This window comes from Phodopus roborovskii, unplaced genomic scaffold (genome assembly GCF_943737965.1).
Source record: "Phodopus roborovskii unplaced genomic scaffold, PHOROB, whole genome shotgun sequence".
NCBI lineage: Eukaryota > Metazoa > Chordata > Mammalia > Rodentia > Cricetidae > Phodopus > Phodopus roborovskii.
Window position 1 is genome coordinate 2,251,735 of NW_026125444.1, and position 72,089 is coordinate 2,323,823.

The following is a 72,089-nucleotide window of genomic DNA, read 5'->3' on the forward strand; positions in this document are numbered from 1 at the left end:
TGCCCCCAGCTGTACATCCATGACATTACTGATAAAACATTGCTTCTCCCAATATCTAGATTTGAAGAACATATTTTAATACATGTGTTAAAAAAAATGTAAGTGTGTACTCTGACACCCACATTCCCATACCTCATGTGGCAGAAAGTCTAATGCTGGGTAAGGAAGACTTGGTGGAGGGAAGCATAAAGCACAAACAGTTCATTTCAAAGGGATAGAAGCAGTGAAAAGAAGGGGGCTCAGTTCCAAGAGCAACCTAGCTGTACCGTGTTTTACATAGGATATACAATCTCCTGTAGAAGATGAACATACTGCAGTAGTAGAACAAAGTCTGAATAATCAGAATTGTTAATCCAAAGGGGGCAATGGGAGATCCGGAAAGACAAATAGCATTTAGCAAGACAGAAGAGTCAACATCATGTGTGTCAGCAATCATACTAGGTGTAGACAAAACAACCAGCAACTCTCTAAGTAAATAAATCAGAAAAATATGTGACAAGTTGCATTATGCTGAATTAAATAATTTTTAATAGATAGAAATATGCTCAATTGCACTTATAACAAGAGAACATTATTTAATGGTAAGAAAACACTATTCACTCATTTTAGTACCAAGTGTGAAATATACATATACAACACACACACACACATACATACATACATACATACATACATACATACATATATATATATAATTTTTAAATATTTATTACTTTTTCACACAATTGGGAGAAAGGCGGTTCAACCACGGCTCTCCACACATGGAAAGCAAAGAAATTAATATTTGCACCATCTGAGAAACTGTAAACCTCAATACAAGCAGATCCAACATTATAGTCACAGTCTGGGGTTGAAGGACATGGGCTGTCTGGAGTGTCACTAGTGTGGGTTTGGATTGAAAGACTGAAGAAACTGTGTCTTAGTATTAGTACAGTACTGAATTTTTTAAGTAAGAATAGAACATGCAAGTACTGCTTGCTAACTCGACTTTTCACTTATTTTCTGTGCAGGGCCCCAGGCCTTACTGGGTATTCTTCACTTTCAACTGCTATTACACATGCAAATACCATAACAGAGACCCCAGATTATGATTTTCTACTTTCCTGGTCATATTTCATTATATTCAAATTGACAAGACTCCATCCCGAAGCCAAGCATGTTGAAAGAGTCTTTCAATTCCTGTTCTCGGGGCAGGGAGCTGAGACCGGGATCTCAAGTTTGAGATTAACCTGGGCTCCACAGGAAGACCATGTCTCAAAAATTGTTTAATCAGCACAAGCATGTAAAGACTGTGGAGTCTCACTCTCGTATATACTTTTTCTAGAAATGTGAATCGGAATCAATCCAGGGAGCATATACTATTTATAATATACTAAATATGAAAGTCACCCCCAAAGGTGGGAGGTGGGCAGAAGAAGGCCTGGCACTTATCTCTCCTGGTGGATGCAAGTTCAAGTGGATTATTAGACATAGAGCAAAGGATAACCAAACTACAATCTAGAACTCCAGAGAAGCTGGGAAACAAGGAGGACTCTAAAAGAGCCACATACATGGTCCCTCGGAGAAGAAGAAATGGACAAGATCTCCTGAGTGGGGAGGGAGGAAGGAAAAAAGAAGGGAGGGGAGAGGAAAACATGAGGGATCGGGAAGATCGACTTAGGGAAAGAATAGAGAAGAAGATCAAGAAAGGACAGAGTTATACGTTTTAAGAGAAATCTGGCCCTAGGGAAATATCCAGGGATTCACAGGATGACCCCAACTAAGAAAGTAACCAATGGTGGAGAGGCTACCTTAAATGCCCTTCCCTGTAATGAGATTGATGACTACCTTAAATACTATCCTAGAGCCTTCACCCAGTAGCTGATGGAAACAGAAGCAGAGATCCACTGAGCCGAACTCGTGGAATCCAGGTGTAGAGAGGGAGGAGTAAGAGCCAAGGGGTCAAGACCATTCTGGGGAAATCCACAGAAACAGCTGACCTGAACAAGTGAGAGCACATGGAACTCAGTCATAAAGCTGGGGAACCAGCATTGGACTGAACCAAGCCCTGTGAATGTAGGTGCTAGTTAGGAGGCCTGGGCAGTCTATGGGGCCTCTGACAGTGGAACCGGTATTTATCCCTAGTGCAGGAATAGGCTTTGGGAGCCCATTCCCTATTGAGTGATACTCTCTCAGCCTGGATACATAGGGGAGGGCCTGAGTCCTATCCCAAATGATGTGTCAGACCTCCCTAGGGAGTGGATGGAGAGTGGGATGGGGAGATGGTGGGGTGCATGGGAGGACAGGAGGGAGAAAGAACTGGGATTTGTATGTAAAACAAAACAAAAAAAAAACCCAAGGCATTAAGTAGATATAGTAATAAAGTGTTATGCTTACATTGGTCCTATATAGACCTTACTCAAAATATTACTGGTTCTTCTACTCTTTGTAGATAAATAAAACCTTTTATTCTCTAAAAGGAAAGTAATCATATCCATTGTTAAGGAGCAGCTACATAATTTTAACATAAGATATTATATGTAATTAATATTTACTTTACATGCTACAATAAATTTCTATTATTAGAAACATAAATACAGTCGTGATGAATTCTTATGTTATGAAACTAAACAAGAATAGTATTTACTAATTGTGTTCAATATTTATTTGTTGCTCTGAGTAGTTACTGTTATTTTTCATGAAAGTTGACCTTCCTTACATGGGAAGGTGAAAATGAGTTTAGTAAAGCTGTTTGTTTTGCAAGGTGATGAGTGACTGTCACTATATAAGATTCACTCTATTTCCTTTTTTTTTTTACATGACTGAAATGATAGTAAAAATTGATTGTCAGAACATCAAGGATAAGATCTGAAGCCCATACTCCATCCTCTGATGCAGATCAGTTCATCAAATAGGGATTAGATTACATAAAGATTAATTACACTACCCCAAGAGTTAGTTCTAGATGATTAGTTTTAATTGATAACCAATGGTTTACAAACCAGAAGTTATCATCTGTGAAATTGGATAAAGAGTCTTACAGTGAGAGAAACAGACAAGAGTCATGCTAAGGATAGCAAAGATAGATCTTTGTCATCTCACAAACTGAATTACTGATGAGGGAGACCTACATAGCACACTGGGAAGGAATGGACAAACATGTCCTATTTTAAGAATGCTGCCTTGTCATTGAAACTTAGTATCTCTCTTATACATCCCATTTTCTCTGTTGTGTTAATTATAGTGGCAAGGGAGGAAATGAAGACTAAAGATATAGAAAGAATAATTGAAAGAATGGCAAAATCAGAGGAAGAGTGAGAATTTTTTTCCTGTGGTAAAACTCTCTATCCTATAAGAGAAAAGTGATGGCTGGCTACTTTTCATTGCTTTTTAGTTTTAAACTCCACCAAGCAACTAGATTGTCCTACTTTGAAAATGGATGAGGAAATTTAATTAGTAAAAGGACACCATTAATTCCATCTTGATTTTGTAATCTAAATATATATTATAAACAACCACTTTAGACAGTTTTTCTCATGTTGTTCAGCTAGACTCTAAAAATTGTTTTTAGAAACTCTTGTTTCTTTGGCCTTTAAAGTATTTTGCATCATTTACTCATATCTATCTAGATATCTAGAAATCGTTCATAAAAACAGCAAATGGTCTTATGTTTGCCAGTAGTTCTGGAATTAAAAAAATGGAAGTAGTTTTGAATTTTTGAGATAGTTTTTGTAGAAATTTGAGGAGAACAGTAACACTCACAGTAATGTCAAAGACTCTATATCCAGGCAGGCAAGCACTATTGTTAAAGCTGTTAAAGCTTTTCACCCTGTATTAGTTAGTGTTGTCTAGAATCTTAGAACTTAAATACACACACACACACACACACACACACACACACACACACACACACATACACACATATATATATATATATTTCATTGGAATGACTTACAGGTTGCAGTGTAACTAATACAACAATTGCTATTTATGGACAGATATTAGAACACTGAGACAAGATCCCCATCTGTCACCTTATCAAAAAATTCAAATCAAAATGGGTCAAAGACTGCAAAATGATTTTTAAAAACCTTTGAAACTAGCATGAAAAAAATGAAGAAAAATATTTTATTATTTAAGAATAACAACTGACACTCCAATATAAGATTCCAATCCTTCAGAAAATGACAATAATAATTGACAAATGAGATTGCACAGAATTGAAAGCGTCTGTTCAGCAAAGGACACAAAGGCCAGAGTAAAGAGAGCCTACAGGGCAGATGAAAATCATTGCCAGCTTTTTTTCCCAAAATAGAATGAATGTGCACACTTTTGTAAAAGAACTGAAGAAAACTAAACATTTAAAAAGACAGCAAGGACCCACAACTGATGGCAACACCTACACAGCTCACTGATCATGGATTAGTGGAACTTATGTCAAAAGAGCCTTCACTCCTTTGTTCTCATGTTACCAACAGCGAAACATAGGCACTTATCCAACCCAAAACTCTTTGCTCTACAATTATATCCTGTCTGCATGATGTGCTAGTGAATTGATGACATAAACTTATGGTAGTAACTAACTAACAGTTGATTGGACTGAAGGCTCACCACACAATATGGAAATTATATTTGATACTGCTTTGGTGCTCAAGATCCAGAGACTAGATAGCTCAGGGGCATAGGGTAAAAGCAAATAATATTGGTCTTTAAAAAAAATTAGCAATAAAATGATTCCTAATGATATTCTGCTATATCAGTGCCCTGCTCAAGCATCGTCATAGAAGCTTCCTCCTGTAGCAGATAGGAACAAATACATAGACCCCCCAGACAGACATTATGCAGAGAATTAGAGATCTTGGAACACTCGGCCATAAATGAAAGTCTCTATTAAATCTCTCTTCTCTGGTCTTAGGGAACCCCATGGAAGAGGAGGCAGAAAGAGTGTTACAGCCACAGGGGATTGAGGACACAAAGAAAACAGAAGCTCTAAATCAACATGAGCAAAGCTCGTAGGAACTCACATAGACTGAGGCAACATGTACAGGGCCTGCAAGAATCTGTATAAGGTCCTCTGCATAACTATAATAACTTCCAAGTTAGTATTTTTGTGTGGTTCTTGAGTGTGTGAATGAGAGGGTCTCTGACTCTGTTGCCTTCTCTTGGGCTCTTTTCCTTCTGTTAGTGTGCCCTGTTAGTAGCTCCACGGTGTTAGTTTTTGTTTTGACTTACAATATTAAAAAAGAAAAAAAGCAAATTAATCAATTTAATAAATTGGAAAAGGAACTGAGTGCACAATCCTCATCAAAATGAATGAAAATGACCAACAAATACATGAGACTCAAAATTCTTAGCTATCATAGAAATGTTATAAAAGCTATATTGAGCTTTCATCTCACTATAGTAAAATAATGACTATCATCAAGAAAACAGACAATAAATGTTAGTGAAGATAAGGGGGGAACATTTTTATACATACTACTGGTGAGAATGTAAACTAGTATAATCACTATAGAAATCTGTATGTTGGTTCCTCAAAAACAATTAAAAATAGAACTTTTACATAATGCAGCTACTTCTTTGCTGGATGTGTCTCCATCTGAAAATATCAAAGTCAGCATATAATGAAGTTACCTGTGCACCCATGTTTACTTTGACAATGTCCACACTAGTCAACCTGCTGTCTGTCAGTCTGCATGTCCATCAATGGGTGAATCAACACCCAAAAATATAATTATGCAATAGAGAATAATTCAGTTCTGAAGAATAAAATTGTTATTTTCAGGAAAATGTATAGTGCTGAAGATGCTATACATTGTAGGGAAAATAATACAGATTCAGGGTGGCAAATTATTTCATATTTTCTAGCAAATACAGAATCCAGGAATGAAATGCTTGTAAATAAAAGACAGGCTATTTGGAAGCAATTCAGGAGGTGGATAAGAGAGGGGAATTGGTGGTTAAGTATATCAAAGAATGCTATATGCACACATGATGATGTCATAAAGAATCTCATTAATATGTACAATTAATACACAATAACAAAACCTGGAAATTTTTCTCTCAGTTCTAATCTGACTCCAAGAAGGATATTGACTACAATTAGATGTTTTAGCAAAAGAAAATATTTATTTTTTTTAATTTTACATACTAGCCTGAGCTCCCCTCTCTTCCCTTCTCCTCCTACCACTCCTTTGAGGGGGGCAGGTAAGGACTCCTTTGGGGAGTCAACAAAGTCAGGTATACTGAACTGAAGAAGGACCAAGCCCCTGTCCCCTGTATCAAGGCTGACCAAGGTATCCTACCATAGAGAATGGGCTCCAAAAATCCCATTCATGTGCCCTGGATAAGTCCTGGTCCCACTACCAGGATCTTCTCCCCAACAGATCAATCCACATAATTGTCACCAACATACAGAGGGTTTATTTGGTCTCATAATGGATCTTTATCTGTCTGTCCAGAGCTAGCTCCCACAGGTCAGGTGTGTCTGTGGTTTTCCCAGTCATGAGCTTGACCCCACTTGTTCACATGATCCCTCTCACCTCTCTTCAATTGAAGACCAGGAGCTCAGCTCAGTGCTTGGCTGTGGATCACTGCACTGGCTTCAATCAGTTACTGGATGTTGGTTCTATGATGACAATTAGGGTACTCACTAATCTAATTCTAGGAGAAGACCAGTTGACCAAACATCTTTGTAGTATATGCATCTTTTGGGTATAGGACAAGAGTGGTATTGCTGTGTCTTGAAGTAGATTGATTCCAAAACTTCTCAGAAACCACCATACTGATTTCCAAAGTAGCTGTACTAATGTACTACCAGCAGTGGAGACATGTGTCTCTTGGTGCACATCCTCTCCAGCATAAGCTGTCATTCTGACAGGTGTAAGATGTTATCTCAGAGCTATTTTGATTTGCATTTCTCTGATTGCTAAGGATGTTGAGCAATTCCTTAAATGTCTTTTGGCCATTTGAGTTTCTAATGTTGAGAATTCTCTGTTTATTAAATATAATTTTTAATACTGACTTACATTTATTTTTTCTATTTCTTAGGGCTTCTATTGCTATCAAGATACACCATGACCATGGTAACTCTTATAAAGGAAAATATTTAATTGGGGTGGCTCACTTGCAGTTTCAGAGGTTTAGTCCATTATCACCATAGTGGGACATGGCAGCATGCAGGCAGATATGGTGCTGGAGAAGAAGGGTAAGAGTCCTTCCTCTTGCAGGTAACAGGAAGTGACCTATCTCACTAGGCATGACTTGAGCATATAGGACATTCAAAGCCCTCCTCCACAGAGACATGCTTCTCCAAGGTCACCACTACTCCTACAAGGCCACATCTCCCATTAGTGCCACACCCTTTGAGGGTCATTTTCTTTGCAACCACCAAGCCCGTCACTGTAAAAATAAGCCTTTTAGTTAAAGACCAAGCATAAGCAAAGAATGAGTAGATGGATATTGAAGTAATAAGCCTTTAAATTAACATAGAACACAATTATAGTTTTATTACATATTTATTTATGCATTATTGTTTGTTTAAAAGCTTTAAATTGTAAGCCAGGTAGTTTCTAAAGCAGAGTGATGTCATTGCAAGACCATCTGATCAAGAAAAGTTACTCATATGTAAATGTGAATTTGCATAAAAACCATAAATCAGAAGTTTGAGTGATGGGTTATTCATCAAGATTTAAAGAAAAAATGAGTAATCAAATGGAGTGTGCTCTATGCATTTTCACATAGAAATGCTACATTTACTTTGTAAGATAAATGTTACTTCAAAGAAAATAGTAATGACGATAACATGAGTAACCTTAGATGAATTGCCCTTGTAATCTTGATAAAGCTAAGCATAATGTTTATTCTGATGGAGCTAAATCAAAGTCTATCTGGAAATCCCAATTTATCTTTCTATCCAACAGGAAAAAAAAATCATGAAATGTAGTATTATTCACTAGACCTATAAAACATACACTCTCAGCATCATAAACGTTTACCCATTGTAATTTCTCTTATGTTAATTTGCATTGATGAAAGAAACCACAAAAAATTGGTTCAGCACAATGATTTAATCATGGAAACTGAGCTAAAAAATAGAGAGGGAAAAATAAGATCAGCTTATTTGATATTGTCATACTCAAATTATGTTTTAAGCAATTAGAATCCCCCCAAAAAGCAATCTAATGACATCTATGTGCCTCCTCCACATAGAGGAGCTTGCATAAAGAATCATGATGCAGAAAAAGCAATGCATATGTGACATGTAAATTATGCACAATTAATCTGGTGTCTTCATCAGATATATAATAAATGAGAAATTAAAAATGAAATGTAAGCAGCTGAGTAGACTATATATACATAATCTTTACTAAATTCATATATAACTTTACAATGCATTTCCAAAGGATCATTTACCATTATCTAATACTTAGCAAAATAAGGCTTTGTCACCCTTTCATAATTTAGATTTAAAAATTGTACTGTAAATACTGATGAATAGCTTGAGATACCTTCCATGCAAGACTACATTATCTAAAACCCAGAGGGTATTTCAAAGATGAGCAAATATAATACATCCTAAGTTGTGAGAAAATATATAACTGGAACATTTTATAATCTATAAAGGATAACTTTTCTACTGTCATTTATCTCAAGTTGATATGCAATTAGCACAAAATCAAACCAAATTTGGAAAATACTTCTGAGGGTAAAGCACTTTCACTAAATAGAACATTGCTATAGTTAAGTTTGTCAGTTGATATGGAGTATGTTTCGTATCTATTACCAAATCCATTAACCATACTTTATTCGAAAACTGATTTCTAGTATTCCAAGCCTCAGAGCTGTCGAGGAATTACAGCAAAGAACATGAGGCATTGTGTCCTGCATCATCTTCTGCTATCACATTTTAGTTGTCACTGTTGATTCCTTATGACTATTAAAATCAGAATATGAACAAATACTTCACTGAACTCCATCTTGCAATTTTTCCACTGCCTAGAAACACAAAGGAAATTCTTGTACTTGGATATTTCCACACCGTGCTTATAACATCAAATCTGACATTTCAGATAAAGAAGTTGGGACTAGGGTGAAGTCAGTGAAGCTCTAGCTGCACACACTCAAGGACCCGAGTTTGGATCTCCAAAACCTATGCAAAAGCCAGGGATGGCAGCACCCGTGAAGCTCAGGTGCTGAAGTGATCAGAGACAAATGAATCCCTAAAGCTTATAGGTCCACCCGCTTTGCCAAATCAATTGAGCTTTGGGTTCAATAAGAGACTCTGGCTCCATAAATAAAGGTGTAAAGTGATCAATGAGATCCACCTCTGGCCTTCATATAATCATAATTTCATGGGCACACCCACACACACACACACACACACACAAATACACACACACACTTTGTCACACCATTACTAATAATTATACATATTATACACAAAAAGAAAAAGACAGAAAGAAAATTAGAAAGAAACAAAGAAAACCAAGAAGAAGAAGAAGAAGAAGAAGAAGAAGAAGAAAGAAAGAAAGAAAGAAAAAGAGAAATGAGAGAAGGTAGGGAGACAAGGATTAAGTTAGATTTCAAAGTTAATATAACTAAAGTTATAGTCTACAGTTCAGTTCCTTGTCTGTAGTCACAAAGCCTGTACTTGCAAAAGCTCTACCTGCTGTAATTGTGAAGTTACACTCCCAGTGTTACTATATTACTGCAGTTTTAAATTTTTAACTTTTACATTCCTAGGGTGATTGTCATATTGAATTTGCTTAAAAGTTTGAAAGTAATGGAAACAATCAGCATGCCACCTTATATTTTGGAAAATACCCTAGCAGTCTTGAGGTATATGACATGTTTGCACTATTTTTTGTGTGATTTGTTCCCAGTATCACTGCAGGGATCTTTATGTACAGTTTCAGTAAGTGGGTTTATTTGTAATATTAAATTAGATAAAACACCACTTTTCATAAAATTTAAGTTTTGTATTACCTTATATTTAAAAGCAACAACAAAAGTACTTTTTGAAGTAGTTTAAAATAAAGATTACTCTGTGTGTCTGATTATAAGACATTTTTATTTCAAATGTTTTATGACATAAGGCAAAAAGAAATGTCAAATTTTAAAGGCACATATTAACTCATCACCTAAAAACTAAATTGAAACTACTCTCTCTGTTATTGGACACTGAACCTTGAATATGCTAGTAAGTGGTTACCACTGAAAGAGATCTCCAGTCCTTGACGTTTGAGACAGGGTTAGGGTAGCCTGGAGAGTCTACTACTCCCACCATAGGACTTGCTGCAATGATAGGAACACACCATTGTATCCCACCCAAAGCTGAAAACATTCATCTTTATAGTTAGTTAATAAATAATACCTTTATAATAAAAGCTTCCAGGGCCTGGGGGAGGAAAGCATTAACCAGACGGTCTTGTCAGTGTCCACAGTCCTCAAGTAACTCCCTTCCTTCACGTTCCAGCCATTGTGTTCTGTTTCACAATCCTGTAGTTTTAGAACGCCCTGTCAAGATGTATGTTACCAAATATAGGAAACAAAGGTGCTAAGTGGTATAATAGACACAGACTCACCATTCACATGATTCATCCTCTTTATACTAATTAGCCGAGTCTGTGCTGGCACTAACTACCTACTTCCTGGAAGAATGCACCTTTGTGTACTCTTTCTGTTCCAGAATCTCATTATACTAGTATATAAAAATAGACTTTAATTAATTGATTAAATTTCATTAAAATAACTATTCATAAAAATAAATATGCTACCCAACTTTGAATAATTTCAGGTATGTAAATCTTCCTAATCCATTACATAGAAGTGTATTTAGTCTGGGGGGAACCAAGCATTTTCTTGATTGATTAAACATATTTATTCCATAGAAACAAGTCAGTGTTTTTCTGTCTGTATATTTTCCCCATACCCCTACTTAGTCATGAGTCCTCTCTTAGAACAACTATATAGGCATCCAGAAAGAATAACCCCAGCCTCAGCTCCTCAGCATCCCATTTCACACCTGCAGCTAACAGAGGACCGAGAAGGTCAATTGCTGGTGCTTAGTTCAAACTTGCCAACACAGGCTAGCATGTAATAAAGCTGAATTGACTTAACTGCATTCACAAACATAACTAATTAATTAGCAGCTATGGTTGTAGACATGGTATTTCTGGGACTTGGAGGTAGACTGCTACCTGTCCCAGTGACATTCTACTGCAAGGTTACATGGAGTTGCCCCACTCCTGACAGAGATGGGGTTATGAGTTAAGTCAGCTCTCCTGCTAAATGACCTCTTCGGGGATTCATAATGTTATTTGTGTATTAACATTTATCATTTTGTGGGATCACATATATTCTTAATGGAGCTAGACTGTGATCTTTACAGGCCAAGGGTAAAGAAACCTTGTCATTTTTCTATCAATCTTGTATTATGATCAATATGCTTGGGACAAACTGAAAACAACCCTTGGCTGTTCCCTGATTGCTGTGTACTCCCTCTCAGAAGCCTTTTTAACATGCTTACTTTAGGTATCTGGAATTCTTTGAGCTACACTTACTTTGTTCCTAAGTAGACATTTTATCTACACTTGGCAAATAGGATTTTCTTTTCTGAGAAGTCGGATTTAGGTTTTAGAGACAGCAGTTAAGACCTTTTCTAAAAAATGTAAATAAAAAGCAATCTATATTCAGAGATTTATTGACAGTCCTTGGACACTATACTCTAAATGATTTCTTATCTGGTTCTGTGCATTAAAACTACTTATAGTTTTGATGAAAACTGTATCATCTGTCATCTGCAACATAAAAGTATTACCACAGCTCAGCAGCTAAGCCTTACTCCTGTGTCAAGAATTCAAGCACAGCTTATCTAGCTCTTTGCTTAGGGTTTTATGCTGTTTCCGAGAACAAGTCAGCATGGTTGTTCCATACTGTGTTCTTGAGCTGGAAAAGCACCTCTGAAAACTTTGTAGATTGTTAGGGGAATTCATTTTCTTTAACTGAGAACTCAGCTCCATACTGTGTGCTGCCCAGAGAGTGCACTGAGGATGGAGCAGCTCCTACTGTGTGTTGACTGTAGTCTGTTTTGAGGATAGAACAGATCTGATTGTATGCTGAACTGTAGACTGCTCTGAGATTGGAGTAGCTCCTACTGTGTGCTGACTGTAGACTGTTTTGAGGATAGAGCAGATCTGATTGTATGCTGACTGTGGACTGCTCTGAGGATGGAGCAGCTCCTACTGTATGCTGACTGTAGACTGTTTTGAGGATAGAGCAGATCTGATTGTATGCTGACTGTGGACTGCTCTGAGGATGGAGCAGCTCCTACTGTGTGATGACTGTAGACTGTTTTGAGGATAGAGCAGATCTGATTGTATGCTGACTGTGGACTGCTCTGAGGATGGAGCAGCTCCTACTGTGTGCTGACTGTAGACTGCTCTGAGGATGGAGCAGCTCCTAGTGCATGCTGATTGGAAATCTGCTCTGAGGTAGTCCCTATGCATCCATAATCACTTTGCTCAAATGACATTTTAACATAACATATGAACATAACAACTGTAGCATAATAACCATTCTATTATTTTAAGTGTAGATTGGATCATAATATTCCACACACTACATCTTCCATGGCCTCCCCCTGCACTGCACGAGTCAGTAGTGGTAAGGCCTAGTCATCTTGTAATTAGTCAGGAGATTCATTCAACTTGGCTTTGATTGCTCTTCCAATCACTCGCTGGTCAAAAACACTGGGATCTTTTTTGTATGTACCAGGCTGAAGGATGTATTGATTCTCCACATCTGTTTGATGTTCCTTTCCAGAGAAGCATGTGCCAGTCTCCTCACTTTCATCAGATCTCTAATGAAGTATCAGTGTCTTCAGAAAGGTTCACATAAAGTAGCAATCTATTCAGCATTCTTTTACTTCTTGCCCTGACTTTCATTGTTCCGGTGAGCTTACTAGTATCTGACATTTTTGGGGCAGTGCTATTTTGCTCTGTTTTTGTCAGGTTGCCCTCATTCTCAAATGTATAAGCCAGCTCCTCTTTCTGCTTGTTTTCCTAGATGCTAGAGCAGTGTTTATCACATAAAAGATACCTTAGTGAATGGATAGAACAGCTTGAATTAACCCCCACCTACTGATTAGCATGGACACCAATATAATTTAAATGCTCATAGTAGCCAATTTAAATTCCAATTATTCTTAACTAGTACAAAAATATTTGTTTAAATTATAAATACATATTTGACAAAGCTGAACTTTCTGCCTCCTACTGCTTTCTCCTACAAGCAGAGGTGATTAAGAACCAGGATATTAAACTGAGAATTGTACAGTAGTCTATGAAATTTAGTATGTCATTGAAATATCTTCTATCGTGTGTGTTTCTAGGTGTTATCTATATTTGACTTTGAAGGTGAACAAAAACATTTTTGGAAGATTTCAGAATCTTACACAAGGGTTAAATGGTGCATATTCTATACCACAAAATAGAAAGCCAATGATAATTCCTGATTCAAATAAGTGGGGCCTTAAATTAAGTACATTAACAAAAATGTATTACAGAGTTCGGTTGTTTGGGGCAAAGGGCTGGATCTGGAGTGTTGTGGATATACCTAGTCAAATTTCATTGAAGGAAACTTCATTCCCTTTCCCAGAAGGTATCAATTACAAATACCTTCTTGGTTAGGGGTGGGACTTTTGTCTGTGGAATTTTGTCTGGTTTGAACTTGTACATGCTGTGTCATAGTCTCTATGAGTCTTATGTGCATTAGCCATGTTGTATCTGAATAACGTCATTTCCTTGGAGTCTCCTCTTCCAAATAGAACCATGAGCCTTGAGAGGAGGGGCTTAATAAGACATCCCATTTTAGGGCTGAGCGAAGTCTTTCATCTCTCATTGTCTAGTTGTGGATCTCTTCGTTAATTATCATCTACTGCAAGAAGAAGCTTCCTAATGAACTGGAAACTAGAAATGCATTGCCACACATAATTATGTGGCCAGAAAATTTTTACAAATTTTACACAGGAAAATTTATATCATTCTTATTCAATAGTTGCTACAAAAAAAGTTATTATAGATTCCTGACCCCCCCCCAAAAAAAAAAAGCAGAGAGAGACAGAGAGGGGGAGAGAACCCTCCAGCGCATGTTTACAAAAACTGTACTGAGTAGTTATTCCAGACAAATTCTAGTGACAGGAATAGAAATGATGAAATAAGTAGAACCTCCTGACACATTGCTTTTCCAAGGCTTGTTTTCTGCCTGAGTGCTCTATTATTACATACTTATGCCTGATCTCTTATGAAACTCTCACCTTGTTGGAATGTCAAAGTTAGAAGTGATCTCTGTAATTTTCCATTAGTCACTGGGTAGTACATTCACACAGCATATTACTCCTTCTGTTTGACTTGCCTGGCTCGTGGCAAAGTCTGTTAAATGTTCTTTCTGCATTGTTTACTTTTGTGTTTGTGACTCAGTGTGATTTCTGCCAAGTAGTGCATGACTTCTACAAAATACTTCAGTGGAAATAAGTTGGCTGATATCATAGGTACAATTTTATCAATCAAAAAGTTGAAGAAAATCAATATAAATGTAGAAAACTGTACTTCCATGTAGGCAGTTAATTCTTACAATAATAAAATAAGGAACTAATTATCTGTTGTGTTCATGACATCAGGTAGGAGAGATGATTAGTCAGTAAAAGATGTGGGGGAAGCACAGTCAGAAGATGATGAGCATATTCCAAGCAGAAAACAGAATAGAGACGAAGAAGTGCCAAGAACACACCAGGAAGGGCAGAGCATTAACTAGGTCTACTCATTGCTGGCATTTGCTGCAGTATGATTCCTAGCCTCAGCATCAGGACCCTGAAAAATACCTCTTCCAGTGATCACTCTGGCCTAAACCCAGGGTAAGATCCTGGGAGGTGAAAGCTGTGACCAGTGAGATCAGCTGCCCAGGAATGTCATTCCTTTATTCCTGTATTTCACAGCATCTTCCAACTCCTTTTTTCAAATTAATACATGAAATGGTGCTTTATCATTTGATACCAGATTTAAAACTACTGAAAACTGTTGTCTGTTGGTTCTATGGAGTCAGTGTGTATCTATTGTCTGTTTCTAAATTCTATGTGATAGATATCCCTGTTTTCTCTCGGTGTCTTTGTCCCACAAGATTTATAAAGCAGTTCAGACAGGTAGTTATAAAAGAGAATTTACACACTAAATCCCTAACTACATATATTGGATTATACAGACTTTAATAATTCTCATCAGATCAAGCCAGGTGTACAGGAAAATTTGCATCTTTTCAAATATAAGGCAAGTCAAATCCTGCTCATTATTCATCTCTTTACCTTTAAAAAAGTAATTTCTTTCAGATATATAGTATTAAATGTTAATGTTTATTTCAAACACTGTACATTAAGTATGGCTTCACATGTTTGTAATCCTAGCACTCTAGAGGGTAATCTAGGTGGATACTAAAGTAGAGACTAGCCTGTGTTACACAGCCCAGTCTAAGCCAGCCTGAGCTACACAGTCAGTTCCAGGGCAACCTCGAATATGTATTAAATTCTGTCTTGAGTTTCATGGAGCAGAGCTATGGATGTGGTGTGTCTGTAATAAAAATATATACATGCTAGAAAATAATTTACTGTCCAAATAATCCAATGTTTATAAACTATATGGATATTATAGAAAAAAAGAAGCAAGCTAGCCACAGTATAGGAAAGTAAGAAGAGCAACAGAGATCAAACACCAAGGCAAAGGGAATGGACAGTATCAGACTAGGATAGTCTCTGTGTACTACTAACACCAAGAAATAGAGCATACCAACATCAAACAGGTCCCATAACCTTACTGTCTCAGGGAAATGGTGTCTGAAGAACTGAAACTCTGAAATAATAAATAAATAAACTCAGAAAACGAAATGTGGAGAAGTGGGGATTGTAATACTTTATAAACAATTTATACAAAAGTAAATTGCAAATATTAAGCAGTCTGGCCAATCAATTTGGGCAGTTATGTTCAACCCTATAACTCTTTCCCAAAACAAAATATGGAATCTTTGTACAGGTCCACAAGAATTCTGTTGAATGTCAATTCCTAATTCTGACCAAGGTGATTGCTTTGTGATTTGTATAACCATGTATTTGTTTTGACCTAGGCTCTCCCCTGTGTATGCAGGGTGAGAGAGTATCCCTCCATAGGGAGTGGGCTCCCAAAGCCTATTCCTGCATTAGGAATAAATACTGGTTTCACTGCCAGGGGCCCCATAGACTGCCTAGGCCTCTGAACCAACACCCACATTCAGGGGGTCTGGTTCTGTCCTATGCTGGTTCCCCAGTTGTCAGACTGGGGTCTGTGAGCTGCCACATACTCAGGTCAGCTGTCTCTGTGGATTTCCACAGCCTGGTCTTGACCCCTTTGCTCATCACTCCTCCCTCTCTACACCTGGATCCCAGGAGGGCTCAGTGCTTAGCTGTGGATTGCTGCCTCTGTTTCCATCAGCTATCAGGTGAAAGTAACAGGATGGTATTTAAGATAGTCATTATAGAAGGACATTTAAGGAAGACTCTCCACTATTGCTTAGATTACTAGATGAAGGCTCTAGGATGGCATATAAGGTAGTCATCAATCTCATTATAGCCTCTCCACTATTGCTTACTTTCTTAGTTGGGATCATCCTTGTGGATTCCAGGAGATTTCCCTAGTGCCAAATTTCTGTTTAAACCCATAATGACTCCCTCTATTAAGGCATCTCTTTCCTTCCTCTCTTTCTGTGTTGTACCCCCCCAGCTCTACTTTCCTAATCCCTCATGTCCTTATCTCCTCCTCTTTCTCCTTCCTTCCTCCCCACTCCCCTTGTGCTCCCAGTTTGCTAAGGAGATCAGTAGCTCTCCTATATTTAGACAATATGTGGACCAGGAAAGAAATCAGAGAAACATCACCATTCACAATAGCTACAAACAACATAAAATATCTTGGGGTAACTCTAACCAAACAAGTGAAAGATCTGTATGACAAGAACACTGGGCCTTTAAAGAAAGAATTAAAGAAGATACCCGAAAACAGAAAGGTCTCCCATGCTCTTGATCAGCATCATCATTACTGACTTCAAGCTCTACTATAGAGCTATAGTAATGAAATCAGCTTGGTACGGGCACAAAAACAGACTGAAAAACAATGGAATTGAATTAAAGACCCTGATATTAAGCTGTACACCTATGAACACCTAGTTTTTGACAAAGAAGCTAAAATTATACAATGGAACAATGAAAGCATCTTCAGCAAATGGTTCTGGGGCTGGCATAACTGGATGCTGCCATGTAGAAGACTGCAGATAGATCTGCACAAAGCTTATGTCCAAATGAATCAAAGACTTCAACATAAAGTTAGCCATATTGAACCACTTAGAAACTAAATTGGGAGGTACACTTGAACAAATTGGCATAGGTGATAACTTCCTGACCAAACACCAGTACCACAGACACTGAGATTGACAATTAATGAATGGGACCTTCTGAAACTGAGAAACAGTGGAGAGTTGCGATGTGATCTCAGGAGGAGAGGACCAAAGTCTGGCATTCTTGGTAAGATAAGACCAAGTAGAAATACATATATTAGTAATTATGAATTAATATTTAAGACAGAGCTAGTCAATAAGAAACTCTAGTCATTGACCAACAGCTTTTTAACTAATAGATTCTATGTGTATTATTTTGGTCTAATGCAGCTCTGGGACCAGGCTGGTGGGAAAGTGCTCCTAACACATCAGTTACCAAATTCAGCCAAGCACCTTCAGCCTCCATGCCTCCTCATCTCATTTCCCTCAAAAGCAGGACTAGTTTCTCTTGGCTCATCTCTCCAAGACTATTCAAGATGAAGGACTATTTTACTCCTCATTAGCTAGTTTATTCCTAGAATCTGCTCCCAATATTTTCAGTTGCATACTGTTGATTAAAGAGATAATGTCTCATAATGTTAACAGTGAAGACATGTTGATTGACCAACAACAAAGAAGTCTTTGCTGGTCACTTCTTTCCTGCCTATCAAGGAGAGAAACCCAAGGTGAAAACATGAAGATAATTTTAATAACATTTGCTAATATTCAACTCAGGTTCATGAAGCTTGTGAGGTCTCTCAGCTTGTCAGATGACCTAGCCCCTGTGACCAGCCTTTATGACCTGAGTTCAATGCCTAGGATCTACTTAATGGAAGAAGAGTACTGACTCCTGTGAGTAATCTTCTGACCTCTACATGCTCCCTCTCTTAAGAATGCTTGAGTATATATGCACAGACAAACTTCAGGATATGCAAAATAAATAAATGCAATTAAAATTTTTATTCTGATTCTGTCTAATTCCCCATAACATTCTCAATTCACTTAACATTTAAGAAATGCTATATATCAAAATAAACATTTATGAAATATCTACAATGTATCAGATGCTGTTCTTTTGGAGAACATCAGAAAGAAGAAAGGATAATTGAGCTGTGGTAGTGGGCAATCAGAAAAGAACAGCTTTGTAAAAGAATGACTGTGTACCAAGCTTTCCCAGATTCTCTCACACATGCTTTGTAGGCAGAGAAAATGAAAGCACAGGAGAAATGGAGAGATGAGAGAGAAGGGATTCAAAGCCTGGAAGCAGAAGCCAGGACAGCTGCTTTGAGTTTCCTGAGTATACACTCCTGCAGATTCAGAGTAGAGACAGAGTGCAGTTTCTCTTTCACTCTACTAACTGTGAGATTTGTATGTGGGGGGGGGTGAGTGATGGGGGAGGACAAGGTAGATGTTGGATGGCCTAGAAAGATGATAAGAACAGGAGCAGAATGCTTGGGATGGAACAGTACTTCCAGTGCCTCCATTTTCCTTTAAAGAAAAACTATGTGAATATGTATTTGTACATGTGTGTTATGTGTGATCTACGCATGGGAATGTGTAGTATCTAGGCCTTTGTTAATGAATGTGGAGGCCTGGGGAAGGTGGTGTGCTGCTCTGACACAGCCTGCCTTTGAGATACAGTCTCTCAATCTCACTGAACCTATAGCTGGAGTCCCAGCCATTAAGGCACAGCAGTCCTTTCGACCCCATCCATAGTGCTGAAGTTAGGTGGGGCACAGACATGTGCACTTTTTGATGTGGGTGAAAACCCAGCTTCTCATGTTTGTCCAGCAGGTGCTCTTTCTCACTGAGCCATCTATCTAACCCTTTAATATTTTACAACCCCTTTTCTTTTCTCTTGGTAGAATGCCATCTCTATTTGTGCATATTTTCTACTTTTCTCTATAGATCCTGTAAGATAGTTATCAAAAATGAGTTTAAGGTGTATTAGCTACTTCCAAGTGTGAGGCAATTCTGTGATTGTTTTAACTATTCTTTCTTGACTATTGCTCACATTTCCTTACTCCTCTGCAAGCCCCATTCTTTTTATTGAGTCTTGGAGTTTTTGTTGTTGTTGTTGTCTTTAAAGCACATTAAGAGATGTTTCTCTAAAAATATCCTCATTTTTTTTTTTTTTTTTAAATCAGGCTTCTTGTTTGGAATGTTGAGCGAATCAATTCTTTAGATTTGCTGAGTCTTAGATTTGTTGATGCTTCAGTCTGGTTCAGTTCACCGTGTATTTCAGATATGCTCACATTCTTAGCAATGCCAGCGCTGTGAGAATCTCTTTGTACCTGCTGACACATTCTTACCTCAAACCTCAGGTTCAAACATGCCCATAGTGCAGCCTAGCCTGATTATATTTCTTAGCCTTACCACCCTGCCTGAGCCTTCAGGCAGGTAGCACCAGTGAAGGGCTGGGACCCTGAAGAAATTGTGCCCCATCATCCTGGCTTGGCTCTGCCTTTGACAAAACAGCTGATCACTTCCTCTCTGGAAGCCTTCAGGAAAGGAGGTGGCTGCCTATGACTGGTGCTCTGCAGACTTACAATCCCTCATTCCAGCCCACACACAGCCTGTAAACATTCCACTCTTCTCTCTTGGCCCCTGTTTATGGATCATTCCTCCTCCTCCCACTGTTATGAAGATTAAAGCAGCTACAAACCCCTTAACTCTCTGAACTCTCTGGAGTTCTCAGAGCTTTCTGGATTTGAGCTTATTTAGTAGTGTCCCAGTCTCTTGGATCCGATTTTGTTTTTAAAAATCAAGTTTGAAAACGTGTGGGGTTGCTTTTTTTTTTTTTTTTTTTTTTTATCACGAGTAAAGCAACAGTGTCTTGTTACTTAGAAACTTGGACTTTGTGTTTTTCTTTTTCTTTTTTTTTTTCTTTATAATAATTTCAAAAAAAATTTTTTTTTGATTTCTGGACTAATGTTTTTCTTCATCTGCAGGGCTGATCATCACAGATAAAGAATGGAAATGCCTTTCTTTCTTCCTTTCTTTCCCACCTACACTTGCTCTGTCATCAGCTGGTGTATCCTTACTGTACAAAACTACTTTACCTCCTGTGGATGTCACATCCTCTTCCACCGCCGCACTCAAGCAATGGCCCTGGTCTTCAGTGGGATTATTCTTCAAACATTCTCTAACTCAGTCTTTGAGATAGAGTATCTACTGAATATGGACCTCATCGGTTTGTTACGGCCAGTCTCTGCTTTCCCAGAGTTGAGATTACAGATACAAAACTCCATGCCCAACTTTTTAATATGTATTCCGGGGAAATAGAACAAGATTCTTCGTAGCTGTGGGACTAACACTTTACAGACTTAGTGATCTCTCCAGTCTCTATTTCCTCTGTTTATAATAAATGTGAGTTTATAATAGAATGTAATCCAAAAACTTTCCACAGAAATTAAGAGATGAACTAAAGCACTTCACACACTGCAGGCCACAACAAATTCATTTCATTCAGTAAATATTACCCAATTTGTAACATTTTCTCATTAGTTGATTATAACAGACTGTTGAAGTTGAAAATCAATTTAAAGTTTTGAACACAACTGAGTGCTGACTCAGAAAATCTTAATTTGATTTTATTTCTTTTCTGCTTCTTTCTTTTGGATTCTGGCCAGGACCTAATTATGCTATGTGATACACCGGGCTTCATTTCTTTCTCTGAATCCATTATTCTTACCATGTGACTTCTTCCCCATCTGTGTCTTACCTCCATATTGGCTTAATTCAAGCAGCTTAAACATGGCTTTCTTACTTCTCTCCCCCATTGTCTTCTTCCAGTCAAAAGGTATAGCTTCATTCATACTAACCTTATTTTTTTTTCATTTTTTTAAACTCAAATAATATGCAGTTGAAGTTGCACAAAATATTTTAATATATGAACTGTATATAATTTTGATGTACTCCATAGTGTAAAAAGAGAGAGATAGAGATCCAACATAAACTAATAAAATTTGGTGAGTAAATTTCCCATGGAGGCTTTGAGTACATCTGCTGTTTTTGATGGAAATTAAACAGGGATCATGAACTATAGTGACCTTGTAAGACTACATAAATGTATGAAGTTCTCGAAAAGTATACATTAAATATGTGTGTATATGTATGTTCATAAGCATATGCATACATAAATGTAAGCGTACATTTAAAACTACATTCTGATAGGAGAGAAAACTTGTTTTTTACTACTTGGTTTCACTAAAAGAATGAAAACAAAGAAAATAAATTTAAAGTTAGTCATTAGTACTAAAATTTGAATATACAGAGAGAAATTAGGCTATGTGGGTATGAAGTAATATAGATATACTGGGGCTAAGTAGAAGATCTTAATGCAAAATATGAACCAAAGGTTTAAAGAGATGAATTGTTTGGAGAAGTTAGCACAGGATATTGGTTTGAAAAGAAAGGCAGAACAATGAAGTTGTAGCCACAGAACCAAGAATTTGCTATGAGTGAATGTAGGGCAAATGGCCACAGGGAATAATGATTTTGTTATGTATCTGGGAAACTATCCCAGAAATCCAGCCAGAAACACTCCACTCCTTTAAGTCCCAGTTTTCTATTACAGATGGCTAAGTAGAATAAGTATGACTCAGAAGGACGAAAAGTACATGATATTTATACACAGAATGCAGCTTTGAAATGATATGTGCATATATAAACAAGTAAACTCATTTTACTAATGTTACCCAATCAGCTTGAAAATTAAAGGTGTAGGTTGTGACTATCTTGTATAGTAACAACAAATTAAGAGTAAAATATTGATGAATTGTTTGTGTTCTTAAAAGTTTTAGCAACTAATTTCTAAGAAGGTGACAGTTGCAATTTGGCCACCAGCCCTTAATATGTGGGTCATTTCCATTCAAGGAAATTAAGAGAACCACAAAAGGAACAATGCTGTTTTGATTTAACTTATGGAGAAATGCCTTAACTTCAACATCCATGAAGAATATAACCAGACTGAAACTTCTGTTCAGCTATCTCACACTATTCAAACATTTCCTCTGGTACATGCACTGACACAGAGTTCAGAATTCAGGAAAACTGGCATGTGACCAAAAACTTTTCAAAAAATTTTCCTTAAAAATTTGTTTTAATGATTCAAAGATAAAAGGATTGGAGAAAATGTGCATAGCATTAAATTTATCTTTAAAATATCTCACTATTTATGGACAAAAACTTTCTCATAGTATATCTAATAGCCGCTATAGTTACAACCTTTTAAAACAAGCATCATTGCTGTTCCATTCTAACAATAATAAGCATATGCATGAAGAATGGTATTTACCCAATGTTTTCTAGGCTATGTACACACTCAACAGCTTAGTTTATGCTCAGGCAAGCTATCTCATAAGGCAGCACCACTAAATTTACAGAACTGTCTCCTAGGGATTTACTGCTCCTTGATTTCTAATAATGTGGGTAAAGATGTGCCAAATGATAATATTAACAGAAAAGATGCTGGCAAACACACCCTTAGAAATTCTTTTGAGGAAGGACTTACTTGTGCTCGAAAATAATACAGGTCAAATAGGTGCTAAGTCAACATTGCATACAATATTTATTTATTTATTTGGAAGCATTTAAAAAGGCAAATGGCGGGTATTTATATCCCTCTTTTAAAAAATACATGTGGATAAAATAAGAGATGGGGACTTGTTACCATGACCTCATTCCAGCTGCCTCTTAGCTCTGGGTCTCCATGACAAGAATTCAGATGACTCCCACAGAGCACAGTGTAGAAGTCAGACACAACATATTACTGAAGAGTGTGAAGCATTCTATACAGTAAGCATGGGCAGAGGCCAGAAGGCCACTGTAAACGAAAGCTCTATCAGAGAGACCACTGTGCTGACCCATATGTTAAGTAGGGCTTTGCTTGCTTCAACTTTCTGGAACAGCTTCTCAGAGGTATTTTCCTGTGTAGGTGATTGACAGGTCCATTTTGATGAACTCTTAAGGGTGGTGGTAGCAATGTTATTGAGGTAATAGATAGAAATAATATAGAGAGGCAGAGTAAATTATGGGAGCACAGGAAATTAAAAAAAAAAATGCCCCTCCTCTGGAGTCTGCTTGAAGCATCTCACCAGCTGACAGTTAAGGATTCCAGCATAACTAACATTCACTGTGATGTCGGCAGACATAGAAAAAAAATATTCTTCTTAAAACTGTAAAAGAACAATAGCAAAAAAGCCCCAGCAGATTGAACACATAAGACCTCAGGTATGTCCTCACTCTTGACATTTTATGGAGGTCTCACAAACAAGACTTGGTTTAGGTAAAGTTGCCCTAACTTTCTGCAACCCTGCAAGCTGTTTTATATTGTCCGTTGCCATCGTACCCAAGCCTCCACAAGAATTACCTTTAATCTCATTGGAATTCCTTAGTGAGCCTTTAAAAATAATTGAAAACCCAGCCCAACATGTACATGGGGCTACTGTAAAGACAAGGAAGTATGACTCTCCTGAGAAGTGTACACCCAAGTCCTCAGATGAGGTTTACCCTTTCCCTAAGTCCCATTCATTTTTATTAATGCTTAAAGCATACGTTTAAAAAGCCTTTTCATACACTTCAAGTGGACTTTGTATTAGATCTTATTTTAAAAAACTCTTCCTCGTAGCAAAGTCAAGGATCCAGCTAAGGCTGAGTGGAGGTTTCTGTAAAAAAAATTCTCCAGGCTGCTAGTGGTAGCAGCATGGAGCTGTGTTTCCTCCCTCTGCCAGACAGTACTCCTTTACTCTTTATCAGAAAGTCTCCAGTATTTTTAAGATGTTTTAAGCAGTCTGTACAGGATGGTATTTCTCCAGTCTCAGGCTAAAAAACATTCTTTGATTAATAATGAATCAACGTTTTTGTACATCCTGTGAACTATGTGAGAAGGGTTTGTCCTCAGTGATCATCAAGGCTGCTATAATCTAACTACCAAATTGAAAATTGCCATAGTGATATGTAATATGTTGGGAAGGTGTGGTGGTACATAACCTCAGCACTCTAGAAAGATCGGCGGGGAAAGAAGACTGGCTTCAAGTTCTAGGCCAGCCTGGGTATATAGGGGGTTTCAAGGCAGCCAGTGGGACACAATGAACCCTTTCTAAAAAGAATCAATACAGTGTTTACCAAGTTCACCACTGGTGTGATTTAATCAGGTCCCATTGTTGGGAATTTAGTTTATGTGCCTGGGTGGACTTTCTAGACTAAGGGGGTGAAGATTTTAAATAACCTTAAAACATTCTGCTTGTATGGAAGAAAACTGCTCTCACCAAATATGAGTAACCATGGTCTAAAACCAAAGACTCAGCCTATTCTACATACCATGTCCTAATGCGTTAATGATTTCATTAAGTTACAGATAAGATGTTCATAAATCAAGCTACTTTTAAAATACAAGCAAAGCAGTTTAGAAAGGCAGGCAACTGGAGAGCTCCTTACCGGGTCGCGTTGTTGACTTTTTCAAGCAAATAAGCAATAACTTCAGCACAATTAATGGATGCTTAAGGCTGCCACTCCTTTTTAGCCATAAAATCTGTTAATTTTCTAGGAATCTCACCAAAACCCCACTTAGAAAAAAATTGCTAAACCCTTTGAGCAACCCAGCTGCTCCTCGTTCCAATTTATCAGATTATAATTCCATCCAGACATCTTTTAACCACATTGTATTTCTCGAATATCCAAAAGAAAAAATTAGCAACCTTTGAAGAAAACGCTTGAAAACCACGAAAATGGTATATGTCCACAGTAGCCTCAACTCACTGTGAGTTATGACTGGGCAGTGGGTAGTTGAGTAGGGAGTGGGGGTCTTCAGGGTACTCCTGTAGCTTCTCATCTGATCAAGGGCATTGGGAGAGACACCCTATTGCATGCACAGAATAATGTGACCTTAAAGTACACAATCAAAACGAGATCAAAGAAAGACTGGGGGCGGGAGGGGGACGTTCTCAATGGCAGGGATTTCTGAATGAAAATTCAACAATGCAATTCGTGCACCTCGCTGCCAGAGATGTGCACCAACCAGCTCAGGGAGGAAGGAAGTCTTGTGGCTGCCACTCTAGAATTGGGGACAAGGCAGGCCGCGGAAAACTGGGGCGGCGCCCAATTTTCCCCTTCACAAAAGGAATCATTCGTAAGCCATGTGCACTTAGCACTGTTTCTAAACTTCCCAGTCTGGAAAACCAGTGAGTGACAAAACCAGTAGAACCCACATCGGTGAAGACTTCCCTTCCAGGCGCCAGGCTTGAGAAAGGGCGCATGCGTCGTGCCTGGTCTTTCTCTCCCACCCCCCCACCCACCCCCGGGGTGCTCCGCCCCCGTATTCCAGGGTCGAAGTGCGCAGGCGCACGCTCAGGCTTCCGCGGCGCCGCGCTCCGCCGGTGCGGTTGTTGTCCTGCCCCTCCCCCGCCCTGCTCGCCGGCTCTCCGCCCGGCGCTCCGCCCCGCAGCACCGGGACCGGGGACATCGTGACCCCGGCCTGCGGCCCGCCCGCGCCGGAGCATCCCGAGACCGCGCTGCGCTCCGCGTGCGGGTGAGCGACCCGGACCCTGGGGCCCCGAGCGGTGGGGGAGGCCGCGGCGCGCCGGGTGCGGGGCTGTCACCGCGGGCCCTGGCCTCCCGCCTGGCTCGGCTGGGGCGGCGCCAGGGCCCTTGATCCGAGCGGCCCAGTGGCTCTGGGGTTGCCCCGCTCTACTTGCAAGGTCCCTGGGATGTTGCTATCTTCCGGGGCTTTGCTCGTTGTCGCCTTTTGAAAGGCGCTAATCCCCTTCCCTTCCCTCCCCAGACCTTCAGGACTGAGCCCGCGTCTGATGACACATCTCAGTTGGTTGCAGTGCTGTGTTTAGCAACCCCCTCCCCTGTTTCCAGACCACCCGAGAACCGTGTTGAGTTCACAAGACCGTGACGTAAACACTGAGCCCAGGGGGGAGGCGAAGGGGACCTTGCACTCCTTTTCAAACCTCAAGTAAGTTTCCAAAATAACAGTAGTTGCACTTGTCAGTTCTCTCAAGGAAAGCTGGACAGGAAGCCTAGGATTCCAGTAACAACTAAATCTGCTGCGTGTCCAAACCTGTTTTCAACAGAGTATGTCTAGGTTGCTGTGGATCTAGAATAGAACCACTGGGCTATCTTCTGCCTCTTGCCCTAAGAGCTCCTTCAGTGGGACACAGTTTCCACCCCTTTTGTCTAACAGAGCTAAAAGAGTGTGGTGTACCCCCTGCCTTCTGCTGAGGCCAGCTGATCCCAAAGCACCCAGTGTTCTGCATAGCTTCCAAGGTCACAGTGTGTGGGAACAGTGATGATTAAAATTCATACTTGTGCACCTGTGGCTGGCAAGTGCTGGTTTGGCTTTTGTTTGTTGTCATTGAGCCATGATAAGATACTGCTTGTTTGGAAATCACAGTCCTTGATATATTTGAGCTTAGGTAGACAGTGTGTACATAGAACTTTTGAAAGTATTTTTATTAGTCTTGTATACTACTCAAGATTTTTATTTAATATCGCTGACTATACTGTGAGTGAATTCAGCAAATAGGGTACAAAGTTTGAAAAGCAAAATTTCCTTCATATGGGGTGACTTGAATTATTTGGTGTTGGTTTTATTTGTTAAAGAAAATAAAAGTAATATCTAATGATTGCGTAATGATACTTAGAAACTGATCAGTGAGGTATGATTAACCCTAGGAAGAAAGGAATTGCACCATTTAAAAATTTGTTGTCCATTTCTATTAATATTTTCTCAGAAAACAGGCATGTTATATGACTTTTCATGTTCTTTTCCCTCAGGAAATCACAGGGCTTTATTGTATTGCACAACCTATCCGAGCGCTTATTTCCATGTGACTGCTATACTAATTATTCTTATTTGGACTGTAAGCTTCTTTTATTTAAGCTGTCACCCCGAAACTGTGACATTAACATATGATGTTGTTCCATTGTATGGAAAATTATGTTTAATATTTTTGAATATTTGCTTCCTAATTTAACTGCCAGACTGCTACAGAAAAAAAATATACATGGTGATTCAGAGGTTTTCTTCTTGTTGTAAATATTTACTACTGTGATTTGAAGTAAAATTTTAAGTTTGGAACTTAAAACAGTATGAATTATAAATGAGTAAAATGCCACTTTGAAATTAACTGGTGATAAGCATATTGGTTGTAATGAGCCAACTGGTTTCTAGTTAAAACGTGTTTTTGTTTTTCCTATAAAAAAACTTAGAGCACAAATGTCTTCTGAGGAACACTAAGAAGGTCTGTCTAAACTGTAAACTTTTGCCAAGTGTTACCATTTTGACCTTATTTTCATCACTGAGATTTCATTTCATAGTATTTTGTTAGAAACACACTGCTGAGTATTTCTGAGAGAGAGAGAGAGAGAGATAACATAAAAGAGGGAGCCATTATTAGTTTGAAGGGAAAACTGAACCTAAAGAAAGGTCTAGAAACCTACAAGACTGCCGTCAACTAACCATTTGAGCAACCATGGAAAGGCTACCATAAATGCCTTTCCCTCATAGTGAGATCAACAACTAACTTATCCATCATCATGGAGCCCTCATCTAGTACCTGCTGAAAACAGAAGCAAACACCTATAACTAAACACTGAGTCGAACTAGAATCCAGATGCAGAGGGAGAGGACAAGACCAGACTACAGAAACACATAGAGACAGGTGACCTGAACAAGGAGGAGCTAACGGCCCCCAGACTGATTGCTGGGAATCCAGCATGGGGCTGACTCAGGCTCCCCTGAATATGGGTCTCAGCTAGAAGGACTGAGCAGTCTAAGGGAACTCATACAATGGAACCAGGATGTATTCCTGGTTCACAAAAGGACCTGACACATCCCCCATGGAGGGATACTGCCTTAACCTAGAGACAGGAGAGAAGTCCTAGACCCTGCTTCAAAAAGACTTGACAGATTTACATGATCCCACCTGGATGGCATTGCCCTACATGTGGAATTGGGGTGGGGGGATGGGAGGGGACACTCAGGGTGCATGTGAGGGGGCAGAGAGGGTAAGAGGGAGGGAAGAAGGAAGCGAGGGAGAGGAGAGGGAACTGGGATCGACGTGTAAAATTAAAAAAAAAAAAAAAAAAAAAAAAAAAAAAAAAGAAATGCACTTCTGGGTCCTGGCAAATGGTTCCCTTGTGTCACATTTTGATAGAATATAATTTTAATCCTACAAGTAATTTACACTTACTTAACCCTGTAAATATCCCATGAGATTACTTTGCATCTGAATTTACTGTCAGATTTTTCTTTTTCATTAGACATGGGAAAGTCTCTTTCTCATCTACCTTTGCATTCCAATAAAGAAGATGGTTATGATGGGGTCACATCGACAGACAACATGAGGAATGGTCTGGTTAACAACGAAGTGCATAATGAAGATGGAAGAAATGGAGATGTCTCTCAGTTTCCATATGTGGAATTTACTGGAAGAGATAGTGTCACTTGTCCCACTTGCCAAGGAACAGGAAGAATTCCTAGGGGTATGTTTTACTCAATAGATTCTCCTCTTATAAAAGTATCCCAAACATTTGCTCAAACAATGTAAAACCTATAGTTGTAAGCAATCCTATTCCCAACAATTCAAAGTTAAAACCTACCAATTTTGTTTAGTCAGAAAGACACAAAAGCAAACAATTAGTAATGTTTCTAAAGCAGTTGGTATACATGACTTCAGTACACCTAGTATTTTTCATGTTTGTCTGCGATAATAGTCACTATACACTGTCATTTCCAATGAGGATTTTAGTCCCTTTTTGACACTATTAGAAGCATTTTCACAGTCATTTTGCCATATCAAATGTTAGTAGTTATATGATTCAGTAACTCATTATCTAAATAATAAGTAGCTTATGTCCCAATTAGATATTTCTTAAAGGAAATGCATGATTTATAAAGAAAAACCAAGTAAGGGGAAAAAAAGTGAACTCGTGATTTGTCATGGGGAAGACAAAAGGAAATAGTCCTCTCCCTCCTATTTGAGTTGCCTTGATAGAAAGGAAAAACAATAGTGTGTTGTGGTTTCTTCTCTCCATGGTAAAAGTCAGTAGTTGACCCTGGAGAGACCTAAAGAAGAACAGAGTGACTGCTTGAGGAAGTCCACAGCCCCTGAAAAGTGCCTTGCATTAATTGGGGCTTATTGCATAGCCTACTGAATGGTGTTTTTATCCTTCTGGAGACAGTAGCTGCTTAAGAATAAAAGAAGTACTGTAGTTGAAGAAATTCATACACCATGTGATAGGGTAGGAAGACTATTTCTGTATGTCTAGCAATGTTTTTGAGGCATGGCCAAGTAGGCTTTAGGCAGCCTGGGTGTGGATTATGGAAAGAAGATAATCAAGAATCACCGCAAAGAGGTTTTTATTCTATCCAACAGTTTAAAGAATGATGTGGCTATTTACTAAAATAGGCATAAGAACAATTTGAAAGTGCATGCCAGAAGTAAGTAAGATAAGGAGCTCAGTTTCAGACATGTTTGGGGAGGTGTGTTTTTAAATAGGAAATTAGTTATGAGGGTCTGAAATTGAAGAGCATATCTTAGCTGGTGTCATCAAAATATTAGGACACTTCAAGTGGAACTTGAGAGGAACACTCTTCTTAGCAAAAGGAAGCAACTTTGGCATGAACTCTGGGGCAATGCAACATTTGATGACAGTAGCAAAAGAAAGAGAGGGGGAAGGAAATCTGTCTTTGGTGTCCTAGAAGATAAGTAGAGACAATGTGCTGAGAAGGAAAGAGAGAGCCACTGTTAAAACTTATGACAGATGAAGTCGTGTAGGGACCGAGGGCTATCCATTGGTCGTGAGATATGGGCTCTGGGGATTTTTTAAAAGAGTAGTTTACATAATTGCCCCAGCATGTGTAGACAGTGTCATAGTAAAACCAAATTTTTCTTGAATTAATAAACATGAAAAAGTGTGAGGCAGTAATGTAGCATCTTACAGAAAGAACTAGATTTTGTGAGTTTTGTTCTAGGAGGGAGGAAAGGTGGCAGCTGGGAGGTTATGTCAGGAGAGTGATCTCTTTCAAGACTGAGTGAGTGAATGCAAGGTGTATACATTGTTGATAAAAGTGATCCATACTGGTAACACAGGAGATGGGATAGTTAATGGAGCAGTGCCCCTGAGTAGGAGCAGAGAGAGAATACCGAGAGCAGAAGGTGACCCTGTGGAAGGTACAGGGACCTTCTTAAGAAGGGACATAGCAACAGGTAGGAGGGTAGATATTGTTAAATCAAACTCTTGAGGCAGATGGGTCTGTGAAATAAAGGGCTTATTTAGCTGTGAGAGATATTAGCCAAAAGTAAAAGCTGGTCCTATGACAGACAAATTCTCTAAGTCACCAGCAGTATGGTCAAATAGGACTTGTAAATGTGTCCACTGGAACTAAGAGACCAAGATAATCTATAATGAAATTCTGGGAGAAAAACACCAAATTATTTCCATGAGTCTGGAAAGGATGCCAGGCAGGATAACAGAGAAGCCCATGGAGAGCCGAAGAGTGTAGAAAGAGATTTTCCTGCCTGATTGGTTGGTTCCAAAAGCAGAATGTAGTGTGGTCTGATGACTTCCTCCTTGACATACAGGAAAGGAATATAGAATAGTTCTTCCTTTTGTTTTTTTTTTTTTTTTTTTTTTTTTTTTTTTTTTTTTTTTTTTGATGCTATGACTTAAATGAACTCACTTCTTTTTTTCCTTCTGTTTTCTGTTCTGTAACTTAATTTAGAACATTTGAAAAGTACATTCTCTCTGTGTACCACATCATGGACCAAGAATGAGGATAAATGAGGTGATACTGAGAGTGTGAACAGTGTTGAGTTTTGAAATTGTGATTTTGGAGAGTGTGAAGTAAGAAAATGTGGTATAATTGTCTCCTTGGGGATTACTTGAAATCAGTGATTGCAAATGAGAACACTGAGCTCTTAAAAGTTAGAGATTTAGAAGAGCAGTTTGGGTTCAGCCATACAGTGGTTGAGGATGCAGGAAAAGGGCAGCAGCAATGTGTTTCTTCTATCTTCCATCAAGTTGCTCTGAGTGGAAAACAGTGGACTTGAAAGAAGCTGGGGTAAATTCAGATCTCCTGAAACCCAGAACTTGTCGGTTTTGTTTTGCTTTGAATTTTGGTTTTTTTTTTATCCAGTAGATCAAAGGATAGCAGAGCACTCATTATTTTTTCTACTTTTGATTAATTAGACAGTATGAAAAAACTTAGTATCTTCTCTATAACTCAACTTTTGAAGATATAAATAGCAGTGTACTAAAAAAGTAAGGAGAGAAGTATCCTGGTCTTTTGAAGCCAGATTTTCCTAGAACACCATTGTATTTTTAATTATTGGTATTAATGAATTTTTAATTACATCTTTCACCTTTAGGACAAGAAAACCAGCTGGTGGCACTGATCCCATATAGTGATCAGCGGTTACGGCCAAGAAGAACGTAAGTGATTTTAAGATTTCTGCTTTTATTGCTCTTTGTATATTTTTACTTTCAAACTAGATATGAGTAATTACTCTAGTTAAGATATTTAAGAAGAAAATTATATCTAGTTTTATGTTGTACCATCTTACACCATGTGTCTTTCAACAAAAACAACTATTGCTTGAGGTGAGAATTTGAAAACTTCATGGCAACTTTATCTTCAGAAATCTGTTTACTAAGAGTTTTAAAATAGTGGCAGTAACATACACGTGTTCACAGGCCATTTTCATCAGGCATAGGAGATTCTGTGTTCACACTAACTATGGAATGATAGTGACTGCCCAAAGTATAATGATCACAGACACCTGAGCATGCTTAGCAGATATGTGGGAGTCTCTAATGAATCTAAGAATCCTGATATAGAAAGCAAATGCTCCACCCCTAAATAAAGCAAATGTTCTACCCTACACTCAGCAGTATTTTTGAGAATAACTTGTTGCAGAGAGAAGAACAGAGATTGCAGAAAACCCACAGTGGCCTTGAGAAGGTCAAAAGGGGCTGCGTACTCATATGGGCCAAGCCAACCTTGGCCCATCCCAGTCCTCAATATAGAACATGAGGAACATGAACTCAAAATAATGCTGAAAATTGAAACACATAGACAGACAGACAGACAGAGAGAGGGAGAAAAAAACTTAAGTATATGTAAAATTTAAACTATAGAAAGTATGACAGTAGTTTAAGTCAGACATTGAAAAGTTCAGAAATGAGATAACTGATTGATAGGAAGATGTGAAAAGAGAACCAACCGACCCATTAAAATATCTAGAAAAAATACTTTTTCTGTAAAAATTAAAATGTGCAAATGTGATACCCTGAAAAATGTGAAATTGAATAAGCATGTAAACATACAGGCTTTCTTAGTGTTCTATTGTTGTGAAGAGACACCATGACCATGGTAACTCCTATGAAAGAAACCATTTAATTGGGGCTTGTTTACAGTTTCAGATGCTTAATTCATTGTCATCATAGCAAGGAACACGGCAGGAAAGCAGGCAGGAGAAGTAGCAGAGAGTTCTCCATCCAAATGCACAGATAGCAGGAAGAGAGTTATGCTGGACTTGGCTTGAGCTTTTGAAACCTCAAAGCCTACCCCTAGAGATATACTTCTTCCACCAAGGTCACACTCCAAGACCACACCTCCTAATCCTTCTTAGTAGTGCCACATTCCCTGATGATTAAGCATTCAAATATATGAGTATATGGGGGCCTTCTTACTTACACCACCATACATACTGTCTTAGTTAGGGTTTCTTGTGTAAGAGTTGCTATGAAGAGACACCATGACCACAGTAACTCTTTCAAAAGAAAAACATTTAATTGGGGTGACGTACATTCTCAAAGATTTAGTCCATTATCATCATGGTACAACATGGTAGCCTGAAGGCAGACGTGGTGCTAGAGGAGGCAACAGGAAGTAATATGAAACACTGGGTGGAGCTTGAGCCTATATGAGACCTCAAAGCCTACATCTGGAGTGACACACTTACTCTAACAAGGCCACACCTACTGTAACAAAGCCACGCCTCATAATACTGCCATTCCCTATGAGTTTATGGGAGCCAATTATATTCAAACTACCATGCATACATAATAAATATGTGAGAAAAATGACAGGAAGGAAAGCAATTTAATTGCAACCCCACAGAAGCAAATAAGAGGTATGATATTAATTACCGAATGTTTACTTGAGGGACATATGTCTAGAATAAAAGAAGGCTCCATTCTATGTATCAGAAAGAGACATCCTCCCCCTGAAGATCATGGGCTTTAGAGGTTTAAAGAAGAAAAGCCCTTTGAACTTTGGAGCAAGAGACTCAGTTAATGAGTAAGGGATAGACGATCACATTGGCTCACTATTTCTTGGCCACAAAGCTTCAAATAAGCTATTGAATAAAATATTTAGCAATCATGGAATTAAAATCAGCCAAGCCTTGTGTAAACCTTAAGTGGCCTTTTATTTTAAAATTCACAGAGAGGTGAACAAAGTTGGGCCAGATTTATAATCTCAAAATGGAGAGCCTTTTCAACAGCTATTATTTAGAATCCACTAATAATGAAAAACCACATTTGACTTAAGTTTAGATAAACTTCCACAGGTTGAAAACAAAACTTTAATTGAAATCAAACTACAAGTGATAAACCAAGAAATAATGTCTGCAAATCTTATCATGCAGAGTACTGATCCCATTCTGTACAGATCATCAAAATTTGAAAAGAAAAAACCCAGGTACACAGAGGGGAATAAAAATAGAGGCTATGGAAAGTACCCCACAAAAAAGAAATATAAATGACCTTTAGATAAAGGAAAATAAATTCATCTTGTTCCTTAAAGAAATGCAAATGCAGTATACACAGAGATATCATTTCTATCAGATTGGCAAAAGCACAGAATTTTGTCAGCATGCTTTGTTGGCACTACTGAGTGAACACAAGCACTCTTGTGTCTTACTAGTTGGATAAGAATTTTGTATTTTCTAGCAAAACTACATAAGTCTTGAGGCTTTGGTGCAGAAATTCTACTTTTCAAATATATATATATTGACGATAGTTGTCAAATATAATGGAAGCACCCAGGCATGATGGCACATACCTGTAATCCGGTACCAGGAAGTAGAAGAAGAAAGATCAGAAATTCAAGGCCATCCTCAGCTATATACCAAGTTCAAGGTCTCTCTGGTCTGTGTGTCTTTCTCTAAGTTATGTAAGACCCTGTCTCAAATAACATGAAGCAAATGAGAGAGAGAGAGAGAGAGAGAGAGAGAGAGAGAGAGAGAGAGAGAGAGAGAGTGAGTGTATGTGTGTGTGTGTGTACACAAGTAATTATTATCCTCGGTGCGTAAAGATGTGGGACCATCATATGCATCATAGCTGAACTTCCAGAGTCTGCATGCCTACAAAATATAAATAAATAAATAAATAAAAGACTTCCCTCCCTAGCAGCTATCTACTGACTGTAACTTTACAGCTAGTATGGGAGCTCATATGCTCCTTCCCCACTGACAAAGTGACTCAGCTTGGAAAGGCCACTACAGTCAAAGCTGATGTTCTAAACTGGATTCTCTTTGGGATCAAGTGGTAGTATGATAGTGGGAGAGAACCCATTCATGCAAGCTGTTCTTTGACCTTCACTAAACAATTAAGTAGACTTTGTTGTGGAAATACATTCTGTCAATAGTTTTGAGAATGCTGAACTCTTTGTTTTATTTAATGAATTTTATTTAAATTTAAAAAAATAAAACAACCTAATAAAGTATAGGAAATCCAACAAAGTTAAGATGTTTGAAGACAGTGATTTTTAAATTCCTTTTGTGCCTATGATGTTTTTTGCCTATGGGTATGTTGCAGGCATCATAAATATGAGTTTGTTTATTGGTTACTTGGAGATCATTGTTACTGATCTCCAACCTTCCACAGTAAATGTGAGTGGGAATTGGCTAGTTGGCTGGTTTGCTCCACTCAGTAGCATGAACTCAGTTGTAGCAGTTTAGGGAAATTTTGTTCATTTGCTTTCTTTCTTTTTCTTCCTTCCTTTCTTTGTTTCTTTTCTTTTCTTTTTTTAGGAAACCAAAGTACCTAGAAAAATTATTAGGAAGTTTTTAACAGCTGTTTTAATGTGTATGCAGCTAACTTGATTGAGGCATAGGAAGTTCGGGGGAGGAGAGAGTGGTTAAAACACTAGGTCACAAGGAAAGTGACTCAGAATGAAATTGGCACTTAGTAGTGCCCAGGAAATATGAAACCATACTTTTGAGTGTAACCTTGAAGGAAAAATAAAAGACATTTGGATTACTTATCCTTTTTCTTTTATACATGCCTATTTCCACTGAGGTAACAAAACAGAATAACATCTCGCTGCTCAGTCAGTGAGTGTAAACAGTACTTTTAGAACTGAGGACAAGAGTACTTTGGGAGGGAGGGAGTCTGAAAGGACTGGCGATAATGAGGACAGGCAGCCAGTTCAAACCATGCTTTAGTGAATCCAGATAGAGGCCTTGATTCTGGATTTGTTAAGGGCCCTAAACTTGTTTCTAATGCAAAGTCTAGATTGAAAATCATTTTAATGAAGTAAATACTTCATTATAAGGTTAAAAATCTTATTTTGCAAAAAATGACAGTTTTATCTTCTAAAGAGATTATTTTAACTCTAAGTAGAACCAGCCTTAGCTAATAGTTTTTGAGTAAATTTGGTAAAATTAAACATGTCTTCTTGCTGCTATGATATGTAGCAGAAGAATTCAAATGGAAATAACTTCCTTACATGTTGCTCTATGTAATTTTAGATGGCACATATGTAAGTACTCTTTTTCTTTTCAGAAAGCTGTATGTGATGGCATCTGTGTCTGTCTGCCTGCTCCTGTCCGGATTGGCTGTGTTTTTCCTTTTCCCTCGATCTATTGATGTGAAATATATTGGTGTAAAATCAGCCTATGTCAGTTACGATTTTCAAAAACGAACCATATATTTAAATATCACGGTAAGTTCACACTTTTTCCTAATGCCTTGACTCTCTCCTTTGTGTTGTACAACCGCCTGTTTGCTCTGCTCTGAGAATGCTTGTTGCTGACCCATTGCTGCAATATTTTCCATGAATTTGCTTTTATTATTATTATTATTAATTTTATATCTTTCACATCCCAATAGCAACCTCCCTACTCTCCTCTAGTTAATATTCACTTATGAGTTAGTACATACCATGTTTATCTTTCTGGGTCTGGGTGACCTCACTCAGGATGTTTGTTTGGTTTTTTGTTTGTTTGTTTGTTTTGTTTTTGTTTTTCTAGTTCCAGCATTCAATTTTCCTGATGTCAATTTTTTAAGCAGCATAATAATAATCCATCATGTAAACGTACCATATTTTCTTTATCCATTCTTTGATTGATGAACATCTAGGTTGTTTTCAGTTTCTGGCTATTGGAAATAAGCCACTATGCACATAGTTGAACAAATGTCCTTGTGGTATGATTACATATCCTTTGGAAATAGGCACAAGAGTTGTATCCCTGGGTTTTTAGGTAGATTGATTCCCAGTTTTCTGAGAAACCACCATATTGATTTCCCGAGTGGCTGTTCAATTTGCATTCCCACCAGCATTAGAGGTGTGTTCCCTTTACTCCACATCCTCTCTAGCATAAACTGTGTTTGTATTTTTAATCTTAGCCAGTCTGACAGGTGTAAGATGAAATCTCAGAGTCATTTTGATTTGCATTTCCCTGATAGATAAGAATGATAAACATTTCTTTAAGTATTTCTCTACCATTTGCTATTCTTCTGTTGAGAATTCTCTATTTAGGTCAATACACCATTTTTTAATTGGATTATTTGTTTTCTGATGTCTAGTTTCTTCAGTTCTTTATATATTTAAGACAACAGCCCTTCATCAGATATGGTGATGGTAAAGATATTTCCCATTCTGTAGGCTCCCATTTTGTCCTATTGACAGTGTTTTTTGCCTTATAGAAGCTTACATGAGGTTCCACTTTTTAATTGTCAATCTTCATGTCTATGCTACTAGTATTCTATTCAGGAAGTTTTCTCCTGTGCCAGTGTGTTCAAGGCTGTTCCCTACTTTTTCTTCTGTCAGGTTCACTGTAGCTGTATTTATGTTGAGATCCTTGATATACTTGGTCTTGAGTTTTGAGCAGAATGATATATATATAAATCTATTTGCATTCTTCTACATTCTGATATCCAGTTATGCCAGCAGCATTTGTTAAAGATGTTTTCTTCTCTCTATTGTGCAGTATGTGAAGTGGTCATAAGTGTATTGATTCATGTCTGGGTCTTTGAGTCCATTCTTTGATCTACCTATCTGTTTTTATGCTGATACCATACTATTTTTATTACTATAGCTCTATAGTAGAGCTTGAGATAAGGGATGGTGATATTTCTAGCAGTTCTTTTATTATACAGGATACTTTTAGCCATCCTGGGTTTTTTTGTTTTTCTGTATAAAGTTGAGTATTGTTCTTTCAAGGACTGCAAAAAAAAAAAAAAAAAAAAAAAAAAAAGTGTTGGGATTTTAATGGGGACTGCATTGAATTTTTTGGATTGCTTTTTGTAAGCTGACCATTTTTTACTGTGTTAATCTTATCAATTGATGAGCATGAGAGATCTTTCTATCCTTTCTGTCTTCTGATATCTTCTCCAATTTCTTTCTTCAGAGACTTGAAGTTCTTGTCATCAAGGTCCTTTACTTGCTTGGTTAGAGTTACCCCAAGGTATTTTGTATTGTGAAGGGTGTTGTTTTCTTTTATCACTTGTATAGACGACAGCTACTGTTTTTTTTTTTTTTTTTTTTTTTTTTTTTTTTTTTTTTTTTTTTTTTTTATCCATCCACATCACTGATGGAATTGATCACCTCTAGGAGTTCTGTGGTAGAATTTTGGGGGTCACATATGTATGGTATGTCATCTGCAAAAATTAGCAATACTTTAACTTCTTTTCTAACTTTTAACCACTTGATCCCCTTTGTTGTTTATTTCTCTAGCTAGAAATTTGAGTTCTATATTGAGTACATATAGAGACAGTGAACAGCCTTGTCATGTTCTGGATTTTAGAGAAATAGTTTTGAGATTATCCTCATTTAATTTTATGTTGGCTGTCATCTTGCTTTTATTATATTTACATATATTCCTTGTATCCCTGATCTCTCCAAGACTTTTATCAGTAAGGTGCGTTGGATTTTTATCAAAGGCTTTTTCAGCATTTAATGAGTTAATCATGTGTTCTTTTTTCTTTTAGTTTGTTTATATGGTGGATTACATTGACAGATTTTCATTTGTTGAACTATCCCCTGTATCTCTGGGATGAAGCCTACTTGATCGTGATGGATGATCTTTCTGATGTGTTCTTGGATCCAGTTTGCCAGTATTTTATTGATTATTTTTGCATCAATGTTCATGAGAGAAAGTGGTCCGTAATTCTCTTTCTTTGTTGTATCTTTGTGTGGTTTGGGTATCAGGGTAACTGTGGTCTCATAAAAGGAATTTGATAATGGTCCTTCTGTTTCTGTTTTGTGGAATAATTTGAGAAGTACTGATATTAACTCATCTTTGAAACTCTGGAATAATTCTGGCCCTGGTATTTTCTTTGTTGGGAAACTTCTAATGACTGCTTCTTCTTCCTTAAGGATTATATTGTTTAAATTGTTTATCTGATCTTGGTTTAACTTTGGTATGAGCTATCTGTCAAGAAATTTGTTCATTTCTTTTAGATTTTCCAAGTTTGTGGAGTATATAGGTTTTTGAAATATAATTTAATGATTGGATTTCCTCTGTTGTTATGCCCTCCTCCTCTCCTTTCTGATTTGTTAACTTGGGTATTCCCTCTCTGCCTTTTAGTTATTTTGGAAAGTAGGGTTTTCTATCTTGATTTTCTCAAAAGAACCAACTCTGTTTCATTGATTCCTTGTACTGTTCTCTTTGTTTCTATTTTATTAATTTTAGCCTTCTGCTTTATTGTTTCCTGCTATCTATTACTCTTGACTGTGTTTGCTTTTTTTTTTTTTTGGAGCTTTGAGGTTTTCTGTTAAGTCACTAGAATGAAATTTCTCCAAATTTTTTATGGAGGCACTTAATGCTATGAATTTTCCTCTTAGTGCTGCTTTCATTGTGTCTCATAACTTTGGTTATGTTGTGCATTCCATTTCATTGAATTCTAGGAAGTCTTCAGTTTCTTTTTTCTTTGATGTGGTGTTAATTCAGTTGAGAGTGATTCAGTTTCCATGAATTTGTAGGCTTTCTGTAATTTGTTGAACTCCAACTTCGATCCATGGTGATCTGATACGATATAAGGTGTTGTTCCAACATTTTTGTATCAGTAAAGATTTTCTTTGTGACGGAGTATGTGGTCAACTTTGGAGAAGGTTCCATGAGGTGCTAAGAAGATGGCATATTCTTTGGTGTTTGGTTGAAATGTTCTGTAGATATCAGGCCCATTTAAATCGTAGTATCTGTTAGTTCTGCTATCTCTCTGTTTAGTTTCTGTCTGGATGGCCTGTCCTTTGATTAGAGTGGGTTGTTGAATTCTCTCACAATTAATGTGTGGGTTTCAATATGTGATTTTTAGCTTTAGTAGTGTTTCTTTTATAAATGTGGGTACCTTTATATTTAGTGCATAGATGTTCAGAATTGAGACTACATCTTGATGAATTTTTCAGTAATGAATATGAAATTCCATTCTTGATTTCTTTTGATTAATTTTAGTTTGAAATTTATTTTGTTAGATATTAGGATTGCTATACCAGCTTGCTTCTTTGGTTCATTTGGTTGAGAAATCTTTTCCAACCTCTGCTCTGAGGTAATGTCTTTGATGTTGAGGTGTGTCTTTTGTATGCAACCTCTACTCTGAGGTAATATCTTTGATGCTGAGGTGTGTCTTTTGTATGCAGCAGAAGGACGGATCCATTCTGTTAACCTGTGTCTTTTTATTAGCTAATTGATTCCATTGATACTGAGAGATAGTGATGACCAGTAATTGTTAATTTCTGTTATTTTTTGTTGTTGGTCATGGTGGTGTGTGGGTATGTGTATGTTGGTGTGACATTATCTATGTTTTTGTGGATGTAGCTAACTTCTTGAGTTGGATCTTTCCTTCTAGTATGTTCCGTAGAGCTGTATTTGTGGCTAGATATTAATAACATTTGACTTTGTCATGAAATATCTTGTTTTCTCCATATATGGTGATTGAAAGTTTTGCTGGGTATAGTAATCTGGGTTGGCATTAATGGTTTCTTAGAGTCTGCAAGTAATCGTCCAGGCTCTTCAGGCTTTTAGAGTTTCCATTGAAAAGTCATGTGTAAATAAGACAATTCTGATTGGTCTACTCTTTTCCTGTGCAGCTTTTAATATTCTTTCTTTATTCTGTATATTTAATGTTTTGATCATTATGTAGTGTAGGGACTTTTTTCCTGGTCCAGTTTGCTTCATGTTCTGTAGGCTTCTTGTACTTCAATAAGTATGTCCTTCTTTAGGTTGGGACATATTTCTTTTATGATTCTTCTCCTTCTCTTCCTTATTATTCTTAGATTTGGGCTTTTCATAGGGTACTAGATTTTGTGTTAGAATGTTTTAGATTTTACATCTTCTTCTTCTTTGACCAATGAATCTATTTCCTCTATCATCAATGCCTAAGACCCTCCCATCTCTTGTATTCTGTTTGTGATGCTTGTTTCTGAGGTTCCTGATCCATTACCCAAGTTTTCCATTTCCAGAATTCCCTTAAAGAGAGAGAGAGAGAGAGAGAGAGAGAGAGAGAGAGAGAGAGAGAGAGAGAGAGAGAGAGAAGAGAGAGAGCGCTTATTGCTTCTATTTCCATTTTCAGGTCTTAAACAGTTTTATTTGTTTATGTCAGCTATTTGTTATTTTCTTGTCATTCTTTAAGAGATTTATTGATTTTATCTAATTTTTGTTTATCTTTTCCTCCATTTCTTTAAGGGATTTTTAAAAAATATTTTCTGTAAGGACCTCCCTCGATCATTTTCATAAAGTTATTTTTTAAGGTTTTTTTTTTTTTTTCTTTTTTGTGCTTCAGCTGCATTGTAATGTTCAGGTCTTGCTGTCATAGGATAGCTGGGTTCTAGTGGTGACATACTGCCCTTTTCTTTAATGATTATGTTCTTACACTGACATTTAGGTGTCTAGATTTAGGGTGATTATAGGTTTAGGTGTTGATTTCTATATTTGTCTTGGTTGGACAGGTGTTTTGTTTCTTGGTTTCTGTTTCCTCTCTGTTTCTTCTGGCCTAAGGGGGTGAAGGGTTCTGGTGATTGACGAGTCTTCAGATCCAGTAGGATGTCTCTGTTGGGGTTTGGGGGCCTTGGGTCCCTTGATCTGGTAATGTTCTTGGGTCTCTAGATCTGAACTGGCCCCCAGTAAAGCCTGAGTCTTCTTCTAGGGTAGTTAAGACCAGCCTGGTGTAGTTGCTGAGGCTGTTCTTTCAGATGTTGTAGACTGTCTGGACCTATAGAGTCTGCTGGAGTTACGTTCTGGCTTCTGTGTCCTGGGTCCATTCTGGCTAGTGTGATCTGTGCCTCAATGGTGGAAGTGAGCAGGGATTGGGGGTGGGGGCCCAGCAGCTACAGGGCCAGAAACAAGCTAGGATGGTGTTGGCTGGGGAATGTTTTGGTAGACAGAATGTAGAAGAGGTAGTTAAGGTCCACTTCAAGGCAGGTCCCTCACCCATTCTAGCTGGCATATTATTTGCTTTGTTGATCCTACTATCATTTTTGGTTCTGCCAATAATGTTAAGTAATAATCTCATAGCACTGAATATATTGAGGATTATTTAACATTTGAAGATATCTTTTGTAGGAAGATCAAATAAACATTCTCTGACAAAGAAAAGAAATATAGTCAATTTACTTTTCAACATTTGACTCCAGGTAGTTCTCAACAGAGTGTTAACAGTTGATGCAATCGATGTTATGAATACATTTTTATTTGCATTCTAGCCATTTTATGTAGCAAAAATTCTGCCACCTTTAATAAACCTTTATTTAATTCTGTTTAAAGATAAAGTTGATGACCTAATTGTCTTAAGTTAGAACACGTGGAAATGGCCTGTGAATTTACCACAAATGTAATTTTGGAAAAGGATTATACAGTCACTCAAGTTTGAAAATGTCACAGAAGATCTTGTATTTACATTTACACATTAGTACTTGGCTAAGAAGAGCATGGTTAACCACTGCATTGAAAAGGACCTGTGCCATCACAGTTACTTATGGCTATAAGTCCAGAGTATGCTGTGGTCTGTTTAAAAGAATTCTCATGAGTATTTAATTTCCTTTTAAATACTGGCATATTTAAATGAGAGTATCTTACTCTATTTTAAGTAATTATACAAGGATTCTCACAATTGTAGATATCTCCTCATAACCAAATAAAAGAATATTGAATTTCAGGTCTGAAATAGAATGTCTGTTGAATTGAACATTAGGCTTCACTTTCTACCCCTTCAAATGAGGGGTGTGAATTCATACTTGTGAGTGTTAGTATTGACTGTCAACTTGACAGAATCTAGAAACATCTAGGAGACAATCTTCTGGGCATCACTATGAGGGACTGTTTGTATTAGGTTAAGGAGAAAATGCCTTCCTTAAGTGTGGACAGTCCCATTTTATGGGCTAAGCTCTTAGACTGAACCAATAGGAGAAATCAACCTAAGTAACAGCACTAGTTACTCTATGGTTACTAAGAAAGTGCAGTATAACCTGCTTCCTCAAGCATCTGCCATCATCCTTCCATGATGGACTGTATCCCCTCAAATAGAAGCTGAAACAAGCTCATTCTTTCTTAAGTTGCTTTTGATTATGTATTTGGTCACAGCAATGCATAAAATTACTAATACTTCCATTTATAGTAACTAAGATGTATGGGGCAAAACAAGAACAAGCACAGTGTATTCTCTCTTCCAAGTAAGAGAATTTCTCTTCAACATCAGGCAGGCAGTTCTGCAGAAGAAGCTGAGTGCCCTCTAAATTCATTCCCTTCTGACACTTGGCCAACTGTTGGTAGACTTCAGACCTCCCTCAGGGTTAGAGATTCAGTCCCAACAGCCTACTCTCTGCTTCAGATTCCAGTTTCAGGCTCAGACCTCTGAAACTTCTGGTAGACTCAGTTGGGAGTCTCATGATCTGCCTTTTAGGTTGGTTAGTTTTTCTGAAGAACTCATAGAACTCAAGAGAGAAATATACTTACACAAAGAGGATATTTTAAGGGGCTACAGGTCCATAGACATGTGAAAAGATAGAGTAAAAAGGCAGAGCAGTGACTTCTGTCCATGTGGAATTGAGGTATGCCATGCTCACAACACAGGTTTTGTCTGTGTAGAGATGGCCTGTGCCCTTTTTTCAGCTCTTATGAAGCATTAGCGGCATCAGCATGACGGAAGGATAGACAGCTGCAGTTGGACAAAAGAACATAATCTAATGTAAATGAACTGGAGGTTCTCAGCCAGGAACAGTGACTGAAAAGCCATTTGTATCAAGCAGTGTGTATCTAATATATACCAGTCACTGGCACTGTGCCAATGATACACTTAAATCTTTATTACCAGACACTTGAAAACTCCTGTAAAATACATAATGATTTTGACTCTACTGTGAAGACTTAACTCTCAACAATATATACATTTCACTTGCTAACAAAGTATATACATCAGCTCACATTTGTGCTGGAGACACTCAGGAGGAGGGTTCAGGTTCCAAAGAGGATGTGTGGACTTTGGGGTAGGGGTGTTGGGGAGGAAAGAGGGTAGGAGTCAGACAGGGTATCTGCCATCGGCGTTTAATTGAAAAAAGAAAGACTATAGTTTTTATTGTACATAGAATTTAATGTGGCAAAAAGGCCATGTAAACTGGGTAACATGACTAGGCACTAGTCATGTTAATGAAAGGGCCACAAACTCCTCTTGCTAGAGATAAGAAGTCTGCTTTAAGAAACAAACAAGGACTTGACTTTTCTCAAGCCCTGAGGGAATGAAGACCTTTATCCAAATGCCTGACCTTAAGAAAGGATTTTGGGAAGTAGAAACTATACTGCAGTTTCTTAGTCTTACTGTATGAGCCTGTTCTCCTCACAGGCTCCCAAGATAAAGGTCCTGCTGTCTTTTCCCTTTTCCTGTTTTACCAAAACTTTCTGATTTCTCTACACTTACTAAGTGAAGTGTTACCCTTAAAGGCCTCTTATGCTATGAGTAGTTTTTTTCCCCGCCAGCCTGGTCCCACCTCTGCACCAGCCCCAAATAATACCCAGATATATCTGTATTTGATATAATTCTGTTGGCCATTTACTAGTTTCTTACCAGCTAGCTCTGTCTTAAATATTAACCCATTTCTATTCATCTAACTACTTCCATGTGGTCTTATCTTACAGGAGAGAGGTGCTGGCGTTCTACTTTCTCCAGTCTCTCCATGCTGATTCCTCCCTACCACTTCCTCTCTCCTCCTAGTCTCCTAGTCCCACCTGTCTTGCTTTCCTATTGGTCAACAGTGCTTTATTCATTAACCAGTAAGAGAAACATATTTACAGAATGACATCTCCCATCATCTCCTCTTTTCTGTCTAAAATAAAAAGAAGGGATTTAACCTTAACATAGTAAAATATATAACAAAAGTTATCAAATAAGAACCACAGTTAACAATGTTCACTTCATTAACATTTAGCAAGATTTAAAGAAAATATTCCATCATCTATCCTATCTTTATGAGTTTGAAGTCCTATATTTAACTTATTTTTAATCCTAAATAAGGAAAACTATAACCATAACTATCTGTCTTCAACTCCCTCAAAGACTGCAGAAGGATAATATATAAACTCTAGAAATGACAGAGACAACTCGCCTGGTCAGTCACCCGAATTTCTTCTGTAATGTTCTATCTTCAGCCTATATATCCTGTAGGCACACTCCTCAGCAAAGCAGGAAACTTTAAACTGTCCATCTGTATTGGCAGTTTGTCAGTCACTGTTCTCTGTGTCCTGCAGACTGTCTGGCAGACTCTTCCATGAAGCAGGAACCCTGTAGCCATGTCCATCTTGTATCAGCAGTCACTTTTCTGTGAGTCCTGCATGTCCAGTTTATACATCATAAAGTCAAACAGTCCAGATAAGAGCAGTATCTTGCTCAAATGGCTAGTCTTGCCATATTGAAAGATAACTCCTTAACATGTTTCCTCAAGGTCCATCTTCCTTTCTGACGCTGGTGGTATTGCCAGGAGCAGTTGTGCCTCATTGTTAAGAAAAACCCTAAACCAATTTAAATGCCATATTCTGTAGGTCTTTGAAAGGTTTGCAGAATGCCTAGTCATCTCAAATACATGTCTGTATATCTAGAAATCTTAACTAAAGTTTTGACTGTTATAGGTAACTATACATTACATTTCTAAATGAGCTATATAAACACAATACCTAAATAAGAGAAATGTACATATCACAAATTGACCTTAAATTGTATCAATAAATGAAAATCCATTCTAATACAAAGTATTCATATCTATAACATAATCTCTTTTATACCTTTAAAGAGATATTGGTTGTGATTATTAACAATTTATAACCAAGTCCATTTAAATGAAAACAAACATTTATAAACTATATTTGGGGATTTGGGCTTTGTTCTTTCTAAACTTCTTCCTGCTGGTAGGGGATGCTGTTATGGGGATCCTAAGAAGACACAGAAATCCTGGCTGTAGTCTGTAAGGCTGCCTTGTCCCAACTGTTTTTAATGTTGGATCACCTGGGATGCTGTTTCAGGGGGTCTTCCTTGATCAAACCATGTTCGTCTGGAGGGAATCCACAGCTTTTCATTTTCTTTTCCCCCAGTAACCTGTTCATAGACTTATTGGAGTCAAAGCATTTTTAAAATATATAAATTGAATTAATCCAGCAGTATTTCTTTTAACAGTTGTTATTTCCTCAGCTATCAAACAATTTAAAGACAACAGAATAGCGTATAGTATCCAAAGTTTCTCTGTGCTTTTCATCTTTACGTGGCTTTTTTATTACTCTACTCCTTTTCTTTTCTTTTTTTTTTTTTTTTTTTTGAGACAGGGTTTCTCTGTGTAACTTTTATCTGTCCTGGAACTAACTCTGTATACCATGTTTACTTTGAAATTACAGAGATCCGCTTATCTCTGTCTCCCAAGGGCAGGGATTAAAGGTGTGTGCCACCAAACCTAGCTACTTTCTGTCTTTTTAAAACCATTTTATTCTTTTTCTCTCCCAAGCCTACATATATTTTAAAACACACTGTAAAACTTTAGAGGTTTTTCTTAATCTGAATCTGCCTTTACTGTAAATCTTTATCTTTTTGTGTCCATGAGTCTTTTATCTGGTAAACAACAACATTGCTAAAATGAAAGCCACAGCTCTGTTAGCCGTAATCTATCCAAGATTGTGGCGGATACTTTTACTGCCTGAACTGAGAGCTGTGCTCACTGCCTTGGTCTACACTGCCATCCAACAGCATGCTGCTGGCTTGGAGTTGTTGTCACTGTCATTGCCAGCTCTTGTATACACCATTCAGTTGTTAGCAGAGCTCTTTAAAAGCCTTCTGGTTTTTTTCCGCTTACGCTGAGTCAGGAAACCTCCCTTAAAGGAGACATGCAATCTCTGCTTGTCTCTAGCAAAATAGGTCCAACTGAGAAAAATGCTGCTATCAAGAAGCCTGGCTTGTCTTTGTTCTTTTTTTTTTTTTTTTTTTTTTTCATGGAGGTACATATTTTTCTTTTCTTTTTTTTAAATTTATTTTATATAACAAAGTCCATTTAAATGAAAACAAACATTTATAGACAATATTTGGGAATTTGGGTGTCGTTCTTTCCAAACTACTTCCTGCTGGTAAGGGGCACTGTCTTGGGGGATTCGAAGAAGATTTAGAAATCCTGGCTGTAGTCTGTAAGGCTGCTTTGTCCAGCTGTTTTGAATGTAGGATCACCTGGTATTCTGTTTCAGGCGGTCTGGCTTGATCAAACCACATTAGTCTGGAAGGAATCCACATCTTTTCATTTTCTGTGGAAACAAAAATAGAAATCCTTTTCCCCAGTAACTTGTCCTTCAACTTAAATTTTGGAGTCAAAGCATTTTTTTTAATTTAATTTATTATTTTACATGTCGATCCCAGTTCCCTCTCCCTCCCTCCCTCCCTCCCCCCCACCGTCCCTCACTCCTTCCCTCCCTTTTACCCTCTCTGCCCTCTCACATGCACTCTAAACACCCTCCCCTCCCATCCCTCCACCCCAATTCCATATGTAGGGGAATGCCATCCAGTTGGGGTCATGTAGATCTGACAGGTCATGTGAAGTAGGGACTAGGGCTTCTCTCCTGTCTCTAGATTAAGGCAGTTATCCCTCCATGGGGGATATGTTCGCAAAGTCCTTTTGTGTACCAGGGATACATCCTGGCTCCACTGTCTGAGATCTCTTAGACTGCTCAGTCCTTCTGGCTGAGAGCCATATTCAGGGGGGCCTGAGTCAGTCCCATGCTGGCTTCCCAGCTATCAGTCTGGTGGCCCGTTAGCTCCTCCTTGTTCAGGTCAGCTGTCTCTATGTGTTTCTGCCGCATGGTCTTGTCCCCTCCATCTGCATCTGGGTTCTAGTTTGACTCAGTGTTTATGTATGGGTTGCCAGGTTGCAGCACCATTATGTTATGAGTATGTTTTTTTTCCTGCTGGTCTGGTCCCTCTGCTGTGCCAGCCCCAAATAACACACACAGAGACACTACATTAGATAAAAAGCTGGTGGCCTGTTTCTAATGTTTCTTATTGGCTGGCATTTCTATTAATCTAAGTATTTCCAGGTGGTCTTATCTTACTGGAGGGGCTGGTGTTCTTCTCTCCATGCTCCATTTTGAATCTCCTCCCTCCTACTTCCTTTTTGCTCCTTGTCTCCTAGTCCCACCTATTGGCCAACAGTGCTTTATTCATTAACTAGTAAGAGTTAATAATAATAAGTAAACATATTTACAGAATGACATCTCCCATCAGGCCTTATGCTCTCGATCTGAATTATAGGCATTTCATCCTTGTGGTCCAGTGTGTTTAGTAAATCTCTCTTTCCTGTTGTTGGTTTAATTAGGAGGTACATTGGAATTCCTGGTTCCACAGTGGCAGGGATTTTTTTCCCCCAAAAGAATTACTTTGTTTAGATAAACTACCATTGTATACATTTGTAGCCTTTACCAAAGCCTGCACAAAATTTCCCAAAGGGAAAGGTGTCAATAGTGGGAATCATTAAAAATGAAAGTGAGAAGTGTGCTGGAGAAGAGAGGTCAATAGGCTGGAACTTGGTCGAGCAGCGTGATCGCCATGCCACATGCTCATGACATTTCGGCTAAGATCACACTACGTTTTTCTGTTTGAAAGGCTTTTTCATTGACTATTTTCCAAAGTAATATGATATAATACTTGTGAATTTAAAACATTCAAACTAAAGCTGACCATGGTAGTTGCTACGTACCACTAGGGTGATGCTACGTACGACTGGAGGGTTAGAGGAAGATTGAAAGTAGGTCAGTTTGAGCTGCAAACTTGAATCTGCATTTTGATCTGGTATAAATCTACAAGCATGTAAGTTTATGCCATTTTCATGTAAACAGGCTGATAATGCCACTCATTTGGTAGTGTTCTTGCCTATCATGCACAAAGCTCTGATTTAGTCTCTGTGGCCACACAAAACCAGATTTGTTGGTGCTTGTCTGTGATAGGAGTACTGTAGACATGGAGATAGGAGGAGAAATTTAAGGCCGTCCTTAGCTACCTAGTGAGTTCAAAGTTTGCAGGACTACTTGAGATCCTATCTGAAAACAATTGTTTTCCCTTTCAAAACTCAAAGTTGTGGGGGTCTTTTGTTTGTTTGTTTTTAAGTACTAACTATGTAGTTGGTAGAGTCATGTGCATGTGTGTGTATATATATATATATATGTATATATGTATATATATGTATATATATTTATATATATCATACATAATTATACATGTATAATTATGTACACACATATATCTAATACATAAAACATTTAAATAAAATTGTATAATTTATGTTTAGTACAACTTTTGCTAAAACTGTAAAATATATGTTCTAACATTTATTTTTCCATGTTTTTATGTAATATATTTTCTTGGTCTGGTTTTCAAAGTTTTGGATTTAGTGTTCCTTACACACATAGACTTTAGTAAATGTTCTTTCACATTTTTTTAATATTTTTCTTTTCATAATAAATGAGGCATAGTCTTGCCTAAAGTCATTTGATTTATAGTTTTAAGTTAACATTTGAGGTCCTAATTAAAGATAATTTATTTTATGCCTTTTTTTTTTTTTAACAGAACACACTAAATATAACAAACAACAACTATTATTCGGTTGAAGTTGAAAATATCACTGCTCAAGTTCAGTTTTCAAAAACAGTTATTGGAAAGGCACGCTTAAACAACATAACTAACATTGGCCCACTTGATATGAAGCAGGTAAGCCTCAGTTGGGGGACAGTCTGAGTGAGTTAAGTGGTCCTTCACCCTGTGTATTATAAAATGGAATGACTTGGGGATGTCCCCAAAGACTTGGACATGTGTTCCTCAATAGTATACTAAGGTCATCAAAGAAAAGATTTCTAACTTGAAAAGTTTTGATTATGTTTAGTATTTGGATCCTATCCTCTTTTGATGTTTTATTGTTTTTGCTTTCAGATTGATTATACGGTACCCACAGTTATTGCTGAAGAAATGAGTTACATGTAGTAAGTATTGATTTTTAGTAACTTTACCCTTTGTAAAGGTAGTTCAGGACTTACAAAAGTCTTTATTTTCAGGATATGAGGATTATATCACTTATTTTTACTTACCATTTAGTTACAGTATATTCATGGTGCTTCAATATAGGAATACTGAGATCTCTAATAGATAATAATACTCTCTTAGGACTTGTAGTTCTAATGACATTTGAATTTTGCCTGTCTATGTATGTTGTGTGTGTGCTGCATGTGTGAGGATAAGCATACCCATGCATGCATTTTTTGGAGGCCAGGGTTGAAGTTGAGTGTTTTCCATTATTAGTTTACCTTTTCCTTAAGACAGCATCTGTGACTAAGAACCTAGAGTTCATTCATTTGGTGATGCTGGCTGGTTAGCAAGCCCCTAATTACCTGTCCCTGACCACTAGAGACTTACAAGTACATCCTGCCATGCCTGGCTTTCAACCTTAGTGCTTGATATTGAAACTCAAGTCCTCATGCTTACACAGCAGGCTTTTACATACTAAGCCATCTCCCCAACACATCTGATGTATTCTTAATAGTGTCTTGCCAGGCACAGTTAAATGGGCCCATATTTCCAGCTATTAAAGAGGATGAGATGGGGGAGATTATTGAGGCCAACCTACACAACATAGTATTTCTTTGAGATTCTATCTCTAAGAGAAAAAAATAAAAGTAAAACAAAAATCAGTATTAGGTTTAACAAAATTTTTGGTTAATAATGTAATAATATTCTTCCTATTTTAATTTCTTTTACAGCGACTTCTGTACACTGGTCTCCATCAAAGTACACAACATAGTACTCATGATGCAGTAAGTATGACCATGTTTGCAAAACTAGTTCTTGCTAAGATTTGAGTTTATAAAGTCTTGTAGGATGTACATCTCCAAGAAAGCCATCTCAGAGGGCCTTCAGTCTTACAAGAGTACTGTGTAAAATGTAAATGTTTTCCCACTTAGCTAGCCAGAGTATGGTTGTTCAGAGACATAGTTAAATGCTGCCAGGCATTGTTGGAGTTCAGGAAAATGGCAGGGTTAGCACAGAGAGATTGGGCTAACAGCTGTTCATTTTTGCTTGCTAAATAAACTTATAGCAACAAGGAGGAATAATGCTTTGGGTTTATAAATTGTGTGTTACTTATGTATATACAATATTGGTTTTATTTTATATTTTGGTCAGTGATTGACATTTAATTTTCCTATGAGGGAACAATGTGATTCTTTTTAATCTATTTTTAAGTCAAAATAACTATTTTAATTATATTTATAAAATGTAGTTTATAAATATGTTTTATATATTTATAAAGAAATATAAATGTTTGTTATATGTTTATCTATACTTATTACTTAAGCAGATAATTGGGTAGGGTTTGCTCAGTAACACTTTTGGATCTGTTGAAATATTCCTTAGAATCCCATGTCTATAATATTGTCATCATTAATACCAAATTCAAATGATCAATAACTGATAATTATAATTCATAACAAGTAATTGTAGGACATTAGTTAACTTATGAGTTATATATTCATATTCCCTTGATTTTAACCTCATATAATCCCTTTGAGATAGTTTTTACATATAACTTGAATATTTTTTCTACTTACTTCATTTTTAGAGTAACTGTAACAACAACATACTTTGGACACTCTGAGCAAATATCTCAAGAGAGGTACCAGTACGTTGACTGTGGAAGGAACACGACTTACCAGTTGGCCCAGTCTGAGTATCTAAATGTACTTCAGCCACAACAGTGAAGTCTAAAGGAGATGGCATAGAGCAGATAACACACCTGAGACATGTTCAGAACTGCCAGTGAGGAGGTACTGCCCAGGACACCTTGATTTGAGCATGTCTAAAATTTACAACAGGACACTGAGGGTTCCAGGACTCTCATTCTGTGTTGATGATTTGCTCATACCAAGAGCCTTTCCTCAATCGTAAGTTAACTGATTGGCTTTCTTCTTAAATTAGTTCCCAAGGTGAAAAACTGAGACTTCCTCTAATACAATAAATAATTATATAAAAGTCATAGACTTAATCTATAGTCCTATTTATAATATAGTTCAGTCATGAACATAATTTGAAAAGTAACTTCTGAAAGTTTTTATATTAAATTACTGAAAATCCATTACTCATGGAGGACTTTTAAAAACTAACCTGTTTTATAAATCCTCATTCTTATATGATGGTAGTCTTTCAACTATATGATAATGTTGCTATTAGCTAAATGTTTTTAGCCTTTAATTTGTTGAAATTCTACTGATTTGCATGTTTTTGTCTTATTTTTAGCTAATGGTCCATAATATTTACCTTAATTCTGTTCTACATTTTGTAAGAACCTCTCCATATGTGCTCCATGTATAGTTTTGTGAAGTTTTTGTGTGACCATCAAACATACCCCCTTGTGTACAGTATTGTAAATAAACTGCATGGCTTTTATACAGCTTTGATAAATGTCAAAGTGAAGTGGTACTGAGTAAAACAAATAGTTCAAAAGATTAAAGTAGGAAAATGAAATTCAGAAATGTATAAAGTATCAGTAGGTTCCAACTACTTGTTGGATATGGCATAAAATAGATATATAGTAAAACACTTTGATGCTTTACTTTTATGTCCTTTTCATATTAAGAATTATATAGATATTTTCATAATGATTGGGTATCATCAATGTAATGAATGATTTATGGAAGGAAAATTTTTTTACTAGAAATTATTCTAGAAATCCTTTCATTTAACACTGGTGGCTACATCAAAATAAACCTGTAGTTTGCTTTGAAATTTTTAATTGTTGTATATCATACTGATTTGATGCTTCTGCAGGCCCATAAGTATTCCCTTTTTACTTTAATTTCATCTAACATTGTTTTCAAGTATGATGGATGTATTCATCTTTTGGCTTATATTTCCAATGTCATTTTCTAAAAGGTGTTTTTCCTTAGTCATTCAGAAAATTCTATAGCCCCTTTAAAATATATAACATTATTCATAAGAGCTAAGTATGATAACCAGGCTAATTTTTTATTTTTTTAACTCATGACAGAAATTGGGTTTTCCTTTTCCCATTCCCAAGTGCCTACCTTAGTTATAGTGAGTAGCCTATTTATCAGTCCAGTTCTCAAGTACAAAACATAAATTTTCATGGTTTAATCATGCCCCTTAAGCACACCCACATCTTCCCTTAGCTTTCATACCATATTCCCCATGTGAGTGAACATTGCAAGTATCCTTTTTGTATCTTGCCTTCGTCCAGTGTCCTTCCTGTCATGCCAGGTCATTCATTCTCTAGTCTCACCAGTCTGTGGGAAGTTTTCTTTTCCTGGGCTTGCTGGTCATGCCACCCCACCCCACCCCATATTCATACTCCTTCAGTTGCAACTGTCCAGTTGTGCTTACACTTTCCAAATTAAACTCATTTCATTATCTGTATTCTCTCATTTAGGCATAACCAGTGTCAGTGAGTCATCTGGTTTTCCTTTGGTCTAGAAATGTTTAATCCTGTCACTTCAGAGTTACTGGTATCTTAATTAGGCCTCCAAGTCTGTGTCTCTTCTTGACCAGTAACAGTGTAGTTTCATGTTTACTAAGTTGAGTATCTTGGTGACTCTCTCTGTGTAAAAAAACAAAGTGTAAAGAAATCTTTTTGTGATTTCTCTTGATCATTGTCCCTATTTTTCATGGTATACAAAATCATCATTTATTTCTCCAGAATCAACCTGTACATATGGATCACATAATCACTTTCTATGTTCTTTCTGTTTGCATTTTAGTCAGGGTATCACTGTCAGTAAGGAAGTTTGTTTTTACCTTCTAGAATGATGTGGAAGGTGGAAGGTCCGAAGAGGCAAAACAATGGTGCAGCCACTAGAAGCTGCTTTGCTCCGAGTGACTCAGCTTGAGAACCTTTTAACTCTTTAAAATGTGATTACATCTAGACATGTAGGCTTAATTTCCAACTTTGGTGATGTTTGAGACATTAGGGAAAGAAAAAATAAAACAAACAAACAAAAAACCACTTGAAATTTAAACCCAAGTAAAAGGTAAAAAACAGAGAGATGCAGTATGCCTGTGATGATTCAAGGACAATTAAGTAACTACTGGGTAAGCCAGGTGATAACAAGTTGCAAGTTAAAACTAAAACAAAATAAACAACAACAGAACCCTTACTTTGGAGAAGCCTAACAGTAGCTATGAAAGCATTTGCAAGTACAATGAGGCTTTTAGCTTTTCTTAGGTCAATGCTGAGTCTGGCTTTTGGCTTGGAGAAAGGGTAGGTATTAATATATTTTTATGAGTACCTTCACAACTTAGCCAGGCACATGATGAAGACATTATAGTGTTGCTTCATACTCTCAGAAGTGAATTCTGTTCTACCCTCATCCAGCCTTTAGGTGGATGCTGTGTAACACGCTGGCTGTTGCTCCTCTGTCTGCTTTTCTTAGGTGATTTCTCACCAGTATACTGAGAGGATTTGCTTTAAAATTGAATACTAGTAAATACCTTCATTGCAGACAGAACTATGTTCTTTGTCTCTAATATTTGTGCCCTTTCATTTAAAATAGCCACCAGAAAGCCATGTTAAATAAGCTCAATGCAATTAAAAATTAGAAGTGGGCAGCAAAATGGTTCAGTAGATAAGGATGATTGCCACCAAGGCTGATAATCCATTTCTGAATCTCACAGCAGAAGGAGAAAACTGACTCCTGCAAATTGTTTTCTGATGTACCATGTGGGTATGCACACACACACACACACACAGAGAGAGAGAGAGAGAGAGAGGGAGAGAGAGAAATGCATGTAAAAAGTAGGATCAAAGTTCTTGAAGTTGATAGTAATGGGCTAAAATTTTGGTAACTTTTGAATTGCTAGCTGAAATATTTCTCAAAGTTAATTGAACAATGTAGAAAACTATAGAGCCAACTCTGCCTGGAACTTAATTTTTGTGTTAATGTTTAATACTCCTCAATAATTCTAATAAAAATAAGTCTGACATTTTCAGTGTGAATTATTTATAAATAAGATTATTACATTTGAAATTTGAAATACACTATGAAAATATTAGGCATAAGATAAATTCCTTGAAATTGCTTGAAAGACCATCTTGACTGAGGCATCATTTAATATGCCATAACTTTATTTTGTGCTCCATTTTCTTTTGATTCCTGTTTACTTGGGTTTAATGAAGTAGTTATTTTCTGTGGAAAAAAAGTTACAAGAATGAAATATAACTCAATTCAGAACTTGTAACTTGCACTTAGGAAATGGCATTCTAGCATAAAAGGGGATAGGAGGTGACATCAACACACAGGATAAGTAACATCTTAGGAGCCTTGAGACTTGGCCCTAATAAGTCCTCTTTGGTTCTTAGCCTTATTGGGATGTAATGTTGGATATTATGTTGACAGATGTGTTGCTGAGTCTTTGTCATTGTTTGTTCTTTAAAGGAAAGGGCTTAAGTCAACAGGTATTTACACAGTGCTTCTTATTTTAGAAGATCGTTCATTCATATACTTCCAAATACATTTTCTGTCTTTGACCTACAGTGTGAGCTGAACTTGAAGTTGTTGATGTGTAATCAAATGGTAAACTGGGTGAGAGTTTGAGATCACTAAAGTGCAGCAGGTGCATGGATCAGAGAACATCTTAGAGGGCTCAGCTGGATGCCTCTCATTTTTTGTGAAATTGGGTTTTAAATGAGATACTTAACTTTTTAAAGAAAAAAATACTACATACCAGAGATAGTTGGATAAGAATCATTACTCAAAGTTTTATTTTCAGTTGAAACATACATTTGTGATATACTTGGATCAAAAATTTAAATTCTATATCTGAGATCTATTTACACAGCAATATTCAGTCAGTTTCTAATTGGAACTACATTGTGTGTGTTTAGCTTACTTAGATAACAGCTTTCACGGATGAATTTTGAAGCTTATCTTTGAGATTTACCAACAATGATGTGGTTACTATGGGAACAAAAAATGGAATTTCCATGTTTTAAAATGCAATTCCTTTAGTAGTTCTTTGTGCACATTTAACACAGAGTCCAAGTTGAAGAAAATAGTGTGGGTTGGTGTTTGACCCTCAAAGCCCTGCATAGATAACTTAGCAAAATTATGAAAAGATTTTCATAGTTGAGTCTCACTATTCTAGAAGGAAATTGTTGCCTTCTGTTTAATTACATTAATTGAAATGTGTTTAAGAGAAATGTTTTCAGGATATTTTGTATGCTGTAAAACACAAAAGAATAGTATTGTGCCAATGGCCAAAGGTAATATTACTACCATGTAGATGATGAAAGTTCAAATTAACCAATTCACCCAGAATTTTAGAAACTAGAAGTCTGGGGGATACTGCATCAGCTGTATTGGGTGATTCTTGAGTACTGTACAGGCTGTTCATCTTGTAATTGTCCAGGAGGAGGAGGAATGATGCCTGGCACGACCAGATGCAGAATTTCATTGCACAGAGGCTGGCTTCAGACATAAAGCATCAGCCAGTCATGCCTGTGTGGTTTATCTTGTAATTTCCTTTTGAACTAAACTAAGAAGGTTTGGGGAAATGATTTAGGAGATCTCCTGATTACACACATGACAGTATTACTAAACTCTAACAGTCAATTCAAATTGTGGAATAGAGAATGTAAAATATCTTATGTATACTTGCTCTTTAGTTGCCTCCATCATGGAACATCTATTAAATTTACTATTTGTATAGTTCTGAATTATAGTTATGATCGCTGTTCATATAGGGAAAAGTGGTTATAATAGGAACAAAAGAATAGACATGCCCCCCAATGCTATTTTTTAAATTCACTTGTAACTGTTACTCTTATACTTATGTATGACAAAATAAAATTTGTAAAAACATTTTAGCATGAAAAATAAACTTTGTATCAACAAATTCTTTGACTTATGCTTTTGAAATTTTGGAAGTATAGATACTTTAGTCCCAAGAGCTCTGTAGAGTCTTTGACTTCTCTCACCTTGATCCATCCTAGCTTCCATTTTGTCCTCAAGGTCTACTCCATTCTACCAATGCAATATCTCTCAACTTGTATGTATGGAATCTCTATTGCACTATTCCCTATTTTTTTACAGGAAGAAATAAATAAAAATTCTCTGTCCTTCCTCTGGTGTTGAAACCCTGAATTATTGATCACACCCTAACTTTACACCCGATGTCTACCAGCAAAGCTGCAAGCTGTGTCATGACTTGGGAACATGCTTCAGCCCTTTGCTCATTCCATACATTTCCTAATAAAAAATTCTATATTCACTTATTCTAGCCTGCATCCTATCTTCTTTATTACTCAGTTCATCTCAACTCCTTGCTCCCTTTCTTTCAAATGGATTTGCAGTTATGTGCTTTTAAATTAGTTGCTTAATCGTGAAGGAAAAAAAAAATTACATTTGAACCTAAAATGTGTTTTTAAAAAACTGAATATCAAAGTTTTTAAATTTTTTGTTTAGGTTGACATTTATTCAAACACCGTTTCTCAACATAGAGTTTTAATTTTAAGCACAGGTTTAAAATGCTCTACAAAATAGAATGAGCTGAGGTTAGATGAGCCCTGCCCTGAAGTATATTGGAAGAATAACGAAGAAAAAATAGTGTTTGTTTTTACAAGTCTAATTTTTTTTTTTAACTTTGACAGTTTGTGAATTGGAAAGATGTGACAAATTGATGAGGCTTTTTATTCTGGTAAATTTCAGTTCTTTGGTCAATGTTTTTGTGTTTTTTAAGATGTAACTTTTAGTTTTCAACACAGCATATTGTATAGGACCTCAATTTGTGACATTATGTCTGCCTTGATTTAGTGAGGGACAAAAGACCCAACAATTGCAGACAATTTTAATGATCAAGAAAAGTGTTTTGCTATACCATGATTGAACACATTTAAGCTTAAATGTATGTTTCACAAAGAGCTTTCAAAATGAAAATGAAGTATGATCTTTACTTTCTGACAGATGGTTTTCTGCTTTTAGCCTAATGTTTAATCTCGAAAGGGAAATTTTTAGAAATTTGTACAGTGCGTTATATTTTATGATTATATCATAAGTCAAATTTTGCTTTTTTTATCCAGTGCTATAAGCACTTAGCCATCACAATTGGCAAAACTTGTCTTTATTTCATAAACTCAAGATCCAGGAATCGGACACAATATTTATAGCATTTTTTTAATGTCACCCTAAACAAATCAAGTGCAAAATGAATCCTGAACCTAAATGTAAAAGAATTTTTTTCCCAATGAAACAAAATTAACTTTTGTCTTATAATTTTGGGGGCCTCTTTAGAGTAAACATAAATGAACCATCAATGAGACATCAACAGTCTAAAATTGATTTTTTAAAAGAAGGTCACATATGGTCCCTTTCACTAAAAGTGTTTGTAGAATACAAACTGTCAAATGTCTGAAATTCAGGCTTGAGAGATAGTTCAATGTTAAAGACTGCTTTCCGTGCAGCCATAAAGACCAGAATCAGATCCCAGCACGAGCCTGTAACTCCATCTCTGAGGGATGAGGATGGTCATTGGTACTTGCTACATTTCAGCCAAGCCAAGCCAACACAAGCCGAAAGTTTAGGAAGAACCAGCTTCCAAAGGAATAGGTGGAGAGTGATAGAATAGTTCTCCCAGTGTCTTCCCATGGTCTCTACATGTGCATGCTACCTTGACCTCCTGACACACATGTGCATATACTCAGGAACACACAAATCTTTAAATATCTGAGCTTGTTTACTTGTGTTCTACCTGGATAGGTTTTTGTGTGTGTGAGAGGGTGGGTGTTGTTTGTTTTTTATATTTTGTTTTTTTTTAACATAAGGAATTTCCTAAAATGAAAATATTTAAATATTATTTGTCACAATTAACTTAAAAACATAACCTCAAACCAATATCTTTCAAAATATTAAAACAGTGACTGTTGGTGAGTTCATACCTAGATTAAAAATAAAGCTGATCATACAATTGTACACCCATTATTCTAGCTCTCAGAAGAACCAAATCCAAAGGATCACTGAATCTCAGATGTTTGAGACCTGCCTGGGCAATATAGTGAGGCACCCCACCTCCAAAATTCCAGAAATTATATGCTTTTAGAACCTGTAAACTATGTGTTTGCCTGTAATTTTCGTGCTTTCCACTTTTTTGTAATACTTAGAGCTACATAAAATGCTGTTGACTTATTTGTCTTTCTTTGGTGTGCTTATACTACTACACAGTAATTGTTTTAGGGTTACAATTGATGTGATGATACATCATGACCAGGGCAACTCTCATAAAAGAAGCGTTTAATTGGGGTTTGCTTACAATTTCAGAAGGTTAATACATGACCAGCATGCCAGGGATAGCGGTGGGACAGACAGGGATGGTGCTGGAAAATAGACGAGAGCTACATCCTGATCTGCAGGCAGGAGGAAGAGAGACACCGAGCAGGCTTTTAAACCTCCAAAGCCTTCACCTCCGATTTTTAAAAATTTCAAATGTGCCATCTGTAATGTGATCCAAAGTCAGGAGTCCCCAATTACAAACAAGCCACACAGATGACTGGGCTAAGAGTACTATGAGTTAGTTACATCCATCCTAATGGTGCAGACACTTGGATGAAATATTATATTTGTGTTTGAATCCTGTTTATTGATACTATTTGCATTTTGGAGAAAAAGTTGATGGTTATCCTAACAGGAAAACTGGGAAATGTGTCTTGTACTACTTATATCAGGAAAAGTTTCTGCAGCTTACCTGCAAAGCCACACTTGAACATCCTTTTTTTTTTGGGGGGGGGGAGTTCCCCCTCCAAAGTAATACAGAGTTTTTCTGTATTGCTTTGAAGGCTGTCCTGGAACTAAAGGTGTGCACCACCAACACCTTTGTGACTCATAACATTTGCATTTGAAGTTTTAATTTTAACTTTGTAATAATAAAAATGACCCATTGCTTTGATGAAGGCTGGTAGGGTTTCGACTTAAGTCTGTTCCCACCACTATGAGATCTAGTAAAAACGAATGTATTTTGTAAGCAATCCTAGAACCTCCCTTAAAATAATGAGGTAATAGGTACTAGAGTTTTGAACCAATGAACTAACTGCATGACAAAGTGTCAGGTTACAGTGATAAACAAATAAACATATACACTCTGTTAAAGCAAAATGAAAATGTAGTCAGCTAAGAAAAAAAAATGTCTTAACAAACAGTATTTTAACACTAGCTTTGGGCCTGGGATTGGCTTGGTGTTTCTGAAATCAAACCCTAGCACCACAAAGGGTGTGGGAACTCACAAAATCTCCCCTGGTCATGATTGTGAATATAGACAAAACTTATTTCTGATAAAGGCTTGTTTTAGATAAATATAAAAACCTCAGCTAATAATAAGTAGCCAACTAGGATGGTTATGTAACTGGGGACTTTCCAGCTAGATAAATTTTTGGCACGTTTATTGTTTATGCAGAGTTGGAAATTAAACTTGAGGCTTCATGCTTGCTGGACAAGCATTCCACTGAGCTAGATCCTCAGCTCTAAATAATTTATTTTCCTACTAGAAAATTCTGACCTTTTGTCACTGGCCCTCTATTCTGTTGCACATTACCCAATTCATGAATTCCTTATTCAAACTCGAATGTTACTACAATTTCTGTCTAAAAATGTATCTTAAGAGTCTACAGCAATTTAGTATGCAAAAAGAAAGTGGCCCACATTCTTTTTTATGTAGGAGGTACTTTGCCTTCCTCTGTTCATCCTTACTCACATTCGTCTTGTTATGAACAAGCCAGAGTTTAAACGTTTTAAAAGGGATATGAGGTAAAGATGATGCTAAGGAATCAAACCGAAGCTATCCAAGCAGATGAGCCTCTATGAATAGCAGGGAGTGTGCCAGCCTTCTGATGGCCATCTGCATTTTGCAATGGCTGACCATCTCTGAGCATCCTCGTTGGTCTTTCTTCATAAGTTGAACAGATACGTTGTGTGTAAGCTATGATTGGCAATGGTGAGCAGTGCTATACATTTAAAGAATGATGAAGAACATATCCTGTCTTATTCACCCTACTAAATTCGATATAAGGTATCTAGTGTATTTCCCATCTTTTGTTAGGATAGATAATATGATCATACAGTTGCTTATTTTTCCATTCAGTCATCTCTGGATCTTAGACCTACCTTTATCATTTCACATTTTAAAGGCAAATATCTTAAAACATACATCTCCATAAATATCAGTAGTAAGACAACAGATTTTCCTGACAACCATGTTGTATGTCGCTGCACTCAGTGAACAGGAACACTGACAAGGAGCCCAGAAAGACAGCCTCTCTACAGGTGAACCACATAAAACACCAAGATTTATAAATGCTAGAAGCACACAACATTTTTGTTTTTGTTTCTATTTTCTAATTGAAGAAGTTCTCAGAGGCATTTCCACAATAAGCATTTTTATTTAGTTTATCTAGAACTACAGACAAAAATATTGGCAGCAGGCTGCCACTCTGAATTTCTTTATAAACCGCCTATTTAAAGTTTTAGACCATTCACTCTAATAGGATTCCAGTTGAGCTGCAGAAGCATTTAACCAGGCCAGTTGGCTGTATCCAGAATTAATTGGAACTCAGACTCCTGCAAAAAACAGATGTATTCAACTGTAATTATTTTGCAAGGCTAACTTATTTTGTAGCTTAAAGGTTGAAACATGAAGGCAGCATTGCACCTTGCAGGCTAGCTCTTTCTTTGAGCAATACTTTTCATTTCAGGTACTAGGTAATATAATCACATGATTATTTGGATTACAATTTTAGCCCAAACTAAAGACCGAATTTGAAAACTGACACAGATTCCAATCTATTTATTTCAAGTCTTGTGTGGGAGGGAAGGTTTGGGACTAAAGACTCCTATGGGTTCTTCTAGCCTTCTACCACTGACCTGTACCTCCATGGAGCACGCAAGGGCCAAGCAGCCCAGGCTGGCTTCAGATTCACTATGTAGGTTGGCTCCTGCTTGCTCAGACACCTTTTCTATTCAACTCAGGCTCACTTGGCTAAGAATGGTGGCACCCACCTTAGGCTGGACCCTCTTGCATCATTTAACAGTGGAGATTATGCCCCAAAGACATGTCCACAGGCCAATTTGATGGAGGCAATTTCTCAGTTTAGGTCCTTTCCATGGAGGGACTAACTCCTGTCAAGTTGGAGTAGACTAATAAGCACACTGGAGGAAACACTCCTGAGTGTGTTTCCAGAAAAGTTTGCCTGAGAATGGAAGACTAACCTGAATGTGGGTGGCCACATTCCACAGGCTGGGATCCCAGACTGAAAAATAAAAAAAGAACAAAGAAAGTGCACACCGGCATTCATTTCTCGGTGTGCTGTGAACACAACGTGACCTCTAACCCTTGCTGCCATGACTTCCCCTTCAGAATGTTTTCATAGCAAACTGACCTAAAGTAAGCTTCTCCTTCCTTAAGCTGTGTGTGGCAGGTTTTTCATCACAGCAACATTAAAATAACTCAGTGCAGTCATCTGTGGATGACCAGTGAGTTATACCAAGCCCACTTCTAAAATGAAAAAAGCAAAAATGATGTCACACATAGAGAAATTGACCAGTAAGCAGTGTTCATGAACAGTGCATATAGTGGTGGACACCTGTAACCCAGCATCTAGGAACTTGTAACTAAACCCAAAAGTGCACACTCTTTTCCAACACATACTTTGTCAGAACTTTTTACTATTACGTTATTGTAACATCTGTTACTAATATAAATGTGCAGAACTTATACTATGTACTATTGCATGGAAACTTCTGGTCACCTGCACTCAGCACATCTAGAAATCAAAATATTACAAATCAGGGAATTTTAATAATGGGTAGCTCAATGATGAAATTAAATTGGAGATCATTTACTCTAGAATGCCACTTACATTTTAAATAGCCAGGTATAGCTGTTATAGTCACAGTATGGAGTGTGCTCAAGATCCATGTGTCCTCAGTTGATAACAGTTTGGAAAGTTCTAGAAACTTTAGTAATCAGTGCCTAACTGGAGGAAGTTGGTTTGGGGTCTTGGGGTTTTGTTTGTTTGCTTTTGTCCCTGGTCTCTTTTCTGCTTGCCATGCAGTAGGCAGCTCGCCTTTATCACAGATCTCTGCCACTGTGATATTCTATCCAAGCTCATGGGGTCAAATGACCACAGATTGAAACCACAGAAGCCATGCGCCAAGTAAAGAAATTCATTCCTCCATTGAGTTTCTTTTCTTGGGCATCTGGTCATAGAGACTCAAGGATAACTAACCCAAAATCCTTTAAAACTCCAAAGGTCACTGGAAAAAATATAAGCAGGTAAACTAAAAACAAAGTATTATTTTCATTATAAAAACCTTTTAACATTTAATGAAAACTTCAATCTCATCCTACTTCAAAGCTGTTCCTAATTAATGCCAGTTCAGACCTCATTTCCTCAATGAGAAATGATGCAGAGGGGAGGAGGGACATCCACTCCTCACATTCTTGATCTACCTACCTCACTCTCTATTTTTCTTGGACTTGGAGATGTGAGAATTCAAAGCAGAATAATGAGGGGGAAAGGAACAAATGTTTCCATTTCTTTGTTTTGCTTTGATTCTTATGTAGGAGATGGTATATTTAATTCCCTGTGAGTTGGTAGAGATTGGCCATTCATTCCACTTTGGCAGGGATGCATCCACCAGCTCCTCTGAGGAGTCAGTTGGGGTCCTTGGGAACACCCACAGGGACCCATGAACATTACTATTCCCTGTAATTCCATTCCAGAGCCTGTATCTTATAGTCCCATTAACACAGTAGGAAATCTCACCTAGGGAATCATAGTACAGCAGTTGCCATAAACCATGTGGCTTGGGGGAAATATTAGATACCAAAATTCTTGAGTATGTATTCCCATTTAGAACAAGGTATATCATAAGGAAGGGGATTATGTGTAAATGTAATTTTACTTTATTGTCCTTCATAGTTTATATTTTTATATGGTTATATATAATATTTAAAGTAAATGTTCAAATAATACAAATCAGAAATGTTCCAGAGAAAGATATTTTAATGTGTTTAGAAAAGGTGTTGAGATAAGTATATACCTCTGTCTAGCATATTAGAGGCTCTAGATTCAATCTTTAACAGCGCAACATCCATACATATGTAAAATGACACTCATATCTATATAGATAAATAGATATAGATATATAGTCATTTAGTTCCATCCAATGAAAGCAACAGTCACTAAAGCTTACTTTTATAATTACAATCAAAACTGAACCAAATTGGCTATATTGGCAAAATATTTTTCATAGAAATGTTAAATAAATCACTTAAAATTAGCTTTCACAACCAGTAATAGTCAAAGCAACATAGTACATAAGCCATTTCAGTCATAAGTTTATATGCTAGTTGAGGGTTCTTTATTGTTTGTCGTCCATATTAGTGAATGTTTTTCAGAAAGTAAGAACCATGAGGTGCACTGGTTTGACTCCTGAAGATTATGGAAGAGCAATTTGATATTGCATGAAATATGCTTGTTGGAATTAACATGTCATTTATGAATTATACACAAACAAGATTATGCAGGTGCATTATGCTGACACTGTAAAGGCAATTACAGTTTTTGGATTGACGTGACCTCAATGCAAAAAGCAGATAAGGACTAATAAATCAGCTGCACTTTGTGGAATGCCTTCTTGATGCCCAGGCATCTATCTGTCAGAACTGCCATATGATTCTGATGGTGCAGCTCCTCACAAATGCAGTGAGTGCCTTGCTCTGGTGAAGATTCCATCCTTCAGCAATAAGTGTGGATCGGGAACGAGATTCCAGGGCTTAAGAAAAGTCCTTTAAACCTTTCATCTCGCTCTTAAAACAAGCGGTAACAATCGTCTCCAGTCTTCATTCAGATTGTCAGTGCATCTCCAACAGATTTGGTGTTCCACATAGAAACAAAAGTCACTGGAAATGAGAAGGTCAGATGAGTCAGGGAGGGTCTGGTTGCCCTCATTGCTTACTTGTTTCTTTAACTAAAATTAAAACTATAGAACATATTTTGTCTTCTAGCTACATTCGGTTGTCCTTTCTAGTCACATATCCCAGCCCTGTGTAATCGGAGAAAGGGTTTTAAACTCTACATTTGTTTTCCAATGAGAAAATGACAAAGGAAAAACCAGAAACAAGTCAAGAAGACGCTACATTTGGGAATGATGGTAGGGACTGAGTGTTTGATGTTCACTCGTGAAGAAGAAAGGTGGCAGATAGGAAATCTCTGTGGGTGGTGTTCTCACTTTGTGCTAGGGAGATTAGATACTAGGATTATATGAGGGTTTATACCAGAAATTGATAATGTGAAGATCTAGGTGTGACCCTGGGACTGAGTGGAATTAAGGTGGAAAACAAGAGTTGAGAAGAAACAATTTAAAGAAGCAATGAGGTCTTCACTTCACGTAGCACATTTATGTTCTCAGGAGACACTGAATAGATGAATATACATGTGTATATGTCGTGTGTGTGTGTGTGTGTGTGTGTGTGTGTGTGTGTGTGCGCGCGCATGTGTGCGTGCGTGTGTGTGTTCATTCACAGTGGTAATGATCAAACCCAAGGCCTTCCATTTACTAGTCAAGCACTCTACCACTAAACTACACTACCAACCCCATGTTATAGTAGTCAATAAACCATGGCAAACACATCAATAATTTTCATTTCAAGCACCAAGTACTTTCAATTCCTAAACCATTTGCCTCATCTCTGTAACTCAGAGAGGGGGAGAAATGCCATTGAAGTTTCCTAAGAGCCAAGGAAGCACTATTTCTACCATGCTACCTGAAGCAGATGAAGCCTGCCATCTCACCAGAGACAATCTTAGGAAAAATGAGTTAATTTTAACTTGAATTGTGACTCTCTGATGCAGGATGTTAAAAACAAACACTTTCTGCAAGAGTTGTTCTGGACTCCAGGGGAAACTTGGTCTGTCTGAATAATAGTAAAGCATAATAGTAATAGTAAGCACAACCTCTCAGGGGCACCAAGCTTTAACAACTCAATATTTTTTGAACCTTTTGAACACCTCTGAAGTTATGTAAGTATAAGCATAAATGAATCAGTAGAGATGTCATATTCCATTGTTATTTCTGCATTAAATCTTTCCTGACAATTTCTTTTATGACTTTATAAGGTGGGTACTATATAAAAAGGTATGGGAGAAATAAAATATGAAATAATATATAGTAGTCATTCCAGGAGAAATAATTATATTGTCATATTATTGAAAGAGAATGAGGTCATTAACTGCTCCTCTAAAAACTAATTCCTATGCTATAAAATAGAAGGAAATGAGATTCTGGAATGAAAATTTTTCATATAAATATATGTAAGACCTTGAAAAACAACTTGCTTTATTTTTCTTATGAAGGAGACAGAAGGGGTTTTTGACAGTTCTTTGCATTGAGGAAATTTTGTTCTCACTGTTTAATTGATCACTGATATAAATTTTATATATTGTCCTTGTTTGCCTTCTATCATCCTTCTCTACCCATCTTCCATCACCAACACTGTCCATACAATAAATACCACAGTACTCTTAATCAATCAGTTTGAGATATATCATTAGTGTGCTTTCTAAAATGTACTATTGAATTATAATGGCATCTTAAATTTCAATTGAGATAGCTAGAATAAAAGTTCAGAGACCCAAGCTGTTTTTCCAGCACGCTTTATGGAACACCCAGATTTTTACCTTACAAAGATTCACTGTGGCCAGAAAAAGTCATCTTTTAACATGACAACTCCAAGGGGAGTCCGTTAAGGCAAGAAATATCCTCACCTGAACCTTTGCCTTTTTCTCTGACTAATACCATTTACCACTCTTCATGAGGAGAAGAATTCTTTATATATATATATATATATATATATATATATATATATATATATATTTTATTTAATTTTATATAACAAAGTCCAATTAAATGAAAACAAACATTTATACACAATATTTGGGAATTTGGGCGTCGTTCTTTCCAAACTACTTCCTGCTGGTAAGGGGCACTGTCTTGGGGGATTCGAAGAAGATTCAGATATCCTAGCTGTAGTCTGTAGGGCTGTTTTGTCCAGCTGTTTGGAATGTAGGATCAGCTTGTACTCTGTTTCAGGCGGTCTGGCGTGATCAAACCACATTAGTCTGGAAGGAATCCACATCTTTTCATTTTCTGTGGAAACAAAAATAGAAATCCTTTTCCCCAGTAACTTGTCCTTCAACTTAAATTTTGGAGTCAAAGCATTTTTTTTTAATTTAATTTATTATTTTACATGTCGATCCCAGTTCCCTCTCCCTCCCTCCCTCCCTCCCCTCCAGCCCTCCCTCCCTCCTTCCCTCCCTTTTGCCCTCTCTGCCCTCTCACATGCACCCTAAGCACCCTACCCTCCCAACCCCCCACCACAATACCATATGTAGGGGAATGCCATCCAGTTGGGGTCATGTAGATCTGACAGGTCCTGTGAAGTAAGGACTAGGGCTTCTCTCCTATCTCTAGAATAAGGCAGTTATCCCTCCATGGGGGATATGTTTGCAAAGTCCTTTTATGCACCAGGGATACATCCTGGCTCCACTGTCTGAGGTCTCTTAGACTGCTCATACCTTCTGGCTGAGACCCATATTCAGGGGGGTCCGAGTCAGTCCTATGTTGGCTTCCCAGCTATCAGTCTAGTGGCCCTTAGCTCCTCCTTGTTCAGGTAAGCTGTCTCTATGTACTTCTACCGCTTGGTCTTGTCCTCGAGGAGAAGAATTCTATTTAGAACAAATCTATACAAAGTTTGGAGAAGTTTTGACTTTCTGCAGGAAGGCAGATGCTGTACAGTGCTGTCCTTTAAGCTTCACAGCCATTAACAACTTCATCAGAATATTTAAGATTACATAGAAGAAATATTTATTATTGCCTGCTGACAGGACCTGGATTCTGGTCACTGCTGCCTATTAACTTCTCCTCAGCTGTATGCAATCCTGCCAAAACTGCACATGGTCTTCTGGTCTCAAGAGGTGCTGGAGTTTACAAAGAGTTAAGGGATAACTGAAATGGGAAACTCTATCTGGATAGCTATGCAAGAGTCATTCCCTATGCTTGGGTGAGTTTTTTTTTGTGGGGGGGTGGGGGGTGTTGTTTTGAGGTCGCCAATGCTCTTGTAGGCAACTCCTCATCCATGCTCTAATAAACTAATTTCTTCACCAAGATGAAATTGTAATTTAGCCTGCTTATTGGTGCCCTATCAGCAGTGAGTAAGTGCTTGCTTGTGTTTCTCCGTGAAAATATCACACAACACAAGGCTGATGTGTGGACTTCAATACAAACTCTCTCCCAAAGGCATGTGACCACCACACCTATGTTCTGCCTTCTGGACCAGGCCATCCATGTTTTAGACTATAGAATACCTGTTTCACAATCCTCAAACCCATTTCTCTCCACTCATGAGGGGCTCTTTCTTGGAGTCTGTTGCTGGCTTGTATGCCAAGGTGGTTCACATACATAAATCCTAGCAATTGGCAAGAAACAGCTCTTAGCTACTAATCTTTCCATTGGCAGGGTCCTGCTGGCACTAGACTGAGGCCAATCAAGAATGCTGTTGTGATGGGAAATGGGGGAGATGTGTAGATGGTGAGTATAGAAAGTAGAGTCTGGGAACAGCTTCTGTCAGTACTACCTACATTCAGTTACAGAACAAATTCTGAATATAGCCTGATTCCCAGATTCATGCTACTCCATGATTTGGAAACACAAGCCAAGAATGGGTTTGGAAGTGTCATCTCCAAGAGGGTAGAGAATTCCATATGTGGACAAGGTCAATGAAGACATACCATGAAGAAATAAGAAAACGTTTTTCCTCATCCCTATGTGTTCCCTTGCCCCACAGTGTTTTAGATAGACAATCAAATTAACTTTGGAATTGTACTGTTATTGAGTTTTTGTTCTTGTATTTGTTCATAAGAAGGTACAAGACAAACTATTCCCCAATTGCTAAGATTATAGGTATACACCATAATACCCATCTTGGTCGTTATTTCACCTTCACCTTCTTCTTCTTCTTCTTCTTCTTCTTCTTCTTCTTCTTCTTCTTCTTCTTCTTCTTCTTCTTCTTCATCATTTTTCTTTCATTTGTTTCTTTAGTGAGGATTGAGTTTTCCATAGGATACTTTACCACTGAGCAGTATCTCATCATCTTTCCCTTTTTATTTTGAGACATGGTCTCACTATGTTGCCGTGATGGCTTTGAACCCACTCTGAAATTCGTGTATGCCTTGAACTTGTGATCTTCTTGCAACAGCTCCAAAACCCAACTCTACTAACTGTGATTCCAATCTGCAACACCAAGCCCAGTATATTCTTTTCTATTCTGAAGGGCTGAAACTGATTATATAGCAGGTACTCATAGCATTTCTTGGATCAAGGATTAATAGCAGAGACAGGTAATTATTAGATATATTAATACTATCCCATACTATGCTATGAAAGAAGAAAGGGAGATAGAGGCATATTATGCAAACTTTGAAGTTTTTCTAAGATCTTACTTTAAAATGCATGTATCAAAGTGCTTCTCACTTTCCAGTGTGACTCAAACACTAATCAAAACATAAAATGAAAAGGAATAAAATTTCTAATAAACTTGCCTAGATGAGTGTTTACTATGTAGACACTTGTAATATATTAATTTTTTAAAAAAAATCATTATGGAACTACATTTTAGACATTAGAAGTTTAGAAAGCACCCTCCATTTTGCATACATAAGAAAGTTGAGAATCAGAGCTCCAAATCTTTCCAGTTATTCCTCACCCATGCCTATCCTTAATACTTTGGTTTTTCTTAATCAGTTTTATGGCAAAGCAGGATTTCACTTGCATGTCACAAAAATATACTGCTTCAAAATATAATGTATAATATAATATAATGCAATGTGTACTATAATATAATTAACATAATATATATGTATATACTGACTGTTTTGCTGTTTTCTCATGGGAAGTATTATTTAAATGATTTATTAATTTATAAATGAGTTTTCTCTTACATATTTAATAGGGTTTCTATCTATATTCTGACAGGAATCTGTTTTGAGTATGTATGCACTGTAAATATTTCCTGTATTTGGCTTACCTTTCCTTCTTTACACAATTTAATGAATAGGAATTCTTAATAAATTTAACACTTCAATGGTTGCTGCATGCATATATTTTATGATTTTTTTACATATTATTAGTCTTTCTTTTAGCTTTCATGGTTACAGCTTTGCCTAATCTTTAAATAATTTGGTACAGAATATGAAGGACCCGGGTTTGTATTTTTCAAAATTATAACGCTTCCACTGAACTGTGACCCTATGTCACAGGTCCACCATGTGCTTCCTGATCCTTTTCATTTGTTCACTTGACTGGTCTCCCAGGCAGACTTATGTAATAAATATAAGGCTATGACATTAGAATCACATTAACCTGGTAGTAATATAAAACCCAATCACTGAAGTTTAACATAGATTAAATCTTCATCTCTAACATTTCCATAGGTTGAGGGTTTAAGTGTACTTCTGGGATGGCATGATACAACCTGCCATTTGTCAAGTGCCAATGAGCATTTGCTGTCCATTCTCAGGCTTGCAAATTCGTGACCTGAAGGTGGTTGCTCATGTCCATGTTGCAGGCAAGATGAAAACTAAAGAAGGATGGGCGGTACCTCCATGAGGAAAGCAAAGGTATTCTGAGAAACCTTCAGCCTTGGTTTTCAATAGATAGGTATTCTTCAAAACCTTACAGAGAACTACAGAATACAGCATTTAAAATGGTTTCTTAGGGTTTTGCATGACAGTGATACAAAACTGCTGCTGGCAACACCAATTACGTCAGAGAGGAAGATGGGCATTGAAGAAACGTGTTACGGAGTTTGCCTTCACTGTGGCAAAACTGGCCTATTGGGCAAAGACCTGCCCTTGCCTCAACTGCTGACAGTAAGCATGCTGTCCAACCTGTACAAGCAGGTTACAAAGTAAAATGGCTGCTGAATTTACCAAGAAACAGGACGGTTCTTCAGGGTTCCTGCTTTATAGAAGAGAGCACCTGATAAACTTGTCAAAACAAGACAGAACTGGTCTTCAAATTTCCTACTTTATTAAAAAGAAAAAAAAGTCTGCCAGACACTATGGCCAATGGGCTGAAGATGAATGCCCCAACATTACAGAGAAACAGTGGGTGAGTGTCCAGGCAGCAAGATGTTGCTATCAATTCTAGAGTTTATATATTGTCCTTCTGAGGTCTTTAATAGAGTTGAAGAGAGATATGGTTTTGGTTTTCCTTAATTACAATGAAAGATAAGTTACATATAAAACTTGAGACTTACAAAGATAGAGTAGATGATAGAATATTTTCTTTAAATTTTCCCAAATGTTAGTGGACTACGTATTGTTAACTATAGTTCTTGCTTGATAACTGTTTTGTTACATATAATTTTACTATGTTAAAGTTAAAACCTTCCTTTTTATTTAGACAGAAAAAGAAGAGCTGATGGGGGATGACCTTCTGTATACTGTGAATATATGTTTCTCTTATTGATTGATGAATAAAGCTGTTTCAACAAATGGATAGGCAAGATTAGCCAGCTAGGAAATACAAATAGGGCTAGAGAAAGGTAATAGGCAGAGTCAAGGAGACAACATGTAGCTACCAGGACGGTAGGATGCCTAAGCATTCTCTGGTAAGCTAAAAATATGTGGAGCTACATAGATTAGTAGAAATGGGTTAATAATTAAGAGAGAGCTAGCCAGTAAGGAGGCCAAGCCATTGGCCAGTTTATAATTAATATAAGCCTCTGTGTGTTTATTTGGGACTAAACACCCATGGGACCAGATGTGAAGAAACTTCTGTCTACACCATAACAAATATTACTAATAATGATGTAACATAACTTACCAGGTTATGCTCTGCAGGTACAAACTTAAATTTTCTTAATAATATATTACA

General features: G+C 37.3%; 1 protein-coding gene across 1 annotated transcript; it reads left to right on the forward strand.

Annotated features, from left to right (window-relative positions):
• Positions 1-26,244: 26,244 nt before the first annotated feature.
• Tmem106b (transmembrane protein 106B) lies at positions 26,245-57,003 on the forward strand. The gene is made up of 8 exons (XM_051175693.1): positions 26,245-26,329; positions 28,639-28,860; positions 31,749-31,812; positions 36,172-36,331; positions 49,678-49,818; positions 50,038-50,087; positions 50,862-50,915; positions 51,719-57,003. Exons 2-8 carry the CDS (start codon positions 28,641-28,643, stop codon positions 51,855-51,857), a joined length of 828 nt encoding a protein of 275 aa, XP_051031650.1. The 5' UTR covers positions 26,245-26,329; positions 28,639-28,640; the 3' UTR covers positions 51,858-57,003.
• Positions 57,004-72,089: the final 15,086 nt, after the last annotated feature.

Coding starts and splice junctions, on each gene's coding strand:
- Tmem106b (XM_051175693.1), top strand. CDS start 28,641: ATGGGAAAGTCTCTTTCTCATCTACCTTTGCATTCCAATAAAGAAGAT. Junction 28,861..31,748: donor AACAGGAAGAATTCCTAGGG/GTATGTTTTACT, acceptor TTTCACCTTTAG/GACAAGAAAACCAGCTGGTG. Junction 50,916..51,718: donor AACATAGTACTCATGATGCA/GTAAGTATGACC, acceptor CTTCATTTTTAG/AGTAACTGTAACAACAACAT.